Source organism: Stegostoma tigrinum, chromosome 2, assembly GCF_030684315.1.
Source record: "Stegostoma tigrinum isolate sSteTig4 chromosome 2, sSteTig4.hap1, whole genome shotgun sequence".
NCBI classification, from domain to species: Eukaryota; Metazoa; Chordata; class Chondrichthyes; order Orectolobiformes; family Stegostomatidae; genus Stegostoma; species Stegostoma tigrinum.
In genome coordinates, this window is record NC_081355.1 from 87,545,561 (window position 1) to 87,617,649 (window position 72,089).

The window sequence follows — 72,089 nt, forward strand, 5'->3', positions numbered from 1 at the left end:
ATGGTCATCTCACCCACAAACCAAATCTATAATTCCAATTATATTACAGCTGTTGTTACTAGGGAAACTTCAATATTATATCATTATTACATCCTATTTCATTACAAGTCGAGTATACTCTGTTTTTGGTTGGCTCCAAAAACATGCTGTTGTAAAAAAACTGTTTGATTTGATTTGACTTGATTTTATTACTGTTATATGTACTGCTTTGTAGTGAAAAGAATTGTATTGTCCCTGATCCAGGCAAATCATAGCATACATAAGTACATCAGAGTAATAGAACAGAATGTAGAATATAGAATTGCAGCCACAGAGAACATGCAGAGAAAGATTAATTTTAATATCTGAGAGGTCCATTGAAAAGTCTGACAACAGCAGGAAAGAAGCTCTTCTTGAATCTGTTGACACAGGTTTTCAAACTTTTGTATCTTCTGCATGTTGGAAGAGGGTGCAACAGAATATAACCCGAATCGGAGGGTCTTTGATTATGTTGGCTGTTTCCCAAGGCAGCAGGAAGTCGAGATGGAGTCAACAGATGGGAGGCTAGTTGTGTGATGGCCGTGTTCACAACCCTCTATAATTCCTTGCAGTCTCGGGCAAAACAGTTGCCATACCAAAATTTGAATAGAATGCTTTTTCTGGTGTACCTGTAAAAATTGGTAAGAGTCATTGTGGAAATGCTGAATTTCCTTTGCCACCCGAGGAAGTAGCTGTGTTGTTGCTTTCTTTACTGTAGCGTCGACTTGCATGGACCAGGACAGATTGTTGGTGATACTTACTCCTAGGAACTTGAAGCTCTCGACCACCTCCATTTCAGCCCCATTGATACAGACAAGAGCATGTCCTCCACCCTGCTTCCTGAAGTCAATGACCAGCTCTTTCATTTTGCTGACATTGAGGGAGAGAGTGTTTACACCAAAACCACTAAGCACTCTGTGTCTTTCTTGTGCTCTGTCTTGTTGTTTAAGATCCAACCAACAACACTAGTATCATCAGCAAACTTGTAAACTATCCTGAACCATTCTATAAACTCCAAAGCAAGGATACCTAAACTCACTTAACTTTTCCAGATAATGCATAGTGTAAAATCTTTTATGATTATTGCCATGCAGTTCTGACAAACTCTCATCATTTTTGTCCTTTTTACTGCATTGTACAGTGTGGTTACTGTTGAGGGGTGCATACCTCACTCTTGCAAGTGACTCATAGCCCTTATAATTTCTCATTTCTACCCACCTCCTTCCATATCCTGGTTTCTTGAACTTAAGTTATCCCACTCTACTGTGCTAACGCCATTGTTAACTAGCAGAGAGATCCCTCCACCTCTTCCTCCTACCCTGCCCTTCCTAACTATTCAATGTCTATAAAGATTCAGGTCCAAATGGATATCATCCCTCAGCCATGACTCCATAATTTTTACCAAATTGTATTGACATATTTTTATTAGTACTCCCTGTTCCTCTGTTTTTATTTCAGATGTTATCTGTTTTCATATACAAAACCTTTAGTTTTGTCCTTTTATTGTTTTGTAAATTCTAGTCTCATCTGTTAGCTTATTCTTAACATTGCACTCGCTAACCCTTCCTGTCATCGTCAATTATTATTTTCCATATTAGTACCTTTTGCTTTTCCCTAGATTCTAGTCTTTGATTTACTGCTTCTTCCAAAATTTTATCACTTGTGTCCACTATTTATTCGCCTGTACTAGTAATGTGGCTGGCAAGAACAGTGGCCCTAGCATAGTTCAGATTAAAACTAACCCTTTTCCACAGAGATAATAGGAACTGCAGATGCTGGAGAATCCAAGATAACAAAGTGTGAAGCTGAATGAACACAACAGGCCACCCAAGCAGCATCTCAGGAGCACAAAAGCTGATGTTTTGGGCCTAGACCCTTCATCAGAGAGGGGGATGGGGAGAGGGTTTTGAAATAAATAGGGAGACAGGGGGAGGCGGACTGAAGATGGATAGAGGAGAAGATAGGTGGAGAGGAGAGTATAGGTGGGGAGGTGATAGGTCAGTCCAGGGCGGACGGACAGACAGGTTGGTAGGTGGGAAATGGAGGTGCGGCTTGAGGTGGGAGGAGGTGATAGGTGAGAGGAAGAACAGGTTAGGGAGGCGGGGACAAGCTGGGCTGGTTCTGGGATGCAGTGTGGGGAGGGGACGAGCTGGGCTGGTTTTGGGATGCAGTGTGGAAAGGGGAGATTTTGAAGCTTGTGAAATCCACATTGATACCATTGGGCTGCAGGGTTCCCAAGCGGAATATGAGTTACTGTTCCTGCAACCTTCGGGTGGCATCACTGTGGCACTGCAGGAGGCCCATGATGGGCATGTTGTCTAAGGAATGGGAGGGGGAGTTAAAATTGTTCACGACTGGGAGGTGCAGCTGTTTATTGCGAACCGAGCGGAAGTGTTCTGCAAAGCGGTCCCCAAGCCTCTGCTTAGTTTCCCCAATGTAGAGGAAGCCACACAGCGTAAAGTGGATACAGTATACTACATTGGCAGGATATTGCCTGGTCTCCAGGCCATTGGCTATAAGGAAAGGTTAAAAAGATGAGGGTTGTTCTCACTGGAATGACACTGGCTGAGAGGAGACCTGATAGAGGTCTACAGAATTATGAGGCACAGATAGGGTGGATAGTGAGAGGCTTTTTCCCAGTGTTGAAGATTCAATTACAAGGGGCACAGGTTCAAGGTCAAAGTGGAAAAGTTAAAGCGAGATGTGCGAGGGAAGTTTTTCACACATAAAGTGTTAGGAGCCCAGAACACGCTGCCAGAGGTGGTGGTGGAAGCAGGCACATGGCGATATTTAAGAGGCATCTGGGTGATAACATGATACTTTCCCCAGTATTGATGCTAGTGGCCCACAATCCTGAGCCCAATTCTCCCACACCAGGCTCCGAGCCAAACATTCATCCTTCTAATCTGATTTGTCCAATGCTGATGTACACATTCGTACTTTAAAGGACGAAAATGTGTTGGTAGCAGCACAGAGGAGATTGTTAGTTTGAATCCTGAAATGATTTCTTTGTCTAAAATGAGAATAGTATGGACTTGTTTCCACTGGAGATTAGAACAATGACGGATAACTTAATCGAAGTGGTTATGATCTTCAATGATTATGACAAATTGCATGTGGACACCATATTTCTTCTTCTGGATAATAAGGAACACTGTTATAAAATTGCCTTTTTATAAAAGAGATGAGAATTGTTTCCTTCAAATAGTTGTGCACATTTGGAACTCTGCCTCAGAAGCAGCGTTATTAAATGTTTTTAAGGCAGCAAAAGATATTGGGAAGGTGTGTAAGGGAACCGAAGGTTATTGGAGGTAGATAAAAATGTGGAGTTTGAAACAAAGGTAGATCTGCCATGATTTTATTGAATGGCGGAAAAGTTTTGAAAGGCTATATGGCCCATGTCTGTGCCTATTTCATATTTCCTTATGTATGTCATCCTCTATGGTTGTTTGACTGGCGAAGTGAATTTTTCAGAATCTCATCTCTGTCACTGACAGATTGTTGCTCACTCAACACCATCTTTTTCATTGAGATTGACAAATCTGCTGTCTGAAGTGATGTGCCAAATTGTTATGTTATTTGAACAATATTGGTTAAAGATTTCTGAATGGGCTCACGTGGATTGTACACTTATTCTTCATTTCAGTGATGACTTGTCTGGAAAAATTTTTGGAGTTTGTCTTTTGTACAATCAAAAATCAAAACCAAAACTGTCTCCAGTGATGACAAAATCTTCAAATTTTGCATAGTTACAGATTTTCCAATGAATTACAAGATCATCAGCCTGTTTTATGATCTCTGATCACTAGACCACTGACTGAGCCCAGGCCATCCAGCTAACAATGGCTGCATGTTCCCAATATATTCTTGCCAATACATCCTCCTGAATGGAAGCTGAAATAATGACCTTTTGTCATCAATTTGTAAATTTATCAGGATTTCAAAATGCTGTTGGTGCTCAAAGTACCTGTTTTTGGCCACAAAGGTGGACCTTTGGACTGCCGTGTTTCACGACAAAACTGGTGAATTTTAGCATATGTTTTGACACATTTTTGGTCCTGTTGAATTTCATCGAGCCTCTCTTGCTTACTGATTATTGTTTCTTCTCAATAACATGAAACATTTCATTCATACCATCGTAGGCAATCTCAGCAGATTCTTTCTTCATTTTGGGCTCCATCATGAATGTAGGAGGACCAGTGAAATCTTTTACTGGCTATCCTTTGGCTGTTTGATTCCCTGTAGTTTGTTTCTGGATTTCACCAACTATTTGTTGTTGGACCAGCTAATCTCATTATGAGCTAACGGGACTCTTTCTGACTCCTTAAGGAAGTGGAGGCTCAAACATGCATATTAATTCAAAAGCGATGAGTGTTGATTGCGAACTATGTACCATTCGTACTCTTGTTACGTTGTGGTCTCATCTCTGTAGGCTGTACATCTGTGTCGACATCCATAGTAACTGGTCTGCTAAAATAACGTCCTCGACACTGTGTCAACCTTAAATTCAATAGTCTGTCTATTGATATCAGTAAGGTCTATGTATCCCAGATCACAGGGAATACCAATTTCCCTAGTAAATGCTCAGTTATCTTTTCTAAAGAAGATTGCTGCACCATATTAAGTTATTTGCATATGTGACCTCCTCCTTTTATGCAAGTATGTAATTGTGAGTCACGTCTGTACTTAATATTTGATTTTTAGGCAATGGTGCATGCAAAGAACTGTCACATTTATCAAGTCCTGTCTTGTGTTCTGAATGGTCCATCTCTGATCTTGAATCTGCTCAGAATTATAACAATTTTATCCATATTTTTCTCAATTAACTGATTAATCTTATTATTGCAAAGCAGTATTATAGTTTTGTCTATTTTTTTCTCAATGTGCTGATTAATTTTATTACTGTAAAGCAGTTTTAAAATGTGCCATTTCAATATCGCTTTAACTCTGTTGTTCTTTAAGCTTGTATGCTTGTATTCACCATTGTTTTTTCACATATAACAACTGTTGACCTTTCTAGATGCTGTGCAACAATCATGTTACATTGCTTCTTTCATGTGCCGGTCTTTTAATACTGTGTTTCAGTAACAGTCTATTGAATTGTGCAAATGGCTTCAGACTGTTTCACTGGCTGTTCTATAATAATAGGCAAAGTTGCTGCAGTCTTACCAGACCCACAGAGCTGATGTATAATCAGAGAGAAATGACTGGGGTGACTTAAACTGAGGCCCACCAAACCTCAGGAAAGAGGACAGGTTGAGAAAGAGGGCCCTGTACAGTAGCAATCAGCCAGTGCAGGAATTGAACCCATGCTGTTGGCACCACCCTCTATTAGAAACCAGCTATCCAACCAACTGAGCTATCCAACCCCTTTAAAGTAGCTAAGCATACTCAAAGTCTTGCTTAACCTTGACCCATTCAAGCTGTTTCGTGCTCAGCCTTAAAGTTTGCCAAGATCATCTGTGTGTCGAGGATCTCCATATTTTCTTCTGTTTACCTTTTGTTGAGAGAAGGCCTGAGTTCTTCCCTAAGTTTGGGATTTAGCTGGAGGCTGTTGTTGGCTTTCTTATGGTGTAGCCATGTTTGAAATGTGAACGTGGACATGATTTAACGTGAAATTAAACATATCCTTCACTCTTGGTAGTTCTTCCTGAACTTCTTCCCGTCGTTAAACCATTGCTTCACCTCATTCATTTTGTGTAGTAACTGCTGTCTCATGTGAATTCATCCGTCAGTTTTCTTGTTGGTAACAATCACTAAGTGATATGAATCAAAAGGAGGGTGTAGATGGTATCTCCTGACTGATGGCTGCTCCAAGTAAAATGTGCCTGATCTACCATGTAGAAATAACAAGGTGTAGAGCTGGATGAACACGGCAGGCCAAGCAACATCAGAGGAGCAGGAATGCTGAGATTTCGGGCCTAGACCCTTCTTCAGAAGAAGGGTCTAGGCCCGAAACGTCAGCCTTCCTGCTCCTCTGATGTTGCTTGGCCTGCTGTGTTCATTCAGCTCTGCACCTTGTTATCCCAGATTCCCCAGCAACTGCAATTCCTACTATCTCTGGTCTACCATGTAGTTTTGTTTTAAACTGAAATTGAAGTTGAAAGCTTTAATCACCTGCTATGTTTTGATTGACAAGCATGGTGTTGGCACTTAACAGCAATACATCAAACTGATTGTTGTCCGACACCGAGGCCTGAAGAAGCAATGTCACCAACAGTGAAGCCAATACGTGCCAATACTGATCCTTTCTGAGAACAGAAGTGACGCTCGACCCGAAACGTTAACTCTGATTTTTCTCCATGGGTGCCGTCAAACTTGCTGAACTTTTCCAGCAATTTATATTTTTGTTTCTGATTTACAGCATCCACAGTACTCTCAGATATTATCCAATACATACCATGGTTCAGGCCCTCCATATTTTTTATAGGTTCTGGTAAAGGCAAGAATTTTTTTACCTGCAGAATACTCACTGTGTGGACTATGGCGACAGAAATGCTTCCATTGTTTCTCATGCATTTTCCTCTTTTCTGCATGTTTGCCTCTTGCTGGTCCATAGCATATGGTTACTCAATGGTTTGGTTGTGTCTTGTCTACCACAATATTTGACTCACCGAAGTTGATTAAGTCTTTCGCTTCTTGTAAGTTGCTTCTTGGCGGATTCTCACAAGTGGGTTGTGTGTCATGCTTTTTCAGCTTCTGCTTGAGCTTTGTCTCTCTGTGGTTTGATGTGTGTAAAGACTTTGAAATTCATTGCCTGCTGGTAGCAGTGAGCTTCTCTTCGCATATTTCCTTCATTTCATAGTTTGGAACATTGGGCCAGCATGTGGTTTACCGTTGACATTGTACTGTTGCTGGTTTTCACTTTGGGCTGTTACATGTGCTGGCTTCCTCTGGGTTTGGTTACCACCTGATACCATGTAGAATATTTTAGCCTAAACTGGAGTGAGCTTTCTTAATGTAACTGTAAGGTGGTAAGAAAGGATAAGGTGTCACTGCCTTCTGAACACCCGCTCAAGTTCCACATAATTTGACTTTACAATGACATTGCTCCTTTTGGACAGGCTGAGTAGCTGATCTTGGAATAAATATATAGTTAACCCTTTACTCTACACCAACACTCTTCCTGTAGGTACTGCCTTCCGTTCTCCAGTTCTGAGTTTCCATTTCATCTGTTTGGAAGCTGCCACCTTCCTTACCCACACTTCAATAAGTCTGCCTTTATCTTCAGTAGAATTCCATCCTCAATAGTGAGTTATAGAACTGTATGTATTCTGTGTCCTACCGTTCTTCCCTTCTCCTCCCTCACAGAACACAGTACAGTTTCCCATTGTCCTCATCTTCCATCCCCCGTTCAATGGATAATCCCAGGACCATAAGTTGTCGGCTATTCAGTCCATCGGGTTTGCTCCACCATTCAGTGAGATCATGGCTAATCTCAGAATTCTCAATTCCACTTTCCTGCTTTATGTCCATAATCCTTGATTCCTTTACAGATTAAGGTCTGTCTACCTCAGACTTGAATGACCCAGCTTCAATAGTCTTCTGCGATAAAAAAATTCCATTGATTCAGTACAGTCTGACAGAAATTCCTTCTCATGCCAAATTCCACTATCCAAGGCTCTGAACACAGCCACCAGATGTTTAGCTCTAGTTTACTGTATTCATTGCTCATAATTATCATTAGTCATCGTTAGATCGGTGAGACGTTATGCAGCTGGATATTTCACAATATCTCCACTCCGTGTGCAAGAATGATTCTGAACTTGCAGTTGTGTACCATTTCAATAAACCATGTTACTGTCATGCTAATAGTTCTGTCCTAAGCCTGCTCCAGTAAAGCCCAAAGTAAGCTAGAGGAAAAACATCTCAGTTTCTGCTTGGGCACTTTACAACTTTCAGAACACAACCACCAGTGTATAAGCACAGATCTCCATTTGAAGACACTCCATCCTTCCCTCCCTCCCCTTCCCCAGGTCCTTTTTCCCTTTCATCAAGATTGATTTATTTTCTACTCCTTACACCTCTATTGTCATTAGCACACCTCTATTGTCATTAGCACACCTCTATTGTCTTTCGGTCTGGGTACCCTCACAATATGTTCCACTTGCTCCTCCTCCCCTTTCGTTAACAGAATAAAAATCATCATTTAGTTGCTCCCTTCAGTTCTAACAAAGAGTTCTACTGGACTTGAAATGTTAACTTTGCTTGTCGTTCCACAGGTGCTGCCAAAACTGTTAAGTTTCTGCAGCACTTTCACTTTGTTTTATTTCAGATCTTTTAGGATCTGCAGCACAGTGCTTCTATAACAGGATGTTCGATACTGACTTGGGCTGGAAGGGCAACAAGTGAATGCTCAAAGCACTTAGGGCGGTGTCACCACACTCAGGCCCATTTTCATCATGCTTCCTCTTAGGATCAGTGACATTTCATTGATATAACCCTGCTGGAGGGACCATTGGTGGATCAGTGCATTATTGCAAGGCTGCGGCAAAGTTATCAGTCATCAAGGAGTTCCGATATATTTGAATCCCAAATGAACAAGGCGATGGTGAAGTCTGGGCTCATTTTATCGCAGCATATAATATCTTATAAAACTGGCCACTCTATCTATAACATTCCAGAGCCATAACCATATGATAAATAAAGTTGGGAACAAAATATTTCAGTTGTTGATATTTTGAACGGAGAGGCAAAATGACAAAGGTATGTGGGGATGAAATAATTGACAATAAGACTATAAAGAAACAATGAAAAGTTATGGCGTAGAAAGTTGCCATTCAGACCATTATGTCTGCACTGGTCCAGGAACTATAAAAGCAACTACCCTCTGGCTTTGCAGGTTATAGTGCAAATCCAGGCGGAGTTCCAGGCAGATATCTAGGTGGAGACCCAGATCCCTTTTAAGTGAATTGAGGATTTCTGCCTCCATTAGCAATCCAGGCAGTGAGTTCCAAATACTACATATCCTCAAGTGAGGATTAGAAATTGATCATCAGAATATCCATTGTGTCTTCTCTGGCTTCATTTAGCAGTTTGGGATATAATCCATCTAACCCTGAGGATTCATTTGCCGTAAGGATATCAGTTCCTCCGGTACCCGCCTCTCCTTGTGTTTATTTTATCTAATATTTCACACTCTTCTTTTTAAACTAAAATATCTCTATCATTCCTTTTCTTTGTAAAGGCAGAGACATGAAGAACTCCTATCACACCTTCCCTATCCATGCATAAATTATTTTGTACAATTATAATGAGCTGTAGCCTTAAGCTACTGTCTTGTTTTTATTGTACTGCTAAAACATTTGGATTTTCCTTGATTGTATCATATTCTCTCTTTGCTTTCCTACTTACCCTTTATTTACTTCACCCCAGTGCTACCTATACATCTTTTGTTTTTCAACAGAATTATATCTTTTGTGAACATCATAGGCTTTCTTTTACTGCTTTCTTACCGAGGATGCTGCTGGATAATAAGGGGTTTGAGATTTGGCAGCACCAGGGCTTTTCTTGATCGGGTCACGTCTACATGATGCCTGTAAAATCTCGCTTTTGAATGTTTCCCATTAATATGGCCCTGATTTGTCTTCCAGTAGCTGAATCTGCTTCACCTTCAATGAATCACCTCTCAGCTTTGTAAAGTTTGTCTTCTTTAATTTAGAACTTTTGTCCCTTTTCTATCTTTATCCTTTCCATAATGATGCTTGTTCTAACTGTTATGGTCACTTTCTTCAAAATGGTCATGAACTGCTACTTCGTCCACTTGTGCATAATCATTTCCTAAGACAAAGTCTAGAATTGCACCTCTGGTCCTTGGACTTGTTATGTGCCACCTAAAAAGTTCTCTTGAATGCACTTCAAGAATTTTGTGACCTCCCTGCCTTTCACACTGTTCATATCCTAATTGACATTAGGATTGTTGAAGTTCCCAACTATTATTACCCTATTGCTTCTGCACTCAAAGCTTTGCCCACGCATTTGCTCTTCCTTCAACTATTTAGGGGTCTATGGTGCATTGCTAGCAGAGTAGCTGCCATTTTTTTAACTTGTGAATTCATCCCGTAAAGCCTCACTTGATAAATCATTTAGAATATCGTCCCTCACACAGCTGGAATTTCTTCCTTAACTAATGATGTTGCATCCTCTCTGTTTCTGTTTCCAGCTCAACATTCCTGGAAAAGAAGATAGAACTCCCCGCTCTATCTTGTTGTCCAGGGATGTTGAGCTGTTCTTTAAGTCAAGTTTCTACTACATCATGCTACTATCTGTCCATCTGTGCCCTCAGCTCATCAGGTATATTTGCTCTACTATTTGTTTATATTCACCTCTTTACAACACAACACTCCTGTTCCTTCCTTTTTCTGTCTATCAGAGTCATTTGCTAATTCTCTGTCTTGCTCTCCCTGGTCTGATTGTCTTGATCTTCCCTCAGATTCCCATCTTCCCATCAATCAAGTTTATCCCACCCTAACTTAAATCTCCCCATGAGGATATGCATTCCCCCAGTCATGTTCAAGCATAGACAGCTGAATTGAATTGAATTAAATTGAATCATTTATTTTCACATGTATTCAATGTAAAAGTACGGTGAAAAGTGTCTACCTTCACTGTACATACATGGTGCCATTCACATTAGCTTAGAATAAGATAAGAAAAAAAAATAACTTAAGAGTCTAACTTTCCGTTCTGCTGCCTCAGTCTCTCAGTGCTTTCCAGCCCTCACCATTCTGATGCTATTCTTTCTACTAGCTTTCGAGTCACACGTTCAATTGCTCAATGTTACCATTTCTTTGCTCACTAGCACATGGGACAGGGAATATTCCTAAGGTCATTGCTTTAGAAGTCTTGCTTTTTAATTTCCTTGCTAGCTCTCTAAAATTTGCTTTCAGAACTCTTCCTCTTTCTTACCCTAATTCATTGGTACAAATGTGGAACACAACCTCTGACTGTTCATCCTCCCCCAGAAGAATGTCCTTCAGTTCCTCCATGATATTGTTGTCCCCATCAGCAAAGGGCTACATACCAGCCTTGAGTTATGCCTATAACCACAGAAAGAACTGTCAGTTTCCCTAACTAATGACTCCTCTATCATTACTGTTCTCCCTTTCTTCTTCCTCCCCTCCTTTTCAGCAGAGCAATCCCTGGCTCAAACTGCACTCATTTTTTTCTCCTTTATTCATTCACGGGATGAGGGCATCACTGTCTAGGCAGCATTTATTGCCCATCCCTAATTGCCCAGACAGCTGTTAAGAGTCAACCACATTGTTGTGGGCCTGGAGTCACATGGAGGCCAGACTAGGTAAGGATGGTAATTTCCTTCCCTAAAGAACATTAGTAAACCAGATGGGTTTTTCCTGACAATGGTAATGGTTTCACAGTCATCATTAGATTATGAATTCCAGATATTTGATTAATCCAAATTCTACCTGCCATGGAAGGATTCGAACTTGGATCCCCAGAGCATTATCTGGGTCTACTGGATTATACAGCGTCCAATGATTATACCACGAGGCCATTGCCTCCCCTTTGAATTTGAGACAGACATTGAGAAACAAGTGCCTTACCAACATCTAAATCAGAAACCTCACTGATGAAAGGGACCTCTGCAGTCCTGGTTCTCTTGGACTGCCTGGTGGTTTCCCATTCTCTTTCTGCCTCCATGATCCTAAACTATGCCATAGCTGTTTCTCTGAGTGTGCTATCCACATAGCTCCCAGGCTCATGGATATGCCACAGTAACTGTAGCTGTCCCTGGAGCTCTGAAACCCAGAGCTCAAGTTTCTGCAGCTGGGACACATTCTATGCCTGTAGTCATCTAGGTTATTGCTAGTATCCATGACATTACTATATACTACAGGAGGTGCAACCCACATGATTGAATTGCCTTACTGTGCCTTAACATACATTATTTACATACTTTATAGCCCTTGTACTAAATTAAAGCTACTTTTAAAGAAAGATACATTTTTCTAATTCTCAGATACTCAGACACTCCCTCAACGTAGTTAAAAACTGGAAGAACTGTGGATGCTGTAAATCAGGAACAAAAACATAGTTGCTGGAAAAGCTCAGCAGGTCTGGCAGCATCTGTGGAGAAAAAAAATCAGAGTTCATGTTTTCGGTCTGGTGACCCTTACTGAGTTCTGACCTGAAATGTTATCTCTGATTCTTTTCTTCACAGATGCTGCACCAGACCTGCTGAGCTTTTGCAGCAGCTTCTGTTTTTATCCCTTAAAGTAGTTTCTCATCAACCAATCAGCTTACAGTTTTATTGTGATGTTAGTCTGAGTAGAATTGCCACTGGCTGGTCTGCTGTGTTTCCACTCCTTGAAGATGTTGTTGACCATCTGCTTCTTACCATAGAATCCCTACAGTGTGGAAACAGGCCCTTCATGCCAACAAGTCCACACCACCCCTCAGTGCATCCCACCCAGACCCATTCCCCTATAAAACCACCTAACCTACACACCCTCAAACACTACAGACAATTTAACATGGCCGACCCATCTAACCTGCATATCTTTGAAACTGGAGCACCTGGAGGAAACCCACGCAGACACGGGGAGAATGTGCAAACTCTGCATAGACAGTCACCCGAGGATGGAATTGAACCCAGGTCCCTGGTGCTGTGAGGCTGCAGTGCTAACCACTGAGCCACCGTGCCACCCCTTTCAACTTCTGCCTTGAGGTTTTTCCTCTTGTCCACTCCTTTATATGTTGCTGACTACCTGTCTTGTGGTCTTCCTCTCACCTGCTCCTCTACATGCTGCTGACTGCCTCTCCAGGGGTCCTCATCTTACCTGCTCCTCTAGGTGCTTTGGACTGACTGTCTTTAGGTCACCCTCTTGCCTAGTTTGTTAAGTGCTGTTCACTGCCAGTCTTGGGGTCTTCCTCTTGCTGGCTCATGTAAAAAGCAGTCAGGAAGAATCATTGCTTATGGGCAGTACTGAAAATTTGTGTTGCGATGTTATTTATTTCAAATCTATGTTGACGATATAGATAAAGAAACAGAGTGTATAATTTCAGCTTTGCTAATGATGCAAAGTGAGAAAGTAAATTGCAATGTGATCACTAGGAACCTGCAGAGTAATACAGATATGTTAAATTAAGGGCATGAGGGCTGCAGATGAAATAAAAGACCTGGAAATGTGAGTTAATTTACTACTGCCGGAAGTGTGGTTTAAATGATGACAAATTATTCAATGCTCGCGTTTAAGAGGTATTTGTGTGTCCTTGTAAATGAAACACAAGAAGCTAATATACCACTTTTCAGAAGGTAAATCTTACTTTAGTCTTACAATGTACGCTTTTGAACAGAGTTGTAGGAGTTGGGAGTACCAGGAATGATGGGAAATCTAATCTCTTTCTAAAAATCTAGCTTTTTCTGTATGTCACACTTAACTTTTAACTGACACTTGCTGTTTAAAATCCAGCGCAGCACTGTGGGCCTCTCTGTACCTCAAGGATCACTGCAATTCAAGGCTGCTCCTCACAAATCACCTCAATAAGGTACTAAGGATGGTCAATGCATGCCTAATCAATGATGCTTGTATCCCATAAAAAGAAAATTTAAAACATTATTTGAGGATTAAAGGGTTATTATAGACAAGTGGGAGAAATTGATAGGGATGGGATTTGGGAGATTAGTGAAATTTCTGACTGATAACAGAAGAGAATTTACCAATGACAAGTTGAAAGAAATATGTGAAGCTATGAACACACTGTCTTGAGGTGGAAGTCCTCTTATCAATGGACTTTATGAACAAAAGCATGCAGCAATTATTGAAATGTTGCAGAGAAGTTTTGCTGATTAACTACTTTTCAAATTAACAATAGCCCTGGCATGAATGGTTCTTGTAAAGAATTTACTCAGACCGTTCGAGGATATAAGTCCCTATCAATTAGCAACTAGGAGAATTCTCAAATTATATTCTGTGCTACGTAATAGACCTTCTCTTCTAAAAAAAATGAATTTCGTTTTTCAAAATTTAATACATGCGCGTGGACAGATTTTCACCACGGTCAACATCTCAGAGAAAATTCACAGACGACAGATGATTTGTATGAAACTATTAGATACAGAATTTCATTTAGAAGGTTTTGGTGTCTTATAAAAGAGATAGTTATCGGGAAAAGAAGGGCCTGATAAAGTAATAGGTCACAATGGCATACCAGTAGCTATCAAACTTCCCAATCAAACTGTTACATTTCATTCACAGAATTGCTTAGAATTAACACTGAAATCCTGATAGAAACAAGTTTTGAATGTCCCAAGGTCCAGAATGTGATAAGCCAAGCATTCAATGGTGGTAAAGTGAATGATCATGACAAGCATGACAGAACTAGCACAGCCAGTTGCCCAGTTTGGAGATAAAGTTTTGGGACCTGGGGTGGATTTGAAATTCCATCTGTGCAGAGGCCAGTTCAAGTTAGAGTATGGAGCGTGCCTGAGCCGCCTTGGCACCATGAGGGCAGCTGAGGTCAAATGTCACATTTGAAAGGTTCTGGATGCCTTTGGTCATGAACTGAGCATCTGCACACGTGCGGCAGGCAACTTCATTGGCACCATCCGGTATGGTTGTTCATACCAGCAGCCTGATCTCTCTCTCCCCTCCACCAGCCTCCTGAACCCATTTCGTAATTTCTCTTCATGCTCTTTAAGCAAATCAAACAAAATTAACTAAAGGGCAACCTTTTAAAAGGGTACTGCAAATAAAACAATAAAAAAAACTGCAAGCAAAATCTTCAATAGAAACTTAAATGATAGCATAATTCCCAGGGCTGAAAATGCTTTAGAGAAATGCCCCTGAAAACTATTGTCTGCGGTCATGCTGTCTTTATGACAATTAATCTACACTCCCATGAATCAGTGGCCAAAGCCGCTCAAAAAGATTTTCAAAATTACTTAACCAATTATAGGGCAGACTACTGTAACATTGGTATCAGCTGTCACTTTTCAAAACCCCTCACTTTGGCATTATGCGTCCCATCTACAGGAACATATCCAGTGTAAATCCACTTAAGTGACAAAGTTAGCCACCCCAGGCTGACAAGTGGCAAGTAACATTCGCACCATACAAATGGCTGCCCTCATGGTGCCAAGGCGGCTCAGGCACGCTCCATACTCTAACTTGAACTGGCCTCTGCACAGATGGAATTTCAAATCCACCCCAGGTCCCAAAACATTCCTTGGGAACCTCAAGTGCACAATTTGAGGCATCTTGAGGAAGTACTCTTTGTGCTTTTCTTGTGCATGAAGGTATTTTGTGCAAGGGCCACTGCTCACCCTCCTATTTTGTTGCCCATCAACGGTTTGCACACGCTATGGCATTCCTCCTGCCACCCAAATGTTGCAAGAGACACCCAATAGAAGGCCCTCTATTTGGGAGTTCTACCTGTACTCATCAGTGATTTGGCATGGCAGGTGTTGCAGGCTGCAGTCCCATGAAAGAAAGTGGTTACTTGGTTCAGGGACCCCTCGGTCACTAGCAGGGCCTGCAGCCTTGAGGAGTCCATTTTTCATGAGGGGATAGGTTGTGTGAGATTCCCGCCCTTGTTCCACTATTTGAGGGCGCTATTCCTCAAGTATTTTTGCGACTTCAGGCCCTTGCTCTTGATATTTGGGCACCCAATGCAGAGAAGGGTGGACAGATTGGAGGACCTTCTCATTAGCCTGCTCCTGGGCCTGACCACGGTAACCTGGATTCAGGCTGTGGGTAGAAGAGGGGGTCATTTGACCCAAATTCCCGCCTCACTTCCAGGGTTAGGTCAATGCTCATATAGCAGTGGAGAGGACGCTCACAGTAGCCACCAGCTTAAACCTTCCGCTATTAGTGTGCACCCAGGACTGGTGTGCATTATCAGTCCCTGGAAATCACATTTTAATCTAATTTGATAAGCTTTCTTTTTTTTAATTCTTTTTACAGTGCCCCTTTAAGGGCTGTCCATTAGTTAACTCAATTGATTTTAAATTTGCTCAGAAAGAGTATAAAGAGACACTAATAGAGCCACAAAACTGTATAGCAGGGAAACAAATCCTTCAGTCCAACTCGTCCATGCCAACCAGATACCTAAATTAATCAAGAGCCGCTTGCCAGCATTTGGCCTATATCCTTCTAAACCCTTCCTATTCATGTACCAATCCAGGTGCCTTAAATGTTGTAATTGTACCAGCCTCCACCACTTCCTCTGATGGCTCATTCCATACATGCTCTGCCATCTGCATGAAAATGTTGTCCCTTAAGTCCCTTTCAAATCTGTTCCTTCTCACCTTAAACCTATCCCTTCTAGTTCAGACTCCCCTATCCTGGGGAGGAGACCTTGTCCAATTACCCTGTCCATGCCCCTTATAAACCTTTATAAGGTCACCCCTCAGCCTCCGAGGCTCCAGGGAAAATAGCCCCAGCCTATTAAGCCTCTCCCTGTATCTGAAACCCTCCGTCCCTGGTAACAGCCTTCTACCTCTTTTCTGAGCCCTTTCAAGTTTTGTAATATCTTTCCTAAAGTAGGGAGAACAGTATTGAAATTTGGTAATGCATTAAAGAATTGGAAGATTTGCATCTGTAATGTCGGTGCACATGCAGTCTGTCATTCCTTGCACATGCAATAATCCCAAAGCTTAGTTATCTGGAACCCACTGGAAATGCACAATCACTCCAGTTCTTTTAAATTGGGTGTCCCTTGTTTCACTGATACAGGTAGCTGTTTGTGATGTCTCCTGTCTCGAGTAGATCCTTGGAAATATCTTAAGGTATACAAATTTAATGGTGTAATAATGTTTATTACCAGTGAAATCATGTGTCCACCCAACCGCCAACAGATGCAGGCCGTCTGGCAACATTGGTATACTCAGAGGAGAAAGTCTCCTCCAGCCCTGCCACTCAATCAAATTCTGTTCATTGTTTTAAATTCTGATTGATACTTCTTGTACCTTCTCTTACTTTGCCAGCAGTTTATAAAGATTGCAAATAGGTAATGACTGACTATTCAAATATATTGAATAATCTTGTTTGAAAAACTGTCAGCTTTTATCGATAGTGTAACAGACAATAGGAGAACCCCATTTGTCACACAATAAATTTGCTAAGTGTCACTAAATCCGAGGGGGTTGTTTCCATGTTATATGCCGCTATGATTCTCTGACTCTTTATCATAGAATATTGTCTTGACCACAGGTCAAACCCTGAAATTGCAGTGGAAAATTTTAATTTGCAATTCCAAATCGTGTTGTTTAATAGACGGCTGTTAGTGCTAACAATGGCTGCTGATGTAAATCAAGTTGCTGTCTGGAGACAGAGAGAGACAAAGACAGAGACTGTCAAAGCGAGAAGGACCTACAGAATGTCACACGTATGGATGTGAAGGAAATTTCAAAAAACAACTTTTCTAAGGGGCCAGTAGCAATTCAACACAGCCTGGACCATGATATTTTGTGACCTTGGAAGGTGTCAGTTTGCAGCACTCAGTTGACATCAACTCCTTGTTCCGAAAAAAAACACGATCTCAGCAGACCAAAAAGTGTCTTTCATCAAGTTGATGGTTGTCCAGGTGCAGTCGATGTTTGTCTTTGTATGCATCCCAGGGAACAGACCATAGAACGCATTGTTAATTCCTGAAAGCCAGGTAAAATTGGATCCTTTTAAAACAATATCAGAGATAATGGGAACTGCAGATGCTGGAGAATTCCAAGATAATAAAATGTGAGGCTGGATGAACGCAGCAGGCCAAGCAGCATCTCAGGAGCACAAAAGCTGACGTTTCGGGCCTGGACCCTTCATCAGAGAGGATGAAGGGTCTAGGCCCGAAACGTCAGCTTTTGTGCTCCTGAGATGCTGCTTGGCCTGCTGCGTTCATCCAGCCTCACATTTTATTATCCTTTTAAAACAAGTTCATTTGGGGCTGAGAGAAAGGAATTCTCAAGGGAAGGGATTCTTTTTAATTTAATGTTGCTACAACAAACTGAGGGTATGGGTGAATGAAGAACGGGAGACAAGGACACAACGGTTTGGGGTATCCTTTGCCCTTGAGCGATAATGAACTGGGAAGCCTTCCCTCATACTCTGGTTGTAACGATGTGGTAATCACAGATAAGTGTCTTTTCAACTGCCCTGGTTTGTTTCTGTCTGCTTCTTTACAGTTTAGTAATGTTACTGCCTTCCTGCTGCTCACATGATTCCTCCAGCAACTCTTGTCATCCTGACTTTGACGCTTGGCCTCTCTTGCAATTCAATGCTCTCCATCCCATCTCTGTTCTCATTCTTTGGGCTTCATTAACTTCTGTCCAATGCATTTTGTAAAGAAATAACACCAGAAAGGGTGGTCAGGTAAATATTAAAAATATTTTCCATTCCCAGAATTAAAATGAATCGGAGGGAATAAAAGCCCTTTTTTTTAATAATGTCTTCAGTCCGTACCCTTTCAAGCTAATCTCCAAAGGTGCACACAATACTGCATTGGTGGTTTCACCAACAATCTTGACTTGCAGGGTAAATTAAACCGCCTGCAATCCCAGTTCAATCCAATCCCTTGAAGGGAGTGCAGGTTGTGACACTGCAACATTAATTCCCTGGTTTGCTTTTGAACAACGTCTGCCTTTGGGGAATACAGGATTAATTAATTTACCCTATAATTAAAGACCTCAAAATGCATCCAGGATTTGATTACTAGCCTTCTTGTGTTCGGCAGAAACAGTCACCAAACAACATCATAAATAGAATGATTCCTCAAGTCCATCCTTCATATTGTACCTTCGTCCCCGCGCCCCCCCCCCCCCCACCCCATGTACTTATACTTGAGATACATGTGGTTGTGTTGGTTTAGTTTGTGAGCTGGTCCTTGAATGGGCATGTGTAATTTTGTGACAGTTCATGCTTACAAATTAGGATCCTTTTCATCATGTATGCCTTTCATATTTCCTGCATCAATGTTCATTGCTTTCATTCACCCAAATTAATATCCATCTGCTCCTCTTTCCCCATCTGCTTAATTTCGCCCGATCACTTTGAGCAGTATCAATTTTGCACCAGACATATGTTCATATCAGCATTAATTTTTCTATTATTAGACTTGCTTCCTTGGCATTGTTATGAATGGTACAAACAGCAAGGCACCCAGAAAAGGACCAGAGGGACTGTACCTGTCACTGCCTCTCAAACAGATCTCTTTCCATTAATCATCAGCTTCTCATTTATTGCCAGGCTAACTTGCAATCCAGCTAACCTAAAACCAATGAAGGACACAATTTTCTCCAAAAATAAAACATAATTACTCTATTTGAAGTGGTATTTGAAACACTAAACCAAGTGAAATCCACTAAATTGAGCTAATTCATTATATTTATTCTTCCCTTCTTTCCTGTACTGGGAGCACTGATCAATTTCTGGAGAGTAGTTCTGGAGGCGGTCCCTGGGAATTCAGCCGATCAGTCATGGGTAAACCTTGACAATGAATATTGCCGAACATGTATGAAATAACTCCGCAGAGGATGATATCCCGTCGTCAAGTCTCCCTTTATCTACATGTGGATAGTACATGACCCTGTCCCAGCTAACTCAGAGGTAGCTCCTACAGTGAGCAGAACATCTGATCCTCCTGTTTATGTCTGTCAACCAAGGCTCCCTGACTGGACCAGACAGAGAGCCCCAATCAGGGAACTCATTTCAATGAGTTTGACCTGGCTGACCTTGTTACAATCACTGCAATTTGACTGCAGTGATCATCATGCAGAGGTTGATTCATGCCGTCGGTGGAAGAACAGAGATTGATTGCACATTTGAAAACGCTGGATGATAGTGTAAGATTCTGAGGAGGGATTGATTACAGGAGTTGTTGGTTACCTAACTTCTCTTTTGTTTCCCAGTGGGATATAGCATTAATATAGTCGAATAGAAGGGGGTGGTTCTTGTTCACTGATTTCTACCAGATCATAAAATGACTAGATGAATATCCTCATCAGCTGCCAAGGAAGCTTGTGGTTCTTTCACATCATTTGTATTCAAATAAATTATAAGCACACAGACAGAAGGGATGGCACATTATTAAACATTGCCTCTGACTCTAAAACTAATGGCATCTGTGATAAGAACTGAAACAAAAATCAATCCTCAAGGCAAACATTTAAAAATAAAAAAAACTTTCCAGGAATATCAACCTATCATTAATACAGTGAACAACTGAGCAGCAGCTCAGGGAGTAGAACACCAGGCTTTAATAGAGGTAGCCTGCCCCTGATCAGCATTTGATACTATTACAGGAAATCTGTATGCCCAGCTAAGTGACATTTATTTACACTGCTTTGCTCTTTTCAAGTTCAGTCAGATGCAGCTACCAGTAAAACTATATGACATTCATACGCAGTGTGTTATAGTCAGCAAATTAGGGGAAGATGTTTGTGCCCATATTTCTTCGATGTGGCACTTACTTTCCAAGCTTATTTGGTCAGTAAGCATCCAGAAAGGAATATCAACCGTATTACCCCCAAAAACATACTGACTATTATTCTTTTGATGAATTTTAAAATCACTCTCCAAAAGTTTTTAAGAATTTTTCTATTATTACGATGAGAGTAACTGGTCCAATATTCCATAATTCCTGTCTCAATCCTCATATCGCGCAACATCAACTGTACTTCATTCCTCAAATAATGCTTCTAGTCCTGCTTTCTAAAGTATGAGCTTTGACTCTAGACTCCTTGAGTTTAGTAATATTGTGAACTGTGTTTTATGTACTCCATTGCCCACTACAATCAGCACCTTTTCCTTCATTAATCTTCTTAATTATAACCATCACTACTCAAGACTCCCCTGACAATATATCTCCATCCCTAGCCTCTCTAATTTGACCCGACTGCCTTCAGTCCAGAAGCGAGCTTCACTTCTTTGTGAGGACTGGTGTTACTCAGATAAAAGAGCTTCCAGCCAATTAGATAGGCTGTCAGTTCACGAGGATGGGATTTCCTTGTTAGTAGGAATAGAACATCCATGCTCAACTAATTAACACTATTCCCAGTGTGATATCACTGTGAGGTTGACAAGGAGCTGACCTTTTGGTCAGGAATGTGCATGGTCTGCCCGCTGTAGAACCTCCTCCATATGTACAAAATACCTTCAGATATTTAACACAACCACATCTAACTCCCCATTCATTTCTTCAGGGTTCTTCTCAGGTGGGAATTATATCTGGAGAAGTTTTTTTGACTTTCTTCACAACTGATGCTTTATTTGCATAATTAGCCTCAACTAATTTCATTCAGACTTGAATTTGTCTGGAGTCTTCCTTTGTAGAGATGTGAATTTATTAACATATAGTCAATTTTCAATCATATTTTGCTTCACCTTATCGTGCCACGGTAGCCTAGTGGTTAGCACTGTTGCCTCACAGCACCAGGGACCCAGGTTTGATTCTAGCCTCAGGTGACTGTGTGCAGTTCGCACATTCTCCCTGTATCTGCGTAGGTTTCCTCCGGGTGCTCCGGTTTCCTCCCACAGCCCAAAGGTGTGCAGGTTAGGTAGATTGGCCATGCTAAATTGCCTATGCCGCTCATAGATGTGAAGTCAAGGCGGATTAGCCATGTGGAATGCAGGGTTTCAGGCAGAGGATAGAAGGGTCACACTGGATGCAATGCTCTTTAGAAGATTGGTGTAGACTTGATGGGCTGAATGGTCTGCTTCCACAGTGTTGGGATTCTTTCATTGAACGTATTCATTGGAGGTTCTGTCCGGTCATTAAACTGGTGTCTTTACATTGTTTTTGCTGCTGTTCGGCCTAACTTCAAAGAGAATTGGTGCATTTAAGTTCTGTCTTACAGAATCAATTTGCTAGGAGGATAACAAAAAAAAGAAAAAAGATATATAAAAAGGACCCGTGGAACACCATAAATAAGCATTTGATTCTGTGTTCACATCTTGTGATAACTATTATTGTGTTAAATGAAAATTACTTACAAGTCTACTATTTGCTATTATTAATAATCTCATTGCTTTTGTCTGTCTTATGTTCTGTGCAAATCTGGGGAAAGCTGTCAGTAAGTGCAAAAATAGCTACTTGCTCTCAACATTTTACATGACTTGGCTGGCAACATTACCTGCTTATGTGCATTATATATGCCTCACATGCCAAACCAAAACAGCATTGCAAAATAGCTATAATTGTAATTTGTTGAAATTTGCTTTGTAATGTCTCCATCCATTTATGTAACATATTATCATCCTCTTTTGAATAATAAAAAGATATATACCACATACAAATCGACATTTCCCTGTCTGTCATCCTGATTACCATTTTCTGATCTGCAGCATATTCATTATTGTCAGGTGACAACGATAAAAGAACAGCATAAACACAAGAGGTTTCATGTAATATTTTAATCTTTGCCAGACCTTGAAATAACTGCCCATCCTAATGGTCATTTTGCTGTCTGAACTAAAAGGTGATCATAGGTTTCTGCAAGGAGCTTTGAGTTATCAATATTTGTAACAGAGCCAGCAGGAGTACTTCAGAATACAGAACTGAAGAATAATTTGTAACCATCTGCTTACACAACTCTGAATAATACGTTATGTGTCAGAAGATACCACAGTTTCTGACATTGCCTGGGATCATCTGTTGTTCTTCAGTTGTTTAGGGATTACCAGGCTGCATTGATTATTTTTTGACCTGCAGTTTTTCTTTTCTCCTGTGATTCATTTGTCAATATATTTGTCACTACTTTTTCTAACACTGTTGCAAGCAGTGTGGGAGGCCAGGGTGTGGAGATGGGAGAGGAAAACACAATGCTACAGTTGCAAAAAAAAGGCAAAGAAACATTTCTGCGAATTATAGACATTGGCACATTCTGAGAGATGTAGATTTCAATTTACTGCTTTTCTCTTACTGAACTTAAACAATAGGAAGATGTAGAACTGAGTTCCTGCAAAATGAGCCTGTAGTCAGCAAAATAAAATGCAGCAATGGCCAGGAAATTAAATATCTAAGAGGAGAAGGTGTAGATCAGAAGAGTTCAGAATGCAAAATAAAAATAGAAGGTGCTGTAGAAACTCAGCAGATCCAACTGACAGAGAAACAGAGTTTTTGTTCGAATGCCAATCCAGCACTTTCTGTTGTTATTTCAGATCTTCAGCATCCTTTGTATTTTGCTTTTCTTTGAAGATTTCAGATTCCTGAGTTACTGGGACTTGATGTGGTGCAGATTTGTCCTGGTCTATATATATGACCTACACCTGCACAAGGCAGTCTGACTGAGATGTGTTGAGTGTTGTTGGAGGGTTTAAATAGATATAGTAGGAGGGACATGAACAAAAAATCAAGAGAAACAAGAGGAAAAGACAGACTAGAGAGAGATAATGGGAACTGCAGATGCTGGAGAATCCAAGGTAACAGTGTGTAGCTGGATGAACACAGCAGGCCAAGCAGCATCTTTGGAGCGCAAAAGCTAGCATTTCAGGCTTAGACCCTTCATCAGAAAAGTGGAATGGGGAGAGGATTCTGAAATAAATAGATGGGGAGGTGGACCAAAGATGGATAGAGGAGAAGGTAGGTGGAGAGGAGAGTATGGGTGGGGAGGTGGGGAGGGGATAGGTCAGTCCAGGGAGGATGGACATATCAAGGGGTTGGGATGAGGTTAGTAGGCAGGAAATGGAGGTGCGGCTTGAGGTGGGAGGAGGGGATAGGTGAGAGGAAGAGCAGGTTAGGCAGGTGGGGACGAGCTGGGCTGGTTTTGAGATGTAGCAGGGTGAGGGGAGATTTTGAAGCTGACGAAATCCACATTGATGCCAATGGGCTGCAGGGTTCCCAAGCGGAATATGAGTTGCTGTTCCTGCAACCTACGGGTGGCATCATTATGGCACTGCAGGAGGCCCAGGATGGGCATATCGAAGGAATGGGAAGGGGAGTTGAAATGGTTCAGGACTGGGAGGTACAGTTGTTTAGTGCGAATCGAGAGTAGGTGTTCTGCAAAGTGGTCCCCAAGCCTCTGCTTGGTTTCCCCAATGTAGAGGAAGCCACACCGGGTACAGTGGATGCAATATACCACATTGGCGGATGTGCAGGTGAACATCTGCTTGACGTGGAAAATCACCTTGGGGCCTGGGATGGGGGTGAGGGAGGAGGTGTGGGGGCAAGTGTAGCACTTCCTGCGGGTTGCAGGGGAAGGTGCCGGGTGTGGTGGGGTTGGAGGGCAGTGTGGAGCGAACAAGGGAGTCACGGAGAGAGTGGTCTCTCCGGAGGGCAAACAGGGGTGGGGCTGGGAAAAGGACCACAACTTCCCTCCCAAAGTGGTCAAGAACGGCCATGACCACGTCTCCCGCATTTCCCGCACCTCATCCCTCAAACCCCGCCCCGCAATAGCCACCCTGAGAGAATCCCCCTCGTCCTCACATACCACCCCACCAACCTCCGGATACGACGCATCATCCTCCGACACTTCCACCATCTAAAATCCAGCCCCATCACTAAAGACATTTGTCCAACCTCAACCCTGTCTGCCTTCCGGACAGACCACTCTCTCTGCGGCTCCCTTGTCCGCTCCACACTCCCCTCCAACCCCACCACACCCAGCACTTTCCCTGCAACTGCAGGAAGTGCTAGACTGGCCCCCACACCTCCTCCCTCACCCCCATCCCAGGCCCCAAGATGACTTTCCACATTAAGCAGATGTTCACCTGCACATCTGCCAATGTAGTATACTGTATCCACTGTACCCGTTGTGTCTCCCTCTACATTGGGGAAACCAAGCTAAGGCTTGGGGACCGCTTTGCAGAACACCTATGTTCGGTTCGCAATAAACAACTGCAGCTCCCAGTCACAAACCATTTCAACTCCTCCTCCCATTCCTCAGACGACATGTCCATCATGGGCCTCCTGCAGTGCCATAATGATGCCACACGTAGGTTGCAGGAACAGCAACTCATATTCCGCTTGAGAACCCTGCAGCCCAATGACATCAATGTGGATTTTGCCAGCTTCAAAATCTATGCTCCCTCCACTGCATCACAAAACCAGCTCAGCTCGTCCCCACCTGCCTAACCTGTTCTTCCTCTCACCTATCCCCTCTTCCCATCTCAAGCCGCACCTCCATTTCCTACCTACTAACCTCATCCCACCTCCTTGACCTGCCTGTCCTCCCTGGACTGACCTATCCCCTCCCCACCTCCCCACCCATACTCTCCTCTCAACCTATCTTCTCCTCTATCCATCTTCGATCCTCCGCCCTCTCTCCCTATTTATTTCAGAACCCTCTCCCCATCCCCCTTTTCTGATGAAGGGTGTAGGCCCAAAACGTCAGCTTTTGTGCTCCTGCGATGCTGCTTGGCCTGCTGTGTTCATCCAGCTCCACACTTTGTTATCCTGGAGTACTCTGGAGTCTGGGAACATTCAGGACTGGATCAGAAGGGAAAGCCAACCTTTTAGCAAATATGGAAGCAAAGGAATGGAGGCCTTCCTGGAGTATACAGAGTGCAGGGGGAAACGTCTGAAAAGAATCAGGAGAGCAAAGAGGTGGTATGAAAAAGCACTCTCAGATAAGATAAGGAAGAATCCTAAAATATTCCATAAGTATATTATGGGAAAGAGGATAACCAGGGAAGGAGTAGGCCATTAACAGGAAGTCTGTGTGTGGAACTGGAGTACATTGAAAGGGTGTTAAATAAATACTTCACGTTTTGTTTTCACTCAGGTGATGAAAGATGCAGGTAAAGAGTTCAGGAAGAGGGACTGTAAGGTTCTTGAGCAGATTGATATCAGGAGTGAGGAGGTATTGGAAGTTTTGGCAGGCTTAAAAGTGGATTTATCCCTGGGTTTGGGTGAGTGGTATCCCAGGTTGCTGTGGGAGGCATGGGGGAAATTACAGAGGCTCGAAACCAAATTTTAAACTCCTTGCTGGCAACATGGGGTGTATCAGAGGGCTGGAAGACAGCTAATATGGTTCCATTGTGCAGGAAAGGTGGTAGAGATAAACCAGAGAATTATAAATAAGTGAGTCTTAGATCAGTAGTAAGAAAACTGTTGGAAAGAGTCCGCGGGAGAGAATTAATTTCCACTTGGTGAGGCAATATTTGATCAGGAATAGTCAGCAAGGCTTTGTCAGAAGCAGGGCATGCCTAACAAAGTATTTCAGCAAGGTCCTGCATGGGAGACAGATAAAGAAGGTAAAAGCGCATGGTGTCCTGGGCAACTTGGCATATTGAATCCAAAATAGAGAACAAAGTGTGGAGCTGGAGGAATACAGCAGGCCAGACAGCATCAGAGGAGCAGGAAAGCTGACGATTCAAGTTTCAGAAGAAGCATCCTGATTCGAAACGTCAGCTTTCCTCTTCCCCTATTGCTGCCTTGCCTGCTGTGTTCCTCCAGCTCCACATTTTGTTATCTCTGGTTCCAGCATCTGCAGTTCTTGCTTTCTCATATTGAATCCAAAACTGGTTTAATGGGAGGAGATAGAGAGTGGTGGTAGAATTCTATTTGTGTGACCAGTGTCCAGTGTCCAGTGGCATACCACAGCGATCAGTGCTAGGTCCCTTATTATGTGTGATACATATAAATGGTAAAAACAAGAATGTAGGGGATAATTTAGGGCGGCACGTTGGCTCAGTGGTTAGCACTGCAGCCTCACAGTGCCAGGGACCTGGGTTTGATTCCAGCCTCGGGTGGCTGTGCGGAGTTTGCACATTCTCCCAGTTTCTTTGTGGGTTTCCTCCCACAGTCTAAAGATGCGTAGGCTAGGTGGATTGGCCATGCTAAATTGCCCGTAGTGTTCAGGGGTGTGTGGGTTATAAGGGGATGGGTCTGGGTAGGATGTTTCAAGGGGCAGTGTGGACTTGTTGGGCCGAAGGTCCTGTTTCCACACTCTAGGGAATCTAATCTAATAATAAGAAAGTTTGTAATGGGATGAAGATTACCTGGGTGGTTAATAGTGAGGAAGAAAGTCTCAGGTTAAGGGTAGACATATGCACATTGCTCAGTGGCAGGTGGAATTTAACCCTAAAGGGTGAGAGGTGATGCACTTGGGAGGAAGTAACAAGACAAGGGAGTGCTCAATGAATAGCAGGAAACTAGGAAACTTGTAAGAACAGAGGGATCTTAGAATGCTGGTCAAAAATCCCTAAAGGTGACAGGGTTAATAGAGTGGCTAAGAAGGCATGGGGACGTTTACTTTTATTAGTCATGTTATGGATCGCAGGAGCAGGCACATCATGTTGGAGCTGTTTAAAATTTTAGTTAGGCCTCAGTTGGAGTACTCTGTGCAGTCCTGTTCACCACAACTATTGGAAGGAAGCCAATCCATTTTCACCTATTTATGGCTGCTATTATCAGCTTTTCTTCTCCCAAGCATGCTATCATCTATCTCTTTATCTCCTTAATCCTATCTCCACTTAGCCACTCACTTCTTTCCTTCCCACCAGCTTCCTTTAGCATAAATACCACCTTTTTGTCGCTACTATCAGTTCTGAAGAAGGGTCACTGGGCTTGAAATGTTAACTCTGCTTTCTCTCCACTGATGCTACCAGACCTGCTGTTTTTTCTCCAACGATCCCAGATTGTGTTTCAGATTTCCAGCATTCGCAGTTCTTTTCTCTATTTTATTGTAGGAAGAATGCGATTGCACGAGAATGGGTGCAGAGGTAATTCGCCAGGATGTTACCTAGGATGAGGCATTTTAGCAGTGAAGAGAAGCTAGATGAATTCAAATTGTTTTCTTTAGATCAGAAGAGGCTGAGGAGATAACAAAGTGTGGGGCTGGATGAACACAGCAGGCCAAGCAACATCTTAGGAGCACAAGAGCTGACTTTCCAGGCCTAGACCCTTTTGTTGGAGGTGTATACGATTATGAGGAGCATGGACAGGGTGGATTGTGACAGCTGTTCTCTTTTGTTGAGGAGTCAATAATGAAAGGAATAACTTTAAGATGAAGAGCAGGAGGCTTAGAAAGGATTAGAGGAAAATATTTTTCACTCAGAGGGAGGTAGGAATCTGGAATGTCTGGGAGGGTAATTGACATGGGAAGCCTCACAGCCTTTAAAAAGCACAGGGATGAGCGCTTGAAGTGGCATAAAATTCCAGCCTTTGGGCCACATGCTGGAAAGTGAGACTGGTGTAGATTGGTCAGCACAATCTCGATGGGCTAAAAGGCCTCTTCTGTACTGTATCACTCTATGACAAAGTTCAACTGAGTCACACTGCCCAACATGCTTATGCAGATTTATGCAAAGTATTGTAAAGGCATTTGGGAAGTGAAACATACAAGTTGTTATGGGAAGGCGCGATCCAAGAGCACTAACAGACTTAGGTTAGAACAGGTTTGGGAGTTGGACATCTCAGTTCACAAAATATTCAGGGTGGGTGATTATAATTAGTTTGGCATTTCAGTGTAATGTTTCAGGATTTGTCACAACATTTCCATCCATAAGAAATGCCAGTTTTGCAGTTTCAGTGGGGAAATGTAGCGAAGGGTTCATGTAGCTTCAGGGAATGAATGAATCCTCCTTCCTTCCATAGCCTTTCAACCTGACTTGACCGTCAAATCCATCAACAAGGCTAATTCAGAATGTAAAATGATTGTTAAAAGAAATGCAGCGATTCTGAAGGCAATGTTTAGATGTCTTCATCGATCAACAGAGAAACTGCAGGGTGCTTCACATGCCTCTCACATCATCATTTCTTATTGTGCCCTTCCTTAAAAAAAACCTTAAAACTTCAAAGTACTGAAAATGAAAAGACAAAATAAACATACAGTTGAATGGTCTCAAATAATATTTTTAAACATTATTCTAAACATTGAGGGCTGAATGCTGTCAGTTGGTGGGCAAACTGTTAAACTTTTTGTACAAATTTAACACTGTTTATAAATTGTAATTAATATTTAATTGAAATCTACAAGTCATTTTCTGTTGTTCCCAACCTTACACAGGTCATCATCATTGAGCCTGTGTTGGTGCCCCACCCTGCGTAAGATATCTTTCAGCCCAATATGCCAGCACAGGACAGGGCCTGTGGCTTGCGCATTGGAAACTAGAACCAGTTCAGGAAGAGGACAAATGATCTCTTGCACAGCATCAGGGGAACTGACACCCTCCACTCATTGAAAACTGACACTTGTTGAGTTATCACTTAACCCAAGGGATATCACACTGTACCAAGTGGGATAGCACATAAGATGATTGCCTGCAGCGCTCAACACCACATAAGTAGTGTGCTGTGAATGTTTGATGGCCACTCCCTGCCAGCAATGTTCTGGTAGCTCCCCAGGCAGTGTGCTTCCCACTCGCTTACTGGGAAAGGCATAGGGTGTAGCCTGAGTATGCTCATCAAGTGCACATGCACCCAATGTGATGATATTCAGTCCTTCTCTTTGTCTTGTTTGTGAGGCAAGATCACACACAACAGGAGGAAGCATGCCTAGATTGCTGGAGGGTTGAGCTAGAATCATGCCCTCCCCTGTTTTGTGAAGAAGGGGCTGGCAGGGGAACACTGTGGCTACTCCTACATTGATAGAGAGACCAAACTGTGACAGGATGCTAGTAAAGAAGCTTGCTGTCTGCCATACTCAGATATGCAGATCATAGACTCCCCACAGTGTGGAAACAGGCCCTTTGGCCCAATAAGTCCATACCGACACTCAGACCATCCCACCCAGACCTATTCCACTATTATCCACCAAACGTACACATCCCTGAACACTATGGACAATTTAGTTTGGCCAATCCACCTAGCCTGCACATCTTTGGACTATGAGAGGAGCACCCGGAGGAAAATCACACCGACACCGGAAGAATGTGCAAACTCCACACAGACAGTCACCTGAGGGTAGACTCAAACCTAGGTCCCTGGTGCTGTGAAGCAGCAGTGCTAACCACTGAGCCACCATGCTGCCCAGATGGTGCCAGATGTTGTTTATATAAAGGACGGTGCATCTTCATCTCCTACTTCTTTCTTTTCTCCAGCACAGGTATTGGCTGCCAGCAGAAGAAGATGAAACGGCAAGATGGCATAATCTTCGCTCAGTCTGATGGCACCATTCCTGAAGATGACATCTGTAACCTTAGAGAATACGTATTTGCCTACACCTTTCAATAAACGCAGAGACATCCAATCCAGCGAGCCCACTGTGTAATTATGCAGGTGGGATCACAATCTGATAAGCTCCTCACTGACACCATTCCATAGCCAGGGTAGGAAGCATTGCCTGAGGTATCTGATATTTGTAAGACTGCTGGAAACCAGGCATCTGCTGAGCCCCATGTGGATGATGTGGACCCAAGTGACAAGCTGAGTATGCGGAGACTGGAAGTGGAACATCAGGCAATGATGCGAGAGCTTAGAATGAGAGATGGAGGTAGCTCTCTGCGTTCTGCCTGCTATTGTAGCTCTGACATGCGAGTGTTTGAATGTCTCCATGGAATATATAGCAGCTGCAGGAGAGACCACAGTTTAGCAGAACACTCAGTGATTGCATATATGGGTGTGAACCTGCAATCCCTTGATATGAACAAAGCTTCCCAGCATGACTGACAAGGCAATAGGAGGAGGAGAAATCTCAACCTCGCTCAAGCATCATTTTCATCTCAAAGGGATAGGAGGAGCTAGAAGGAAGCTGTAAGGAGGAGATACGCCAGCTTGGATTCTGGGAGCTTTATCAGATGCACCCTGGAGGCCTGCTTTTTCACCTCCCCTCTGCCCATGATCCCATTACTTCCAGCAGGTTAGGTGTCTAGGTTACTTGCCCATAATTCCATTACTTCCAGCAGGTTAGGTGCCTAGGTTACTTGCCCATAATCCCATTACTTCCAGCAGGTTAGGTGCCTAGGTCACTTGCCCATAATCCCATTACTTCCAGCAGGTTAGGTGCCTAGGTTACTTGCCCATAACCCCATTACTTCTAGCAGGTTAACCTGCCTAGGTTGCTTGCAGCAGCTCAGCCTCCTCTGAACCCCACGACCCCAAAGTCATAACTATGCAGGTTCCCTCCACCCTAGCTGCAGGTGTTACGTCTCCTACCTCCCACATCCTGCTCCTCTTGCAGGATGTGGGAGGTAAGGGTCACTGCTGGTGTCCCTTCTGACTTCACCTGCGAGAAGTGTATCCAACTCCAGCTCCTCACAAACCGCATTGAGGAACTGGAGCTGGAGCTGGATGAACTGCGGATCATCCGGGAGGCTGAGAGGGTAATAGAGAGGAGTTATAAGGAGGTGTTCACACCCAAAGCACAGAAAAAGCTGGGTGACTATCAGGAAGGGGAAAGGGAATAAGCAGATGGTACAGGGATCTCCTGTGGCTGTTCCCCTCAATAATAAGTATACCATCTTGGATACTGCTTGGGTGGTGGGGGGGTGGTGGTGACATACCAGGGGACGGCCATAGCAGACAGGTCTCTGGCACTGAGCCTGGCCCTGTGGCACAGAAGAGAGGGGGGAAGAAAGTGTGAGCAATTGTAGTGGGGGATTCAATAGTAAGAGGCACAGACAGGCGGTTCTGGGGACGCGAATGAGATGAACGGATGGCATGATGCCTTCCGGGTGCCAGGGTCAGTGATGTCTTGGATCGTGTCTTCAGGATCATTAAGGGGGAGGGTGAGTAACCAGCAGTCATAGTACACATCAGTACCAATGACATGGGTAGAAAAAGGACTGAGAATGTGAAAAACGAGTCCAGGGAGTTGGGCTGGAAGCTGAAGTATGGGACAATTAGAATAGTTATCTCTGGATTACAACCAGTGCCACGTGATAAAGAGGTGAGAAATAAGGAGAGAGTGCAGCTAAACACATGGCTGCAGGGCTGGTGTAGGAGGGAGGGATCCCAGAGTGTGGATAAGTGGAGCACATTCTGGGGAAGGTGGGACCGGTACAGGAACGACAGGTTGCACCTGAACTAGAAAGGCACAAATATCCCGGGAGGGAAGCTTGCTTGAGCTAAATGGGATAGTTTAAACTAGATTGGCAGGGTGTGGGGAACCAGATTTATAATTCAGAGGATGAGGTATTCAGCCTTCCAACGGACACAACAGGCAGTGAGGTTGTTTAGAAAGAAATGCGGTTGATGGATCATAATTGTGGGCACAGAGATAGTTTGAGGTGTGTATATTTCAATGCTAGAAGTATCAGGCGTAAGGTGGATGAACTTAATGCATGGGTCAGTACATGGAACTACGATGTTGTGGCCATTGCAGAAACTTGGGTAACTCAGGGACAGGAATGATTGTTGGAAGTTGCAGGATTTAGACTCTTTAAAATAAATAGGGAGAGAGGAAAAAGAACCGGGGGAGTGGCATTGCTAGTTAGGGTTAGTATAGCAGCTACTGAAAGGCAGTTTGAGAATGGTATGTCTACAGAGTCAGTTTGGGTTGAGGTTAGGAACAAGAAAGGAGCAGTCACTTTGTTGGGTTTTTTTTACAGACCCCCTAATGGTTGCAGAGAAATGGAGGAGTAGATTGGGAGGTAGATACTGGAAGGGTGCAGAAATCACAGCGTTGTAGTCATGGGTGGCTTCAACTTTCAAAATATTATTGGAAACATTTTAGTTGTACTAATTTAGATGGAGCGGATTTTGTTCAGTGCATTCAGGAAGGATTTCTGACACAGAATGTAGATAGACCAACACGAGGAGAGGCTACTTTGGATTTGATGCTTGGCAATGAACCGGGCCAAGTGTTAGACCTGTTGGTAGGAGAGCATTTTGGCAGTAGCGATCATAACTCTTACTTTTACAATAATCATGGAAAAGGATAAGAACATACAGCAGTGTAAGGTTTATAACTGGGGGAAGGGTAATTACAATTCTGTTAGGCAAGAACCGGGCAACATAAAATGGGAACAGATGCTGTCAGGGAAGAGCACTATTGAAATGTGGAGATTGTTTAAGGAATGCATACTGCGTGTGCTCAATACGTTTATCCCTCGCAGGCAGAGAAGATACAGCCGAGTGAGGGAGCCTTGATTTTCAAGAGTGGTCAAAAAACTGGTTAAGAGGAAGAAGGATGCTTGTATAAGGTTTAGGAAACAAGGAACGGATAAAGCTCTAGAGGGATACAAGTTATCCAGGAAGAAGCTGAAGAAAGAGCTTAGGAGATCTATAAGGGGGCATGAGAAAACCTTGGCAGATAGGATCAAGGAAACCTCCAAGGCTTTTTACACATACGTGAGGACTAAGAGAATGACCAGAGAAAGGGTAGGGCCGGTCAAGGATTATAAAGGCAATTTGTGCTCAGAGCCTAAAGAGATAGGAGAGCTCCTTACTGAATACTTTTCTTTGGTATTCACAACTGAGAGGGACCTAGTTGTAGAGGAGGGCAGTGTGAAACAGGCTGGTAGGCTAGAGGAAGAAGATGTGTGAGGAATTTTGTGGAAGTTGAAGATAGATAAGTCCCCTGGGCCTGATGGGATTTATCCTAGGCTTCTATGGGAAGGGAGGGAAGAGACAGCAGGGACTTTGGCGATGATCTTTTCACCCCCACTTCCACTGGTATAGTTCTGGAAGATTGGAGAGAGGCAAACATCATTCCCTTGTTCAAAAAAGGGAATAGGGATAACCTTGTAAATTACAGGCCAGTTCGTCGTATGTCAGTTCATCAGAGAGGGGGATGGGGAGAGGGAACTGGAATAAATAGGGAGAGAGGGGGAGGCGGACCGAAGATGGAGAGAAAAGAAGATAGGTGGAGAGAGTATAGGTGGGGAGATAGGGAGGGGATAGGTCAGTCCAGGGAAGACGGACAGGTCAAGGAGGTGGCATGAGGTTAGTAGGTAGATGGGGTTGCGGCTTGGGGTGGGAGGAAGGGATGGGTGAGAGGAAGAACCGGTTAGGGAGGCAGAGATAGGGTGGACTGGTTTTGGGATGTAGTGGGTGGGGGAGAAGAGCTGGGCTGGTTGTGTGGCAGTGCAGGAGGCCCATGATGGACATGTCATCTTCCCCTGCAACCGCAGGAAATGCTACACTTGCCCCCACACCTCCTCCCTCACCCCTATCCCAGGCCCCAAGACGACATTCCACATTAAGCAGAGGTTCACCTACACATCTGCCAATGTGGTATACTGCATCCATTGTACCCGGTGCGGATTCCTCTACATTGGGGAAACCAAGCGGAGGCTTGGAGACCGCTTTGCAGAACACCTCCGCTCAGTTCGCAACAAACAACTGCACCTCCCAGTCGCAAACCATTTCCACTCCCCCTCCCATTCTTTAGATGACATGTCCATCATGGGCCTCCTGCACTGCCACAATGATGCCACCCGAAGGTTGCAGGAACAGCAACTCATATTCCGCCTGGGAACCCTGCAGCCTAATGGTATCAATGTGGACTTCACCAGTTTCAAAATCTCCCCTTCCCCTACTACATCCCTAAACCAGCCCAGTTCGTCCCCTCCCCCCACTGCACCACACAACCAGCCCAGCTCTTCCCCCCCACCCACTGCATCTCAAAACCAGTCCAACCTGTCTCTGCCTCCCTAACCGGTTCTTCCTCTCACCCATCCCTTCCTCCCACCCCAAGCCGCACCCCCATCTACCTACTAACCTCATCCCACCTCCTTGACCTGTCCGTCTTCCCTGGACTGACCTATCCCCTCCCTATCTCCCCACCTATACTCTCTCCACCTATCTTCTTTACTCTCCATCTTCAGTCCGCCTCCCCCTCTCTCCCTATTTATTCCAGTTCCCTCTCCCCATCCCCCTCTCTGATGAAGGGTCTAGGCCCGAAACGTCAGCTTTTGTGCTCCTGAGATACTGCTTGGCCTGCTGTGTTCATCCAGCCTCACATGTTATTATCTTGGAATTCTCCAGCATCTGCAGTTCCCATTATCCCCGTCTTATGTCAGTGGTGGGCAAATTATTGGAAAGGGCTCTGAGAGATAGATTTATGATCACTTGTATAGGCACAGTTTGATTTGTGACAGTCAGCATGGATTTATGAGGGGTAGATCATGCTTCACAAGCCTTATTGAAATCTTTGAAGAGGTGATCAAACACGTGGATGAAGGTAGAGCAGTGGATGTGGAATACATGGATTTAAATAAGGCTCCCCATGGTAGGCTCACACAGAAAGTAACGAGGCATGGGATAGGGGGAAATGTGGCAGATTGGATTCAGAATTGGCTGACCCTTAGAAAACAAAGGGTGGTAGTGGATGGAAAATATTCAACATGGTGCTCAGTTACTAGTGGTGTACCACAAGGATCTGTTCTGGGTCCTCTTTTATTTGTAATTTTTGAAAATGATTTGGATATAGGAGTGGAAGAGTGGATTAGCAAGTTCGCGGACGATACGAAGGTGGTTTGCGTTGTGGACAGTGTGGAGGGCTGTTCAGGTTACAAAGGGACATTGATAGGATGCAGAGCTGGGCTGAGAAGTGGCAGATGGAGTTTAACCCTGAAAAGTGTGAGGTGATTCATTTTGGAAGGACAAACTTGAAAGCAGAATATAGGGTTAACAGAAAGATTCTTGGCAATGTGGAGGAGCCGAGGGATCTTGGCGTTCATGTTCACAGTTCCCTGAAAGCTGCCACCCAGGTGGATAGAGATAGTAGGAACTGCAGATGTTGGAGAATCTGAGATAGCAAAGTGTAGAGCTGGATGAACACAGCAGGCCAAGCAGCGTCAGAGGAACAGGAAAGCTGATGTTTCAGGCCCAGACCCTTCCTCAGAAATGGGGGAGGGGGAGAAGATTCCTAGGGGGAGGCAGATAGAAGATGGATAGAGGAGAAGATAGGTGGAGAGGAGATGGACTAGTCAAAGACACGGGGATGGAGCCAGTAAAGGTGAGTGTAGGTGGGGAGGTAGGGAGGAGATAGGTCAGTCCAGGGAGGACGGACAGGTCAAGGGGGGCGGGATGAAGTTAGTAGGTAGGAGATGGGGGTGGGGTTTGAGGTGGGTAGAGGGGGTAGGTTGGAGGAAGGACATGTTAGGGAGGCGGGGACAAGCTAGGCTGGTTTTGGGATATGATAGGGGGAGGGAAGATTTTGAGGCTTGTGAAGTTCACATTGATACCATTGAGCTGCAGGGTTCCCAAGTGGAATATGAATTGCTGTTCCTGCAACCTACAGGTAGCATCATTGTGGCACTGCAGGAGGCCCAGGATGGACGTGTCGTCTGCGGAATACGAGGGGGAGTTGAAATGGTTCACGACTGGGAGGTGTGGTTGTTTATTGTGAACCGAGCATAGGTGTTCTTTAAAGTGGTCCCCAAGCGTCAGTTTGGTTTCCCCAACATAGAGGAAGCCACACCGGGTACAGCGGATGCAGTATACCACATTGGCGGATGTGCAGGTGAACATCTGCTTGATGTTGAAAGTCTTCTTGGGGCCTGGGATGGGGGTGAGGGGGGAGGTGTAGGGGCAGGTGTAGCAACTCTTGCGGCTGCAGGGAAAAGTGCTGGGTGTGGTGGGGCTGGAGGGGAGTGTGGAGCGGACAAGGGAGTCACGGAGAGAGTGGTCCCTCCGCAAAGCAGATAAGGGTGGGGAGGGAAAATGTCTTTGGTGGTGGGGTAGGATTGCAGATGATGGAAGTGTCGGAGGATGATATGTTGGATCCGAAGGTTGGTGGAGTGATATGTGAGGATGAGGGGGGATTCTGTTTTGGTATTTTTTATTATTGCAGGGAGGTAGGGTGAGGGATGAGTTCCAGGAAATGTAGGAGACATGGTCCAGGACATTCTCAACTACTGAGGGCGGGACGTACCACCCCGCCAACCTCCGGATCCAACGCATTATCCTCCAACACTTCCGCTACCTGCAATCTGACCTCACCACCAAAGACATTTTTCCCTCCCCACCCTTGTCTGCTTTAAGGAGGGACCACTCTCTCCGTGACTTGCTTGTCTGCTAAAAAATTCAATGACATTAATCAAGTAGGAACAACAAACCCATACTGATTGTTACTAATTGTCCCACAATTTTCAAATTTACTTTGTCATTGATCATTGTCACAAAAGTTCCTCAATCACTCACGTCAAGTTTACTGGTGTGTAATTGTCAGATCTATCCTTTCAGATTTTAAACAGGAATGTAATCATTAAAATCCTCTCATTCTCTGATATCACCTATAAGAGCGGTTGAAAGATTGTAACCAGATCTTTGACCTTTTCCACCCTTCTTTAGCTCAATATCCTCGGATGAATCTGATTTACAACAGATGTTCTTTTTACATGAGCACCCTCAATCTTTTAAACATGTCCCCTTTATCAAGATTTATCCCATTGAATATCACCACTAACATTTTTTACTGTTACATTGACATCTTCTTCTCTAATGGAGACACACATGAAGTATGATTTCGCCTTTGCCTCCACATGCAGATCTTGTTGTTAATTTCTAATCGGCTCCATCTTTGACATTTTAAAATGCTGTGTATGTATATCGAATTCTTCTCTGTTCCCTTATCTTTCAGATGTTAGATTATTCTCACAGCACTATTGAGAGAGACAAAGGTGCCAGGGGACTGCTAACATTGCTCCATTATTAAAAAAGGGAGGAAGGGATAGACTGGAAAATTATAGGCCAGTCAGTATAAACTCAGTAATGGGGAAGTTATTAGAAATAACACTGAGGGGCAGAATATATCTGTATTTGGAGTGACATGGATTAATCAGGGATAGTCCACATGGATCAGTTAGGGAAAGGACATGTTTGACAAACTTTATTAAACTATCTAAGGCGTTAACCAGGAGTGTCAATGAGAGTAATGCATTTAATATGGTCTGCATGAACTTTAGCAAGGCTTTTGATCGTGTCCCCATGGTAAAGAAATTAAGAGCTCACTGCATTCAAGGTAAATTGAAATTTTAGATCCTTAACTGACTGAGAAGCAGGAAGCAGAGGGTAATTATAGAGGGCTGTTTCTGTGACAGGAAATCTGTTTCCATGGGGTTCTGCCAGGCTTGGTGCTGGAATTCTTACTTTTAGTGGTGTACGTTAACGGTTTTGATTTAAATTTAGGAATTTGATCAAGAAGTTCATGGAAATCACAAAAAATTGGTCAGATGGTAAACAGTGAGAAGGAAAGCTGTAAACTTGGAAAAGTATATCAATGGATTGGTCAAATGCACAGACCAATGCCGAATGGAATTCAACTTGGCAAAGAATGAGGTGATGAACTTGGAGTAGTCTAACAAGGCAAGGCATTGCTGTACGAACTTTAGGACCCTGAAAAGTACTGAAGATGAGGGAGGCCTTGTTAAACATATCCACAGATCCCTGTAAGTAGCAGGCAAGGTAGACAGGGTAGTTATAGGATATGCTGGAACTGTATGAAACACTGAGTGGACCACAACTAGAATAATGCATGAATTCTGGTCACCATTTTACATGAAGGATGTGACTGCATGAGAGAGAGGTTGCAAAAGGGATTTACCAGAAAGCTACAAAAACAGAAGTTGCTGGAAACTGTTCTGAGTTCTGAGGAAAGGTCACTGGACCTGAAACATTAACTCTGTTTTTTCCTTCACAGATGCTGTTAGACCTGTTGAGCTTTTCCAGCAACTTCTGTTTTTGCCCCTAATTTACAGCACCTGCAGTTCTTTTCCTTTTTACCTGAAAGCTGCCTGGGCTGCAGAGTCTGAGTGATGAGGCAAGATAGGCTGGGATTTCTTTCCTTAGGTTAGCAAAAGTTGGGAGGGGACTTGATAGAACTTTATAAGGTTACGAGAAGCATAAATAGGGTGAATAGTGAGGCACTTTTACTCATTAGTAAACAAGTCAATAATCACGGGAAATTGATTTAAGGTAAGCAGTAGAAGGCAAAGTGGAGAATTGAGGAGAAGTATTTTCAGCCAGAGAATGGTGCAAGTCTGGTACTCATTGCCTGAAAGGATGATTGAGTCAGAAACTCTTGTAACCTTTAAGCAATGCGTAGATATCCACTTGCCAAAGCCTTAAGGAATATGGCCAAGAAATAGAAATTTAGATTAATGATTTCAGATCTTTGTTGACTGGCACAGACATGACAGGCCAAATGGCATCATTCTGTGCTGGAGGTGTCTATGAGGTGTCTGAACTTCTGAGTTTTCTACAACATTATGAACCTTATATTTGTTTGTATCCCTTTTGTTCTATTTGTTAGACTTCTGTGTAGTTAATCATCTGAGAAGCTCCACTTATTGGAGCGCTGGCCCTCCCTATGCTGCTTGGGAAATACTTTTATTTAGTATCCAACTTTCTTTTCAAGACCTCTCATTGTGCAATTATGGCTTTGCCAGTTTTTGGTTATAATCTACAATTCTCTTTTAAACTCATTGAACTGATTCTCTTCTTCAGTTTTTTTAATGCACAATTGTTCCTTGCCTTTTTTCATATTCCAAACTATTAGGAACCTAACTAAGCAGAGTGAGCAAATAAGGAATACAAAAAAATGTAACATCAAAATAGTGAGCGAAAGGAAGAACAGAGGCTAGCCAGGTGAAGGTTGATACTATGACATACTGGATTAGTCTTACAATCATGTAGGAAATATGAGGATTTGTCACTTTGACTAGCTGACTCGCTGTATCAGTTACTGATTAAACCCAGAAGGGGGAGCCCAATCAAGTAGTATGCTCATTCACGACACAATATTTTCAACAGGCTCAAAAATGCCCATAGAACCTTTGTATTGATCACCTTGGGCTCTCATGGCCTGTATCAATACATCAGGCACCAACATTCAAAATGTATTGAACCAAGTAACTGACTTGGGTACAGCATCTGAAGTCACTAGCTATTGCCATAAGAGATGAAAGCAAAATCACCAGGCGTATTGGTACAGTTGTGATACTGAATAACCAACCCAGAAATCCTGAGTTCAAAACCCGTCTGACAAATGATTTACCCAAATCAAAAACTTGTGGGCTAGCATTAGGAAAAATATCCATGATAGAAAGCCCGTCATATTTATATATAATTTTTCCCATTGCTGAAAAGAGAGACACCCTGTTGAAATTTTTGTCTTTTACTTATCAGGACAGAACTGCAAGAACACTAAATTTCAACTGGAGCACTAATTTATACTGCATGAGAAGAGGATAATGATTGATTGGCAACCTGACTCCGCCTGGTTGAGGCACTGTGCAAGAATGTCCCAGGAACCAGTTATTCCCTGGGCTTTTGTTTAAATTCAAAACAGGCAAGCCAATCTGATTGGTTGAGGCATCGTTGTGCGTTATATCTATCAAGAATATACCAACTATCTCGCAAGCTTTTGTTCAACTGAAAAAAATGCACTATCTTTCATAACTTCAAACATCCCAAAGCACTTCAGAGTCAAGATATAACTTTTCATAATAATCAACAAAGGATATTGCTGGAGAAACTCAACAGATCTGGCAGCATTTGTAGAGAAGAAACAGAGTTAATGTTTCCAGCCCAGTAACTCTTAGTCAGAGGACGTTGTGCTGGATTCAAAACACTCATTCAGCTTTCTCTCCACAGATGCTGCCAAACCTACAGTTTCAGATCTGCAGTTTTCATTAGAGAGAAGAAGGTTGAGGGGTGACTTAATTGAAACATATAAAATAATTAGAGGGTTAGATAGGGTGAGCCTTTTTCCTAGGATGGTGACGGCGACCACGAGGGGGCATAGCTTTAAATTAAGGGGTGAGAGATATAGGACAGATGTCAGAGGTAGTTTCTTTACTCAGGGAGTAGTAAGGGAATGGAACGCTTTGCCTGCAACGGTAGTAGATTCGCCAACTTTAGGTACATTTAAGTCATCATTGGATAAGTATATGGACATACATGGAATAGTGTAGGTTAGATGGGCTTGAGATCGGTATGACAGGTTGGCACAACATCGAGGGCCGAAGGGCCTGTACTGTGCTGTAATGTTCTATGTTCTATGTTCTATGCAATTCTTTGTTATATGCTATATAACTTTTTAATGTTGTGATGTTAGCGATTCCACGTTACCTGAATCTTACACATGCTCAATTAGTACACAGATGTTCTCCAGCAAAAAGTATTTGCCTCTTACCTCGTCCCACCCGCATGTAAATCTTCCCCCTAATATATAGTTCAGGTCAATGCTGCCTGAATTAATTGTTAAGTTACTTCAGAGAGTATTCAAGTGAAACAACAGCAAGGTAAAATATCAGATGAACCTGCTAACACTGGACGACAATTTCAGCACCATCTATTGTATGGGAATACCAGCTCATTGTGCTATATGAGCTGCTGCTCATAATGAAGATTGCTGCTACCACTCGCTTTAAGTGTTGGAAACTATAGGGCCCACAAGTTCTAATGCGGTTGAGGAAATTAATTCCTGGCCTAACTAAAACAGTCTCTTGTAGTTGCCAAGATATAGTTTATTTGATGTTAGTAATTGATTAGATTACGCTGATATGATAGACATTATTAGCAGTGGCAGGTCTCAGTCTTAGCAAATCGTAAGCTGTTCTGTCCACAGGACCATATGACACAGATTCAATGGAGAGTGCAGGAGGGAATGCCAGGAGCTGCAGTGGGCATACTTGAAGACTAGGTGTCATCCTGGTAAAGTCCCCAAACAGGACTACTTTCCCACTAAACAGCAAGTAATAGACAGAGCTAAGCCATCCCACAACCAACGGATCAGATCTAAGCTCTGCAGTCCTGCCACATCCAGTCATGAATGGTGGTGGGCAATTAAACAACTCACTGGAGGAGCAGGCTCCACAAATATCCCCATCATCGATGATGGAAGAGCCCAGCACATCAGTGCAAAAGATAAGGCTGAAGCATTCACAGAATCGTCAGCCAGAAGTGCCGAGTGGACGATCCAGCTTGGCGTCTTCCAGTGGTCCCCAGCATCACAGACACCAGTGTTCAGCCAATTCGATTTACTCCATGTGATATCAAGAAACAGTTGGAAACACTGGATACTGCAAAGGGTACAGGCCCTGGCAACCTTCTGGCAATAGTACTGAAGATTTATGCTCCAGAACTTGCCACTCCCCTAGCCAAACTGTTCCAATACAGTTACAACACTGGTATCTACCCAACAATGTGGAAAATTGCCCAAGTATATCTTGTACGTAAAATGCAGAACAAATCCAACCCGGCCAGTTACCGCCCCAATAGTCTCCTCTTGGTCATCTGTAAAGTGATGGAAGGTGTCCTCACCGCTGCTCCTGCTCAGTGATGCCCAGTTTGGACTCCCCTGGGGCCACTCAGCTCCTGACCTCATTACAGCCTTGGCTCAAACATGGACAAAAGAGCCGAATTCCAGAGGCGAGGTGAGAGTCACAGCCTGTGACATCAAGGCTGCATTGGACTGATTGCGTCACCAAGGAGCCCCAGCAAAACTGGAATCAATGGGATTCTGGGGGCAAACTCTCCGGTGGTTGGAGTCACAACTAGCACATAGGAAGGTGGTCTTGGTTGTTAGATGTCAGCCCCCTCAGCTCCAAGACATCTCTGCAGGAGTTCCTCAGGGTAGTGTCCTAGGCCCAACCATCTTTAGCTGCTTCATCAATGACCTTCCTTCCTTCCGTCATAAGGTCAGAAGTGGGGATGTTCGTCAGTGATTGCACAATGTTCAGCACCTTTTGCGATTCCTCAATTGCAATAAAATGTTCAATTGCAATAAAATCTGGACAATATCCAAGCTTGGGCTGAGAAAGGGCAAGTTATATTTGCACCACACAAATGCCAGACTATGATCAATAAGAGACAATATCACCAATAGGAGACAATCTAACTACTACCCCTTGGCATTCAACAGTAGTACCATCACTGAATCCCCTACTATCAACATCCTTGGGGCTATCATTGACCGGAAGCTCAACTAGACTCACCACATTCATACAGTGGCTATAAGACAAGACCAGAAGCTGGGAATACTGTGGCAAGTAACTCACCTCCTGTCTCCTCAAAGCCTGTCTGCCATACACAAGGCACAAATTAGGAATGTGATGGAATAGTCCCCACTTGCCTGGATGAGTGCAGCCCCAACAACACTCAAGAAGCTTGACACCATCCAGGACAAAGCAGCCCGCTTGAATGGCATTACATCCTCTCCGTCCAACACCGACGCTCAGTAACAACAGTGTGTACTGTCTACAAGATGCACTGCAGAAATTCACCAAACATCCTCAGACAGCACCTTCTAATCCTACAACTTCCAACTAGAAGGACAAAAGCAGCAAATATATGGGAACACCAACATCCTTAACTTTCCCTCCAAGTGACTCACTACCCTGACATGGATATAAGTCATTGTTCCTTCATTGTTAGTGGGTCAAAATCCTGGAATTCCCTCCCTAATAGCATTGTAGGTCAACCCACAGCAGGAGGACTGCAGTGGTTCAAGAAGGCAAGTCACCACCCGCTTCTCAAGGGCAACTGGCAAAGACCAATAAATGCTGATCAGCCAGCAACACCCATAACCCACAAATTAATGTGAAAAAAACCATCATAGTGGGTGGTGTCTGTGGTACATCCCAGCAGTAACGCTGCTAGACCCATACGCAACATCCCCTTCAGCATCTTTTTTCCCTCCTTTTAATGTTATACATTTGTATATATGCTTACATTTGTCAATACATCGTCTCGCTCCCCAACTCTGACTTCAGAAATTCATGTGATTCTGAATTTACTATTTTCATAAAACACATTCTCTTTACACTCAGAAGACTGGTAGCTTTCTGGATGACTACTGTCTTTGATTTTCTTCCTGACACACTGAGTCTGTAGGTGCCTATAAACTGGAGGACATTTAATCTTTTGGACATCCTTCATGTAGGATGTCTTCCCTGCTGAAAAAGCCAATTACTTCATTGCAGTCTCTTGAATCATTGGACATTGGTCACTTCATCTCAGTGGTGGCTTCCTTGGAGTTGTATAAACCACATCTTCCATCTGTGTCCTCAGATTTGTATCTCAAACCATCTCAATGAGCTTCAATAATAGCATTATTGATGAAACCAACATGTTCTCTTCCTCAGTTCTACTATTTGATGATTTTTTTACAACAGACTTGAATCTGTTGTCACTATTTGTTCCACCAGCTGCATTACACTTCAAGACACGTCATTTTCAGATTTATCAATTGGCTCAATTGGAACACTTTGTTCTTTGGCTATCTCATTGCTTCTTTCTCCCCTCAAACTGCTGGCTGCTGCAATCAGAATTCTCTTTAGCATTATTAACATTTTTGTCAGGCTGCTGACATTGCTGCCCAATGCCCTGAGGTGACATTAGCACTCGCCCTTTGTCTGCCTGGGATAGACCCACCTTGGACATTGTGACATCTGGAAGTGAGGTCACCAGCAGAGGCATTGAGAAACTATGTGTGACACCACATCAAGGGCTGCAGGGCTGACTCTGACAGCTGATCACCTCTGTAAATTCTGCCTACATTTATTTCTACTACATCTCTCCCAGTTGTCTGATTTTGCAAACGTAATTGTTCTGAAGGTTTCAGTATTCTCTGTATGGTCAGTTGTGTTGGTCTCCTCTTGTGCGGTTTGAGCAGAGAAGTTCCCTTGGCTTTTTAGCTGGTGCAGAGTCTGCAGGGAGTCCCCGTTCACCTGGTCATCTGCCCTCTACCACAGTTGTAACATGCCACTGGGTCAATCTCTTACAACTTCTGTTCTCCTGGAGAGGTTGTCTGCCAAACTGGTCATGTAGACAATTCAAATAAAGCAGCACTACATGATTACATGGAAGGCTTTAAATATGGCACTTGCACCTTCCTTTGAATTCATTGGATCTATCAAAGTCTAAGAAAGAGGCTATTCGTACTTTGATACCTCCTCTGTTGTAATTTCAGATTCATCAACGTTAACCAGGATGAGGTCTCCATATTTAGCAGCTCACCCATTGCACTAGTTATAAACCTGCATTCTGCTTAAAAGGACACCTTTCTGCTTTCATTCTTTTTTAAAGAGAAAATTGTGGTCTTTCACAATGTTCAACAGCGGAAAATATCTAAATCAAAACTTAGCATTTTTTGTATAAAAAAAGAAGTCAGATGTGTTTAAACAAACTAAATATTTGCCTTCTTCTTTAGTTCTTACCCTATGCCTAGTGGCCTATGGAGCAGACAAACATTCACTTATATCTGTCCCCGTAGCTAGGTTAGCCCTGCAACCAGTCACTAGCCTATCATGGGAGGCTAGACCTTGATGGTTTGCCAGTTCCACTCTTACAACCTGCCCTTGTCTAATTGGAAGGATTTGCAGGTTAACAATCAAGACTTATACAGTGTAAATTGTTACTCAATGTGAAAAAATATAAATTGCTGGTGAGATAACGGAACAAACTATAGCACAATAAAACTAAGTTGACTGCAAATAATGTGTAAACTAAAGGCCAGTACAAAAGATCACACAAAGCCTTTCACTACTCAACCACAAACTCCCTGTCACAGGGTTATGTCTTGATTTCTTTCTGGATGTTGGTCAGAATATAAAATGAACAGAAAGTACTGTTACAAATACAAAAGTCAATATGCATGAAAGAAAAAGTGTGCTAGCCTTTTAGAAAAGACTATTCTTCAGAACAAATGTGATTAAAATAGCTGCTCATTGGACTCAACAAAACAAAGAGAGCAGAACAAGAGCTAGCTGCATAGGTAATGTAAGTCCATATAAAGGTAATGAGTGGCAACAGAAATTCATGTAACTATAGACAGATGTTAAGTTCATCTGCGTGAACACATTCAATGCTTCAGAAAATAGAATAAATAGAGCACATCATGTCTCTGCATTTCAATATTCTAGCTGGGTAACACTCAGTGCATGACTTATGTTTCTCCCAGAATCTTTCAAAGCCAGCTGTTATAATAAAATCTCTTTATTGGACAGGATAGAAAACAGATAATTATTTCTGCTGTGTTGTTGTAATACATTCCATAACTTCCCAGGATTGAGAACCAATTGTAGACTTGTATCTCTGCTCAGTAAAGCTTGCATACAATATAAGATGTAATAATGTTTCATAGGAGTCATGTTTGGTACTTAGGTACAAAATGAAACTCTTCTAATAAGAAGTCCCAATGAAATGTGTTACAAATATGTGCTATTACAAATAGTATTTTGTTTCTAACATGAAGACAGTATATTAGACTGTTAAAAGAATGTCTGTTTCCCTGTAAGTTCAACTATTCACAAGAATTCTGTTGTTTGTGCATCTTCCAGATGGAAGTAATAATGGTACAGAATGAAACCTTATCCACAATTTTAAGGAAGGTTCACCAGGCCCAAAATGTTAACTCTGATTTTTTTACCTCTCAGATGCTGCCAGACCGGCTGAGCTTTTCCAGCAACTTCTGTTTTTGTTCCTGATTTACAGCATCCGCAGTTCTTTTAGTTTTTATGAAACGTTACCCTCCCCGGACAGAATATCATGTTGGCATCTTTTTGATTTTTGCATTTGGGGGGTGGAATTTGGTTGCCACAGAGGAATTTATCAGGCTTGTCTTCAGCAGTTTTGCATCTATAATTCAGCACATAGAATGTAAACATGTAAAGGACAAAGAGACTTCCTCAATCCCAAACGTTGAACTAATTCAAACATGAAAGGAGAGGCTTTCTGTTACATCACTTTGGTCTGTCCTCTTTATTTCTGGGAACTAGAGGATGACCTTCATCAATACAAAAGGAGGCAGGTGCTTCTGTAACAGAGAAAAGTTCAGCAGATCTGATAAAATCCAACGAGACTGTGTGAAAAGAATGATGGTTACATGCACAAGCCTCAGGAGCTCTTCACTATGTCAACTTAACCAGGAAGGCAGCCTTGGAATTACATCATTTCCAGCTGGTAAACATTTAATTCTGATCAATGGATAGCTCCAAACTGCTTATGAAGGTTAATGTCTTGAATTTCTACAGAAATTGACTCTTTACAAGCTGCCTTCTATGGCATTTATCAAAATGCCTTATCTGCAGTGGAACTGTGTCCTGGTTAGATGGATCCTGGGATAACCAGAAAAATTGCTTGAGCTCTGAGTGCTGATACCACTGCAGTGGTGAGGAACAGCAGCAATAAAAATATATGATGAGGCACATGCATCCACAAGGATATAAACAGAGCATAGTCTAGGCTGATGGAAAGAAAAGTCCTCGATTGTACCGCCATGAACAAAATGCCCATAATTATGGCTTCTGTTGTGCTTAATTTATCACAAACTGAGCGACCGTACAGCAGGTGCAAAATTTGATGGGAAAGATCCAAAAGCAAACCAGATTACGTGGGCTCGATGTGTCAATTTTGCATTGAGGTCCCCAGTTATCCAGTGAGTGGTTTCAGCTCTGCCTAGCTGCTAACTTCTTTCCTCAGAAACACTGGTAGAGATGCTGCAATTCAAAATAGAGGTTGTCAAACCTCTGATCTATATGTCCTACACTCAGTCTGATATGCTTCCAAGGTGGCATGGAAGATTGCTATTCTAGTGGTCTTTTTTTCTGTGACAAGCGCCATCTTTGAGGAAAATCTTTTGTAGTTGCCTTTGGACCGAAGATACAGCCAAGAGGAAAGAAAGATGCATTCGCTAAATCTTGTCTTCCCCATCAAAGAAGCCCACTTCCAGGAAGCAGGTTTCTCAAAATGTCATACCATTTGTGCTGTGGTGTAACATCAGATAGAGGCATGCAGGTTCCTTGAGGATCCAGTTTGTTGAATGTAAATGTTTTATTAAGATTAAACATGGCAGTAGCACAGACTCATTATTTAATGTCAAAATAGCCCCTGGAAAATCCAATGCAAACATGACATATTTTCCTTAGCTGTCTTGAAGAATTGTTCTAATACTGATATTTATTCAAGGCAGCAATTGTTCTCCTTCTGTTAGGTAATGACTCTATAACCTTTGCTCATGGTACCATGGTAAGTGGCAAGTGATGCTGGCCGACATACATACAGCTCTCATTTTCTTGTTTTCTTCTGGCAATCCATTTCCTTCTTACAGACAACTCCAAAAATTTACAGAACTAAATTGTGGAATTTATCATGAACACAACAAATTCTGCATGTGCCAGAAAAGACCACTGATTATGTTGTACATCCAGTGCACAGAGAAAATCTCTCATTGCATGACATTGTCTCTGAACATTCTGTAACGCAATGTATTGGAACATTAGCAGCATCTACAAAACCTTACATTGCAGTAGAAATTTAATATTTAACATAATTCTTATAATTTCTTGGCAAACTTATAACAGATTCACAGCTGTGTGTTCAGTGAGCAGCAACACCAAATGTAACTGTCCATAAGCACCTTTGAACATAACTGTCAACCAGATGGAAAGCTTCTAGCAGTGGTGTGGACTGACTTTAAGCTCTGATGTCGATGGATGAGCACTGGAACTCAAGGAAAATGCCAAACTATGTTGGGTATTGTGGTAGCTGTTATTGGCTGTGCTGTCCCATTGGATCTGAATTTTTTCAAGGTCACTTTCACAAGAGGTTTAAGAATAACATTGAAAATTTAATTTCTCTTTCAAGTGAACTTCCAAAATAATGATCTCAAAAGTTCATTGGGATTGGTTTTAAGCATGGGTTTGTGATTTGTGCCTGCACCAATTCCTACTGAGGCAGATTTGTAGACAACATTATGCTGCCATGATCCTTTTCCTGATTGTGGTCTGCCACCCGATGGGGCCCATGCTGCTGTTTGGTTGAATGCCAAACGGTAGACTCAATGATAGGGGAGGCTAGTTTGTCACCATCAAGAGGATGGTGGACCCTACCTATCAGAGTGTATCATACAGAGGTTGGACTCTAATCTTTCTTGCGAGGAGGTGGTGGCCAACCCCATGGCAACACCTGGGTACCTAGCCATTATACAGCATGTGATAGTATTTGTCACCATATCCATTGCAGCATCTGACATCTCAGTGTCCACACAGATGGAGATGATGAGTTTGATTCTTGCAATCACACAGGCATGGACTGCTGCTATCGTGGCTGTGAATTACAGGTTCAAAGAGGCTTGCAGACTCTCACTGCAGTGCAATTATTGGCCTTCCAATGGACTGCGCAGGTGCTGCCCTGTGGGAGTGGCAGTGGCCACAACAAGCACGTATCTGCTATCCTGTTTCAGGATGACAGAATGACTGTGTCATGCTCCCATTGCTATATCATTCCAACAGTGCTTTCACTGTTACCTCTTGGTTAACCAGCCCATGCTAAAGTAAATTTGCCCAAAACAAAACTCTCAAACTCCAGAGGTGCCTGACAGTAACTTGCAAAGCCATCTCCAGCAGCCAACCTGCAACCACTAAGCTAGAACCTTATCACAGCCCTAGATAAGGTAAAGACAGGCACTAAGGAAATACATAAAAATGAATACTCAGTTTTTTTTCTAAAAGTGGACAAGTTCTAAACATACTTCGGCTGATAGAAAGTACTTTGCTTTTGTTGTAAGCTGGTGAATAAGGGAATTCTGAATGGAAATTCTCTGTTAGAGATTGTTGGAACTGTGGTGGCAAAGTGATCTTTTAGAAACTGAAAAAGAGTGTGGGAAAGGCCAATTGAACAGAATTTTAGAAATCTAAAGAGAAAAGTGAAGGCATTAGAACAGAATAACAATTTGGGCTGAGACAAGAAAAGTATAACAGGAAAGTAAGGCAGTAACCTGGAGACAATAGTAATGGTTAAAAAAATGCTCTTTATCTGAGTACACAAGGCATTTAGAATAAGAGATACAAATTGATGGCACAAATTAAATTAAATGCATTGGGTCTAATCACCTTTACAGAGACATGGGGTGAATTCTTACTGATTTTCTGACTTTGGATTAAGTGATTAAACCAGAGGTCTACCTGATTGTCTGATTAAGAAGATGGGTGGGCGCTTGAGTATGCCAATAAGAGCCAAGAAGTGACCCACCGCAATCACTAAAGTTGCAGCAGCCAGAATTTCATGAAAGAGAAAGAGGAAATTTCTGATTTGGCACTTTATAAACTTTAAAACTTTCATGTTTAAAAATGACTTCAGCAGCTGTGACCCAGGCAGGTGGTGAGGGTCTCAAAGTCTACCTGGAGTGCTAAGCCTTCTCTCTGCCAGTGTGAGCCCATTTCTAGGCAACCGGCCTACATCTCTGCTATCTCAGGGGCTGAACAAGGACTGGAAAATGGCGTTGAGGTGAAATTGAGTATGCAAAAGGCAATCTGTCAGACATTGTGAATCTATGTGCCCACCCACCTCTGCCCTCACCTCCATCTGATAAATCTTTCCCATGCACAGCAAATAAAGTGGGTCATATTCCATGGCACTTAATTTTTTTAAAAAACAGTGGATAGGAAAGGAGGAGGAGTGGCTTTGATAGTAAAGGATAACATAAAGCCACTAGTAAGAAAAGATTCAGGCAGTGAAGGTTAGAATATAGAATCAGTATTGGTGGAGATTAATAACAATAGGTGTTAGAAAATGCTGGTGGGAATATTTTATAGACTCCAGACTGTAATTTTAGCTGTTGACCTGAATAAAACACAAGAAATAATTGGAAATTGTAATAAAGGCAATGCAATAATTTTGGGGACATTAATCTTTATATAGGCTGGGTACATCCATTTTTTTTAATGTGCTGCTAGTTTGTGGGCATCGCTGACTGGGCCAACATTTTTCCCCTTTGCTAGTTGCAGTCGAGGTGATGGTGGTGAGCTCACAATTGGCAAATTAACTCGGAAATAAATACATATATAACGCTTACATGACAGTTTCCAAAAAAGTACGATCAGCTAGAGATAACGTTACTTTGGATGTGGCAGGTTAATTTATAATCACTGAGTAAAAGATCCTCTGAGTAAAAGATTCTTCATTAAGTTTGAGAAAGACTTATTAAATCTAAACAAGAATCTTAAACTTAAATGAAGTCAATTTCATAAGTGTAGAGGAAGAACTGGTTTTGGTTGAGTGAGTAAGTAGACTGGTGGCAAATAAATTGAGCAGATCATTTGGAAAAGGATTCAAAATAGTCAACAAATATGCATTTCATGTTAAAAAAGAAATTTATCCATCCTTCGATTACTAGGGAAGTAATGGATAGTTTTAGTTTAAACAAAACTGTTTATGTTATTGTAAAAAATAGCTGCAAATTTGAAAGTTTTTGAAACAGCAAGCTTTAAGAATCAGTGCTGGGTCTCGGCTATTAACATTCTACATTAATTACTCAAACACCTAGAATAATAAATCCAAGTCAGCCGATGATACAAAGACAGGTAGGAATGTGAGCTGTGAGAACACAGAGAGATGTGAGTAGGTTAACTGAGTGGGCAAAATGTCGCTGACGGAATGTAATGTTGAAAGAGTGAAGTAATTCACTTTGACAGTAAGAAGAGTAGAGTATTTTAAAAGGCATGAAACTTTTAAATGTTGGTGTTTGGAGACTCGGTTGCGCTTGTACGAGAAATGCAAAAGGTTAGCATGCATGTCCAGCAAGCAACTGTGAAAACAAATAAAATTTAAGTTTTTATTGCAAAAGTGATTCGAGTACAGGGTAGAGAATTATTGGTGCAAATGCATAAGTCTTTGGTAAGACCATGCCTGAAATTGTGTGCAAATGTTTGTCTCCATATTTAAGGATACACTTAACTTGGGGTAGATATAGCAAGGATTCACTAAATTGATCAACAGGTTAGGAGGGGTTTTTATGATGAAAGGTCAAGTAAGTTTGGTCAATATTTTCCATGGTTAGCAGAATCAGAGAGAAAATAATTGAAATGTAAAATGTTCTGAACGGTCTCCATAGCATAAACACTGAGACATATCTTCCTCTAATTTGTAAATCTACAACATGGGTCCACAGCCTCAGCATTATCTGCTAATTATTAAGGCTAAGATCATAGGATCCCTACAGTACAGAGGAGGCCATTCAGCCTATTAAGATGGCATCAACCATCTGAAGAGGTCAAAAACACCCTCCGAAGATCATCCCACCCTATCCCCCTAAACCCATATTTACCATAGTTAACCCACTTAGTCTGCACATCCCTGGACACCATGGGACAATTTAGCATGGCCAATCTACCTAGCCTGTTCGTCTTTGGACCTTGGGAGAAAATCATAGCACCTGGAGGAAACCCAAGCCGACATGGGGAAAATGTGCAAACTCCAAACAGGCACCTGAGGGCAGAATCGAACCCAGGCACTGTGAGGCAGCAGAATTACCATGCTGCCCCAAATGAGGAGAAATTTCTTCACTGACATGACTGTGAATGTCTGAATTTCTCAACTCCAGTAAGTTCTAATTCTGCAACATGGAGTATACTGAAGGCTGAGAATGGCAGATTTCTGATCTCGTCAGAATCAAAGAACATTAGAGCAAGCAGGAGTGCTGTTGAGGGGAAGGATCAGCCTGGATCATAGCAAATAGGGAAGCAGGCTCAAGGGGCTGTAAGATCTGCTTTTGCTGCTATTTCTAATGTTCTTATGATGCATTAGGGTTACCCCTGTCTCCTCATCCTCTTCCCTTTTCTTCCTGAGGAAGCCTCTGGATTATTGCTCGTAATGGCTGCAATCCACACTTAGTGCAACCGTTCAAGAAGACACTCCATTATCACTTTCTCAGAGCCGCACAGCACAGGACGTTTACATCAGTCTTCCCAGCTTTACCCATACCCTGAGAAAAAAAATCAAACGAGGATTAAATATTAATAGTTGAAGTTACATGAAAAAGGGCATAAAGCCAGGCACATCCCCCATGAATTAAATACTCACCCTCAAAGTCTGGCAATGCCTGCCTTAAAGCTGATTCCCTTGCCTGAATAGTTAGCTTGGAAAGGTAATATGTTATAACTCCTGGATAGCTAAATGTCCGTCCTCTACCTCCAATCATTCACACTCCATGAACTCTCAACCCCACATCACGATAAATGTATTCAATACTTGATTCTCCAAACACCCAACATGACCAGTGCCCCCAACAAAGACCAAATAACCCTTACACCCTCTGGCACTCAGTCTGAACAATCTCCACTCCCTCCCCCGTCAATATCCAGGCCAACATCCAATCCAATCTCCCCAATACCCAAACTTGCCTGACAGCTGATGCTCCCAAAACTCAAGCTAACCCTCCCAATGCCTGACTCCTGATACCCAGCCTTCACCCAACACCCCCAAATACACAACACCTCCTATAAGCTGAGCTTATCTCCCTCAACACACCTAAAATCAGACCTCACAGATACCCAGTCCTCCCCCAACACACAAATGTCTACAAAAGCCAACGCCACTGGTCACCTGACTGACCCCCCGACCTCCCCTCACATCACTCCACCAAGATCTGACTCATCAAACCCTCTCATCAACTTCTCAGCCATATATTCCCTTGCCTCTCTGCTACTGTACTTCCTCACTAAACTGGCACCTTGCCCATCTACCTAAATGCCACTTTCCCCATCAGCTACTCACCTGCTACTCTAACCCTTTATGAAGCCTCCTCTTATCCTAACACTTTATTCTCTTATATTTTGCAATTATCTTCTCTCATTAGTTGCCAAAGAGGCTTTAGGTTACTAAAAATGTGTTACTATTTAAAATACTGCAGCCACAATCATAAGAAAATATGTGATCTTTGTTGCATTTACTGGGATGACGCTTGTGTGGTTGACTAGACTGTGTCTACTGGGATGGATCCTGCATTGGAAATTGGGACCAAAAACTCACAGGAAGGGAAGAATGTATTTTGTGTTGGAGCTGGTTCTCAAGTAGAGATTGAACAATTTGGGCCTTAACCTTAGGCTAGTGGAGGCACCATGGAATCTCTCCATCAACTCTTCCAGTCAGCCTGCATTAGTCTCTTCTGAGATTTTTTGATCCTGTTGCTCTGCATTCTTGCTCTTCTAGACCTGAGGTCTGACAGAAAGATCATCAGGGATGCATTCACTTGTGTGGCATACTCCCTAATGATGCTGCTGCTGGTGTTTTCACAGCATTGCAGAAAACAATGTTTCCCTTAACTTTTTGGAACCTGAACTGGAGCTGTGTCATCCTCTCTCTCAATGACAGTGAGTAATTCTAACAGGAGTAAAAATACTGTACCAAACCAATCCTGTAAGAAAAACAGAAGGATTGGGAGAAGTTTGAGGTGTTTTAGAGAAAGCTGCATGCTGACCAGTAAACCTAAGATGCTGCATGGCCTGCTGTATTCATGCAGCTCCACATTTTGTTGTCTCGGATTCTCCAGCATCTGCAGTTCCCATTATCTCTGCTGACCAGTAATATTCTTCTTCCACCACTAATAGGTAGGAATTAAGTTAAAAAAGGCGTAAATTGCAGGAAACAAACATCACATTAATATTTTAATCCCTTTTTTTCAAAATACATTTTGGTGGACCTGCAATGGTGTCATCGTAATAGACTGTGTAGGACGTACACAATTAACCTTGGGACAAATTTTCTTTTCTATCTAAATATGTTTCCCTACCATCCATTGAACTAATAGCTACAGCAAGACAAGATTACTATGAGACACATCTATTGATTGAATTCATTCCCAGCAAAATTACGGTTACATAAATAATTTACAGCCTAATGCCCTTTCCATCTTCACAAAAAGAAGAATTATGATATTTTCAAAGAAAATCAGTCACAATACCAGATACAGAAGCTTAAAACTATTTACTATGTACATCAATAATATGATTTTTTCTGTTAGAGATAGCAACTTCAATATAATGCCTGTGGTAATTATTTAGGACTAAACTTGCAATGCCTGCATCATTAAGCTTCAAAATTAGGTTCAGGAGCAGTGGGTAGCTTCTGTTTATGTGTTTCTGACAAGATTAGGTTTTTCTTTGACCTCGAGAATTCTACGCTTTTATTTTTTGGTAGAATATATGTGAAAGGATTAGGCAGCTATGAGTCCTCTGAGTTGTGGTGATCAGTTGTACACGAGCCTTTTATTAGGTTTTAGATGGTCTTTAATTCCACTGAGATGCTCCGATGGAGAAAACAGGTATTATAATTATCCTTGAGATAAAAAGAATAACCACAGATGCAGGAAATGTCTAGTAAACATTGAAGTGTGTACTCACTGACTTCAGGAGGACAAAGTTAGACTGGTGAAATGGGCAACTGCATTCCAGATTAATTTAAAATTCAGAGACATATGAAGTGATACATCTTTGAGGGAAAAATAAGGAGAAGCCATGCACATAGAAATTAAATAAGAATTTTAAAGGGTGTACTGAAATAGAGAGAGCTGGGTGTTTACATTCATGAATCATGATGATGGCAGGGCTAGTCAATGAGGCTAGTCAATGAGGCAGTTCAAAAAGCAGATCACAGAGGTATTGTAGTGCATAAGGGTGCAGCTTGGTTCATTGTATCTGCTGTAACTCTCTAAATAAACCTCATGAATTAGTGCCATTCCCCTGCCTTTTCCCAATAACTTGCACATAATTTAAATAGAAACAATTACCTCTTGTCTTCTTAAATGCCTCATATGTAGGGTTCCACCATATTTCCAAGCACCACGTGATGATCACTGGACATGGGTGATTCCCCCCCCGCCCCCCCCACCCAGTGGAGGAGCACTTCAAGGGCCAAGGACATTCAGCCTCCAATCTTCAGGTAAGCATCCTTCAGAGTGGACTTTGAGATAAACAACATTGCAAAATCAATGAGCAGAGGCTGAAAGCCAAGTTCCATACCTATGATGGACTCAATAGTGATTTTGGATTCATGTTGAACTACAGGTGACTCCACCACTCTATATACTCCCACATGTACATGCACATACATTCTCTCTCACACACATATGCACACACACATACACTCTCTCTTTTTCTCTCTCTCACTCTCTCTCTCACACACACACACACACACACAAATTATTTCATCAAAATATTTGTACAGTTGCAGATACATTCTGTTTTGCTCATAAAAATAAAACCTGACCCCAGTTTAAAACATGGACAAATTCTAAGCAAGACTTCACACCTAAAATGCATTGTCCAACATGAGATGTCATCTCTTCTATACATTGATAAAGCCTTTAAGTATCTCAGGACAATGACTTAAAAGGATCTGGATTTTGCATTTCAATCAATAGTTTCCTTCCTAACTGATTAAAGATTCAACAAGACGTGGCCCGCTTTAGTGTTGTTACCTTTCTGCTTTTAAGCTCTCCGTTTTATACCCTCTCTCTCTCTCACTACACCTGAGGAAGGAGCTGAACTCCAAAAGCTTGTGTTTTCAAATAAACCTGTTTGCCCATGACCTGGTGTCGTGTGATTTTTGACCTTGTCCACCACAGTCCAACACCGGTATATCCACATCATTTCTAAGCATTGCATTCAAAACTCAAACTACTCATTATGTGAAAAATACATTTGATCCCTTTTTAAAACACTTTGAATCTGTGCCCTCTTGTTGAGATTTTGTAACTGGGAACACTTTCTCCCTCTCTACCCTATCCAGTTCCTTATTATTTTGAAAACTTCTATCAGGTCTCATCTGAGCCTTCTTCTCGACAAGCTTAAATGTCCCAATCTCTCCATCTTACCCTCAAAACTGAAGTCTCTTATTCCTGAAACCAACTTGTAAATTCCTTCAAGATTCTCTGCAATATGTTCACATCCTTCTGAGAGTGTGCTGCCAAGAATGTGCAGAATACTCCAGCTGAGGTCTAACAAGTGTCTTATACAAGTTCAGAATATTGTATGCTTTGTTGACTGCTCCCTTTACCTGTCCTTCCACCTTCAATGATCAGTCTAAATACACAGCAATGTCCCTCTGTCCCTACACTCCATTTAGAATTTTACCCCTTATATTTTATTCCCTGTCCATGTTCTTCCTACTAAATTGCAACACCTTACACTTCCCTGCATTGAATTTCATATGCCACCTAGCTACCTACTCTACGATTGCCCACCTCCTTTTGATGTTCTACACTGTCCTCCTTTCAGTTCACAATGCTGCCAAGTTTCATCTTACACACAAACTCTGAATTTGTACCCTGCACATCCAGATCATTACTATATTTCAGAAAATTCAAGGGATTTCAATATCTGTGTAACTCCACTCCAAACCTGCCTTTGGCCCAAAAACCATACATTGTTAAGTTAACTCTGTTTCCTGTCACTCAGCCAATTTTGTATCCATGTTGCTACTGTCCCTTTTATGCTGAGAGCTTTACATTTTCTCACAAGTCTGTCATGTGGAATTGTAGTGAACACCTTTTCGAAGTCAATGTTCAGCATATCAATGATATTATCTTTATTGACCCTTTCTGGTGCATCTTCAAAATCATCCAGTAGTTAAACACAATTTTCCCTATAAAAATCTACAACAGCTCATCTTTTTCCATGTGTCTAAAAATCAATCCCAAATAATTGTTTCCACAATGTCCCCTGCCACTGAAGTTAAATTGACTGGCCTGCAATTGCCTGGCTTGCGCTGACAAACTTTTTTGTGAACAAGGACATGATGTCCCTGATTTTCCGGCACCTTCCCTGAGTATCAAGAAGACTGAAGGATTACGGCCAACATCCAAGCAATTTCCACCCTCACTTCCTTCATTGTCCTTGTTTTGCATCTCATTTGGTCCTGGTGGCTTGTCAACAGTCCATCTAAGTCATCTTTTTTATCAATTTTTAAACCCTGCTACTGGCAGCACTTACTCCTCTGTCACTGTGATTTGTGTAATAATTACTCTTGTGTGAAAAATATTCATTTAAAATGTCAACCAATGCCTCTACCTCCCCTTTGTAGTCTCTGGTTGTCGTTACTCATCCTTTAACCATTTATATACCTATATAGAGGATTCTGGGAATCCTATTTTTATTGAATGCCAGTCTTTTTCTTATGACTTCTCTTGATTTTAACATCGATATTTCATTCTGTTCTATTTTGCCCATCTCCATTCTTGCTCCGTTGAAATTGCATCTCCACCAATTTGTTTTTCTCAATCAGGATTGCACATTGTCATTCTTCAAACTCAACCTTACCACATGATAACCACTGTCTCCTAAATGTTCCTGCACTGACACTTGGTGTACTTGTCTCACCTTATTTCTAAGGAGCAGGCACAAAAGTGCATCCTCTCTTACTGGACTGGACACAGCCCAAAGTTCTCCAATAGTCCCTAGCATCAGAGATGCAAGTTTTCAGCCAATTCAGTTAACTCCAACAGACATTTGGAGGCACAGGATACCGCAAAGGGAAGGGCCCCGACAAGTTTGTGGGAATAGTACGGAGGACTTAAGCTCCAGAACTTGCCACTCCCCTAGCAAGCTCTTACAGTACAGTTACAAAACTGGCATTTATCCGACAATGTGGAAAAATGTCCAGGTATGTCCTGTACACAAACAGCAGGACAAATCGGATCCAGCCAATTACTACTTCATAGTCTACTCTTGGTCATTAGTAAAATGATAGAAAGTGTTATCAACACTGCTATCAAACAGCACTCACTCAGCAGTAACCTGCTCAGAGACAGACATTCAGTGTGGTTTTCACCAGGCTCGCTCAGCTCTGACCTCATTACTGCCTTGGTTCAGACATAGACGAAAGAGCTGAACTCTAAATGTGGGATGACAGTGACAGCTCTTGACTCATGCCATGTTTGGCTGATTGTGGCATAAAGGAGCCCTAGAAAAGCTGAAGTCAATGTGAATCAGTGAGAAAACTCTCCCCTGGTTTGCGTCATGCCTGGCACAAATGAAAATGGTCGTATCTGTTGGAGGGCAGTCACCTCAGCTCCAGGATATTTCTGCAGGAGTTCCTCAAGGTAGTGTCCTCAGCACAAACATATGTAGCTCCTTCATAAATGACCTTCTTTCCATCATAAAGTTAGATGTAGGGATGTTCACCAATGATTGCACAAATGCAGCAAGATTTGGACAATATCCAGGCTTGGGCTAAAACGTGGCAAATAACATTCAAGTCATACAAATGCCAGGCAATGACCATCTTTAATAAGAGACAATCTAACCACTGCTGTTTGATATTAAATGGTGTCACCATTACTGCATGCCCCACTATCAATATGAGAGTTATCATTGTTCGTAACTTTACTCACCATATTAAAACTTTGGCTTCAAATACAGGTCAGAGGCTAGGAATATTGCAGCATGTAATTCACCTTCTGACTCCCCAAAGCCTGTCCATAATCTACAAGGCACAGGTGAGGATTCTGGTAGAATACTCCCCACTTGCCTGGATGAGTGCAGCTCCAACAACACTCAAGAAAGTTGACACTGTCCAGGACAAATCAGCCCATTTACTAACATTACAACCATAAACATTCACTCCCTCCAACACCAATGCTCAGTGCATACTATCTACAAGATGCACTTCAGAAATTTGCTAATGATCTTTACACAGCACCGTCCAAACCCACAACCACTTCCATCTTGAAGGGCTAAGGGTAGCAGATACAAGGGGAAAACCACCACTTGGAATTTCCCCCCCAAGCCACTCACCATCCTGACTTTGAAATATATTGTCGTTCCTTCACTATCACCAGGTCAAAATCAGCACATGGACTGCAGCAGTTCAGGAAGGCAGCTCACCACTAGCTTCTAAAGAGCAGTTAGGGATGGGCAGTAAATACTGGTCGAGCTAGCAACACCCATGTCCCACAAGTTAATTAAAGAAAAATATAAAATAGATGGAAATTTTCCTGAACATAATCTAGTGTTATGGATCAGACCAAAACCCCTCAGAATATATTCAAAAGAGCCTAGACTCTAACTTTTCTCTTATTTTAAATGTAAGTGTAGGGTGTTGTGTTCCAGATGCAATGCGACTGATCAAACTACAAGTTTTGAGGCAAAATACACTTTATTCATACACTATAGTTAAAATACAATAAAAGAAACAAGAAATTGAGATAATCTAGCTCTATTGGAAGACTTAACAGAATTATAGATTCAGAATGTAACAGAATGTTAGCGAGTTTTGAGAAGATAACAGTAAGATAAGAGTAACAGAATGTGACTGCTACTAATTAATTGTTCCAATATAGCATCCCATAAATGCACACTTGGCAAATGGAAAATTCAGAAACTCACATTGTGTCACAGATAATTGTCCAGTCCAGGAGGCAAAACATCAAGAAAAAAACTCTGAGAGACAGCATAGAGGGGAGTGATGCATAGCAGTTTCCAAATCCAGCTTCAAGATCCACCGATTGCTACTGAAAAACTAAAAAAAGTAAGAACTCTGGTTCTGTGGGAGCTTGTCCCACCCATTCAGGCTGTTCCTATTGTTCATACTTAAAAAAAACCCAAGGCCTCACTAACTGTTTAGTCTAATGGCTCCAAGAATAATGCTCATTGCTTCTGCCTTAAAACCTCTCTTTAAAAAACAACCAGGACAAAATACACCTCTTAAAGCAAGAGTATTATCACACTAGGAAGACTTGTCCCTCGCTGTCCCTTATACTAACTCTGTCCCAATCGAGATTCAGTAATTAATGTCCCCTACTATACCTACTCTAAAAATTGGCACCTCTCATTAAGTTCCCTGCAGATTTGTTCCTCCACTTCCTTCCCATTAGCCTGTGGTCTATAGACTACACTGAGCAAAGTAATACCACCCTTTTTGTTCCATCAGTATAGCCAGGTTGATTGAGCTTGTTGTGATATTTTCTTTCTGCAACACTGCGATAAGCTCTTCAACTAATATGGCCACCTGTCCTCATTTCCTTCCCTTTTTTTAACCTTCCTGAACATTTTTCATCCAGGAATATTTAACACCCAGTCTCATGTATTATTTGGTTTCTGAAATATCATAAATAATAGCATGAAATTGAAAAGTAAAGAATTTGTGCACATCCTTTATGAGTTTGTGATTAGACTATGCTATCCAATTCCAGGTACCAAACCTTAGGAAAGATTTTTCAAAACCTTGGACCGACTATGTAAGAGATTTACTTGAATGAAACTTAGAAACAATTAAATTGATATTGCATTTTTCTTAACCAACATTTATCTTAAAGAAATTTACGGCCAATGAAGAACTTTTTTAAAACAACATTATTCGTGTTGTAGTTTACAAAACACAGAGATAATTTGAGGAAACTCCCACAAACAACAATTTACAAAAACCCAGACAATTTTGCTTTGTTGTGTGATATTAGTTGAAGAATACGTATTTGCTAGCACACCAAGTTTAACTCCTATGTTTTTCATCACAATAGTGCAACGGGATCTTGAATATCCATGAGGTATGAAGATTAAGCCTCTGTTTAGCATCTAAAAGACAACACTCCCCATAGTGCAAAGCTACCAAAGCACAACAAAGTAGTGTCAGTCTTAATTTTTGGGGTCAGGTCCTAATCTGGTGTTTCTGAGGCAAGTGCACTACCAAATGAGCTGCATCAATAATTTTACAGGTAAGTAACTTAGTTATATGAAGTGTTTTTGGAATTCATTTTTTAATTAATTCACAGGATATAGGAATTTCTAGCTAGGCCAACATTGATTGCCAATCCCTAATTGACTTTGAAAGTTTGGTAGTGAGTTGAAGTTCTTGAACTGCAATCTTTGTTGTGTAAGTACACTAACTGTGATGTTATGGAGAAACTCCAAGCTTTTGACCCAGTGACTGTGAAAGTAATGAGTTCCAGGCAGGAATGTATAAGGATTGGAGTGGAACATGCAAATACTGGTATTCCCACAGATCTGTTGGTGTTGTCCTTCCAGGTGGTGGAGAGCAACTTTGGAAGGTACTGTCAAAGATGTGTTGGTGAGTTGTTACAGTGCATCTTGTAGATGGGTATACACTGCTGCCATTGTGTGTTGATGGTGGAGGAATAAATGTTGAATGTACTAGAAGAAGTGTTAATAAAACACATTGCTTTTCCTAGGATGGTGTTGAGCTTCGAGTATTGTTGGAGCTGCACTTATCCAGGAAGGCGGAGAGTAGTCTATCACAATCCTGACTTCTGTCTTGTTGGCGTCAGGAGGTGTTTTTCCACTGCAAAATTCCCAGTCTCTGACCCACCCTTGTAGTCACAGTATTTACATGGCTCCAGTATGTTAATATATATATTCCACAATATCATTGAATTTTACATCCAAATCAAGGCAAAAGCTCAGGTCTAAGACTAGCATGTTACTCATTAATAAGGAGAAACATGTGGTCATGAAAACTGAGCTAATTGCAGTGAATTGAATATAACGCTGTAGAATAGATAGATAGAAATGCAATGGCAGACATTTAAGCGGATATTTCAAAATATTAGAATAAATATTTTCTGATTATAAGGATAAATTCTATAAGGAGTACTCACTATCTATTTGTTGCTATCCACAGAAGTTTGGAAAAGTTTCAATGTTATGGAAAAAGCCTATATCTGTGCAAAAAAGATCAAATGATTGTTAAGAAAATAAAGAAGAGCAGACAATGACTAAAAATTCATCAGGAGAAGAAATGAAAGTATTAGAGGAAACCAGCTAGAAATGTAAAAAATAAATATAGCAAGAGTTTCTACAGGTATGTTAAAATGAAAAGAGTCAAAAAAAGTGAATCAGTCCTCCAGAGAATGAGAATGGGAAGTTAATAATAGATAATAAGGAAAGGGCAGATAAGTGGCAGGTAACATTTGTGGCACACAAATGCCAGGAATGACCATCTTAAGCAAGAGAGAATCTAATCATCTTACATTGACGTTCAATGATATTACATTGCTGAATTCTCCAACATCGGCATCCTGGATGTTACCAGTGATGAGAAACCAGAGCAGCCAAATAAATGCTGTAGCCATCATTCAGGACAAAGCTGCTAACTTTATATGTATCCATCCACCACACTCAACATTGACTTCGTCCACTACTAATGCAGCGAGTCAAAAGTGTGTACTATCTAAACGTGCAATACAGCAACTCACCATAGCTCATTAGACAGTACCTTCAACCTTTGTTACCTAGAAAAATAGCAAATGACTAGGGGCACCCCCTTCAATTTCCCATTTAAGCTAAAACCCTAGAGATATATTCCTAATAGCTGTCCAGATGGACTGCAGTAGTTCAAAAAGACAGCTCACCACCATTTTCCCAAAGACAATTCGGGCAGACCATAGATGCTGACCTAGCCAGGAAAGCCCGCATCCTAACAACAAATATATTACAAATTCTCATAAGAAACTATATACACCATCATTACAGGAAGCAACTCAATTTCACACAATCTTGCAGTCTCTGCCAGCCTTGTGAAAGGATGAAATCACAGTACGATGTTTCTTAAATCACATTTTTGTTACCTCAGGAGAATCTGTAAATCTTCTTTCATTGAACAGTGAGACCAAGAATGATATAGCTTTCTTCCGAAGGAGTCATCACATACACAATGAGCTGAATGAACTGAATCTATGCTGCCTGATTTCACGGGTTCTATTTTTACCAGGCAGAATATGGCCTAGAAATGGGCAGTGAGTCTCACCATGTTGAGGATATGGAGACGCTACTATTTTTAACTAGGCTTCACTTGAATAAATATTTGTAAAAGTACCACCTTGCATTCAGCTATAATGACAACATGCCAATAGGTGATGGTGGGCACTTGGTAACAGGAGGTGTCAGTAGGAATCTGGGGTAATGGGTGCAGGGTGAGTTATTTCTTGATTCTCTCACTTCTCTGGTTTTGTGTATTGGTCCTCCAGAGAATGAGAATGGGGAGTTAATTATTGATAAGAAGGAAATGGCAGATAAGTTGCAAATAACATTTGTGCAACACAAATGCCAGGCATTTAACACCTCAAACAAGACAGAATCTGACCTTCATACCTTGGCATTCAATGACATTACCATTGCTGAATTCTCCATCAAGAGCATCCTGATAGCCATTGACCAGAAACTAAACTGGACACAAATCTTATGCCTGCTTTCAGCAGAAGCATTTTCCAGGGATTGAATTAGCATTCTAAGTATTATTGCATTCAGAAGCATGGCAGTTCAGTGATGAGAGTTTAATTTTTAAGATTGTTACCCTCTTACCCCACAAGGGTGAAGATGGTACAGCTTAAAAATAAAAAACAATGATTATGTATTCTGTTCAAAAAAATCATTTTCAGGATTCTCATGAGTATCACAATTTATTTCAGATACAGACAAAACCAACATGCTAGAGCAGGTTTCCTGTTTTTACTTATTATTTTAATCATTCTAGTGCCTTGTCCAGTGTCCAAAATGACAAACTCTGTTAGAATTTGCTCCGATGATTGAGAAATTCAAGTTTATAGCCTTGAGGAGTTGGATCAATGTGTTACACAATATGCTAGAGAAACTGAAAGGCTGCTGAATAGTGGGTAAATGAACATAAAGGATGTGTAATGCACTTTAAAAAGCAACCACACTCCAGTTTGAATCAGTGCCAAATTAATCCCTACAGTAAAGCTTTCTAAAGAACAGCAAGAATCCATTGAAACAGACCTACAAGGAACAAGCTCTTATTTGTACTTGCCACTACCTCAATGAATTTCACATTTTCCTTTGAATTCCAGGTACAAAATAAAAGATTTGCACTGCCTGTGGGAACCTCACAAATAGTTGGCAAGATTATCCAACCTTTTCAGAAAATGTGAAGTGTTGTTTATTACTTACAAAATCTGGGTGGTCGTTTAGAATTTTGTATGCGTACCACAGTTCTTGTGGTTTAGTTGTCAAGAATTTGGAATGATTTAGAAGACAAAGAGGAGTAAAGAACATCAGGAGTTGGGGCATCAGAGAATGAACCAACAAAAAGAGTAGGGGGAAAAGATGCCAAAACAACAGGAGTAAAATAAACAGAAACAAAATATAGAAGCCACTGGAACAGAAAAGATACAGCAGGAAGTACAGAGATGGAACTCAATAGAAGGAGCAATGTGCTGTGTTCCAATAAATTAGGTGCATATATACATTAAAATGTAATTTTAAATACAAAAAGAATAACTATGTTTAGGAAGATGAAATATGATTGCGAGAAATAGAGCATTTCAAAAAATAGTATAAAATGTTTAAACTAGTCTCTGTGACCAGGGGAACAAAATGGTACTTCCCACAAAACAAACTTAAGATTTATCTAATACTTTGATGTGTCCTCATGATGTCCCAAAACATTTCATGTACAAAGATAGCAACAACAATAGTATTTAAATCAAATCTTTTGTGTAGTAAAATGCACCAAGGTGCTTCACAGGAGAATTAACAAACAAAATATAACACCAAGTCATACAAGGAGATTTTACTCTACAGCATTGCTGAAGCAAGAGCTGCACATTCAGTGCATCATGCCTCCCCCAGTGCAGCCTTCACATGTCCCAAGCTGGGAAATGCATCAGTGTGGGCAAGCTACCACATGTAGGCTGACTGTGTTCCTGCTGAGATTTTGCATACTTCTGACACTTGAATTGCACAAGCCCACTGAAAAGCCTGCAATATTGTTTCATAGTTGAACATGCCTTTAATGCAAGACGGATCTCCAACTCCACCCACTATCATTATTTAAAGCATCAATTGTTTTACTAGTTGATAAGCTGAATGATTTTAACTAATGTTTGTCCTTACAAAGCTTGTAGAATTATTTTGAAGTGCTTTTAGAAGCATTGTAGTGATGGCAGCAGGCTGAAGAGTAGGATCGTCAGGCCTGGTCTACCATACTATAGGATCAGGTCCTAACTCACTACTTCCTCTTCAGATATTTTCAGTGATCCAGCACATACAATTTTTTGACATTCAGCACCTTCTGAGAAATGAAATTCCTTTGTATCTCAGTTTTAAATCAATGCCCGTTATTCTGTAATTATGATCCCTAATTAGAGATTTCCCCAAGAGTAGAAACATCTTTTCAACATATACCATGTCAGCCCTCTCAGAACCTTATTGGAGAAACTCAGCAGATCTGGCAACATCCGCAGAGAGAAACCTGAGTTAATGTTTTGAGTCCAGCGACCCTTCGTCAGAGCTCAGGACAACTTTGAAAGGGTCACTGGAACTGAAGCGTTAACTCTGCTTCCTCTCCACAGTTGTTGCAAGACCTGCTGAACTTCTCCAGCAATTTCTGCTTTCATTTCAGATTTCCAGCATCCACAGCTCTTTGTCCTTTCTTTGGTGTCGCGGCACTCGGTATGTTTCAAAAAGAGCACTCCTCATGATTCCAAACTAAAATGAATAAAGCTCGTCCTTGATAAGTCAACCTCTTCATCCATGAATGAGCCTAATGACTCTCTTTTCAACTATCACGCCAGTTTATTATTTCTTAAATATGGGGACCAAAACTATACACAGCACACCTGATGCAGCCTCACCAACACTGTACAGCTGTAAAAAGACTTCCCTGCTTTTGAAACTTGAATCGCTGTGCAATAAAGGCCACAATTCCATTTGCCTTATCATTTACTTGCTGTGTCTATGGGCTAACTTCTTAAGTTTCATGGACAGGAATACCCAGATCTCTCTGTGTAGCACATTTTTGTGTCTCTCATTTAAATAATAGTCTGCTATTGATTCTTCCAAAAGTGCCTGAAAATCCATTTTATAATATGCTAACCAGGCCTGGACACAATTCTTTCAGTGTTCTATCCACAATTTGATATTAGTTTGGCATGACTTTCCTACTTCTCTTTTCTATCCCTGTAAAGTAGAAAAAAAAGCTTGGTAAAAGGACTAATTTCCATCCCTAAAGTACATTGCAACAATCAATGATAGCTTCATAGCCACCACTTCCAAGACTAGCTTTAGTTTCCAGGTTTATTAGCCAAATACAATTAGCTGGGTTTGAAGCTGCATTCCCAGAATATTGGACTAGGAGTTTGGCTTATTAACCAGTGGAATAGCCACTGCACCCATCATTTTTCCCAAAGTAAAAGATGATCTCACTATCTTCCTAACAAAATGTATAAGGTCACACATATCTGTGTTGATAACAGACCTGAAAAATCTGGTAGTTATGGTCATAGATCAGTTGATTATTCAAGGAGCAGAATGAACATTGCTGGTTGGTGGTAGGGTGCTCTCAAAGTGGAATGGATACAATCTGCAATAGCCTGTGCCTGTGGGAAGTCACTGCTGGCTGGGAATCCTGACATATTGCTGCTGGCGTACTGGCCCCTGGGGAAATGAGATGAATGTTTGTGGTCTGGTAAACATAACATGAGTGAAATCCTGGCTGTTCTTATTAGTAAAGGACTGCGAACTTCCCACAGAACTTCCGGTTGTTCACTGAAATAGTCTGCTGGTGAAAACATTCAGTGCAGCTGTTACCCATGGAGTACCATTTTAGGATTGCCACCAGGTGTTGTGAGGTCAAGACCTCACCCAGAAGCTGGTAAAGATGGGCCATGGTGTCTTGGGACACTGTTATTTTTCTTCAGTCCAGGCTCCCACTTGTTTCTGATTGCTTCACTGTGGAAGTTTGTACATCCAGTTCTGTAACAAAACTCTCCTCCTGCTGCTGCTTGTCCCTCGAGAGGCCGTGCTGCAGTTGGTGATGACTGTCACTTTTGTTGTATCTGCAAAAGCTGCTCCTACACTGAGAACTTATAGTGCAGTTGATTTTCAAATCAGTAGAATGAGGTTCCAGTTTGTGTTTGAGAGTGTGAGATTTTCATGGCTTGACCTCTGCTCCTTGAATTATCCCTTCCATTCTTCATGTTCCCTGCTTTGTCACCATCCCTGTGCTCCCACTGACTCTTCATCCTTTCTCAATTTTGGTTGAACCCATTTAGGTCACCTGCTTCAGATTAAGTACTTGCCTTACCCTTTACCTGCTGGAACCCATGCTGCTTGAGATTCAGATATCCTTGCTGGCCCCAAGACCACACAGTGCTCTCTGATAAATTCCCAGTCCCCTCCTTCTCTCCTCAGTTGTTCCCTAACACTGTGACCCTTCCTTAAGTGACACTACACAATAAGGCCGATCTCAAGCTGGGAACTGCACTCGGTTCCAATGACACCATGGACAGACCTTTTGAACAGCACCTGGAATATGTTCACTCTAATCTCCAAATGACCATAGTCTGTCTGTTGGATTGATAATGCAACAGGATCTGCTCTGACCAAACATCAGGGCCTGGACTGATCTTAATTGATGACCTGGACTGACTCTGGCCTGTTCACAGACTGCAACGGTACAAACTCCTGAACTGGTTTTCAACCAACTTCGTGACTGACTGGGCTAACTCTCTGTCTATAAATGCCAAGCCCCTGTACTGAATATGGCCACCCCTACTGACTGACTGGAGTCTGCCTTTACCTCACTAAGCACTCCTCCCTTTGACTTTCACACATTTTCATCAAGCACATGGGCTGCGTTTGCAGTGAAAGGTTCTGACTCATGTAGCATCGGCACAACACCTTACCAGACAGTGAATACCTTTCTCTCTCTCTCTCTCTCTCTTTCACGCACACACACACACTCATGCACACACAGACATACACACATGTGCACTTGATCTTAGAGTCTTACTTTTTCCCACCGCCTTGAACTACCTGCCTTTCCCTCTGTGTTAAATTTTGACTCTGAACCAGAAGCTGTCTGCCCTTCCTTCTAAGCTAAAGTTCTATCTTGTGGCCAGAGACTGTTCCTTGAATCTGACCCTTGAGTCTCTGCATGAGAACAAGTGCTATCTAAGCCTCCTGATAACAAACAAGCCAACATTTCCAGGCTACTGAATTGTCGTTGCCCAATTTTGTGTGTAGAGATCCAGAGTGACATTGGCTTTATCCACAGTGGAATGAAGGAAGATAACTCACCTGGATCTGAAGTAGTTGACCTAATCCAGCAGGTACCTTCATCAGAGAGGGTCTAGGCCCAAAACATCAGCTTTTGTGCTCCTGAGATGCTACTTGGCCTGCTGTGTTCATCCAGCTCCACACTTGGTTATCTTGGATTCTCCAGCATCTGCAGTTCCCATTATCACCAGCAGGTACCTGCTTGGTTTTCACACATAAGTTTATCTTCACAGTCTCATTCTTAGTCGTGGCATAATATGAATCTCAGAATCACAATAGAGTAGTTCTTAGTACTAGGATCTCACAGGCTTTTTTTTAGTCATCATGTCAAAAGCATCACATTTCACGATTAAGAAGAACAAATTTACTTCATCCACACAGCTAAACGTGTTACAAAAACAGAAATTGCTAGAAAGCTCAGCAGGTCTGGCACCTTCTGTGGAGATAAATGAGAGTTAACTTTTCAAGTCCAGCGACCCTTCTTCAGAACCAATGATCACTGGATTTGAAATGCTAACTCTGATTTCTACAGAGCTGCTGCAGAGCTCTTCCAATAATTTCTGTTGTTATTTCTGGTTTCCAGCATCCACAGTTCTTTCAGTTTTTATTGAGCTAAGTGTGTAATCTTTCTTTGTAATCATATCTGACTACTTTGTTAGGGTTGAATACCCCCTTTTTCACCAAGGTTGCCTTCAATGGCATTTTTTAATTAGTTACCTAGCTGGCTCACTGTGATGAGATAACATCCCGCTGACATTACACCATGGACAGGCACATCTTGACACTCATGCAGGGATGGTGCCCCTTGAAATTTAGAGGCAACAGCATGCAAGGAAATGTTACATTCATTAATATAAATGTATATAGTTGTACAAAGATTGATAAAGTAATAATGTGGGTTCATTAATTGAAAATAATGCTTACTTAGAGCTAAAAATAGCCTGACTTGTACTACTGATTAGATCACAACATTCTCCTTTTTCTAAATAAGGATTTACCCCCAAGAATCAAACCAATTATTGAAAATAAACCAAAAAAGCAATGGATGAATCTAATTTAATACAATGGAATAAATGTACAAACCTTGGAAAAACATTGCTGGTTTTCTTATCCAGATTTATTTACGGTGATCTTTTCTGGTAGTTGCTGTATATTTTCAGAATGTAGTTAATGTTGCTTTGTTTGTGTTGCAGCTTGAATCATGTTCCATGCACAATAGGACTATTCAGTGTTTCTAATTATGGTATTGTTCTGACTTGACATCCATTTTGTTGCACTGTCATGCCATTTGATGTTTGTGTTTAGTGTGACCTCGGTTCATACATCGATGAGTTCGGCTAAATTGCAGGAGCCAGCAATTGAATGTTGCATTCAAACTTTCTCTCCAATGTTCAAGTTGGGAAATTCTCTATTGGTTCACTAGCTGTGAGTATCTATAAGCTGCCCTTTATTTGAGTAACACATCCCATAGTCCTATGGTATTGTCAAATCATGATCAGGGAGGTAAGTCTGCACTTGTCTGCTGAACAGTAATTCTGCACTGGTTTCACAGTACGAAGAATTGCAGGTTCGAAGTGGGTAGATGTTCTTGGTTCATATAGTTAGCCTTTTGGCTAATGAGCTGCATTGCAGAGTTAGGTGACTTTCTCCCATATGAGCACTGGATTTCCAATTGTGCGCACCGTATTCTTATGATACGGGAGATCCTTACACTTTGGTGATCCACTGATCATGCAATGTTCATAATGTTAATCGGGAGGAACACAGTCAATGTTGTTTATGTAAGTTCATTTATATTGACCTTTGCTTTTGGCCATGGCGTTTCCAAAGTCCTTCGGTGGGACATGTCAACGGTAGACAAATTTCACTTATCTGAAGTAGGGTCTTGGCCTGAAACATCAGCTTTCCTGCTCCTCTGATGCTGCTCGGCCTGCTGTGTTCATCCAGCTCTACACCTTGTTATCTCACCACTTGGCTTGTTTGATTTGATTTATTATTTTCACAAGTACCTAAGTGCAGTGAGAAGTTTTAGTACAAGCTGGTCATAACATACAAAGTACATTCGGTTAAAAGAACAGAGCAAACTGTACAATGTTACGGCTGCAGAGAAAGTGCACAGAGAGCATGATCAGCACTAAATTCACAATTTGAGAGGGTCATTCAGACGCCTGATCCAGTGGGGAAGAAGTTTTTCTTTAATGAAAAAGGAAGAACCTATTTCTATGGGATGGAAGAGAGTCTTTGATTCTGTTGGTTGCTTTCCCGAGGCAATGGGTAAAATGGATGGAAGCATTGAATGGAAGGCTGGTTTGTGTGATGGACTGGGCTGTGTTCACAACTCTCTATAGTTTCTTGTGGTCTTGGAAGGGCAGTTATCAAACCATGTTGTGATGCAGCCAGATAGGATGCTTTTTATGGAGCATCAATAAAAATTGGGTGGAGTTTTTGTGGACATGGCAAATTTTCATAGGTCCTGAGGAAATAGAGATGTTTTTGTGCTTTCTTCACTGTAGCGTCGACATGGGCAGATCAGGATAGATTGTTAGTGATCATCATTCCTAGGAACTTGGCATTCTCGACTATCTCCACCTCAGCATCATTGATACAGGCAGGGGATTGGCCTGTACTCCACTTGCTGAAGTCAATGGCCAGCTCCTTTGTTCTGCTGGTGTTGATGAAGAGATTGTTGTCTTTCTGCCATGCCGCTGAGCACTCGATATCTTTCCTGTATTCTAACTCGTTGTTGCTTGTGATCCGCCCTACAACAGTGGTGTTGTCAGCAAATTTGTAAATATATTTGGGGCGGAATTTGGCCACATAGTTACGAGTGTATAAGGAGTATACTAGGGGGCAGAGTATCAGCGTTGAGGATTATGATGGATGGGATGTTGTTGCCTATCCTTACAGGTTGCAGTTTATGGGTGAGGAAGTTGAGGATCCAGTTTACAGAAGTAGGAGCCAAGACCGAGATATCAGAGTTTAGAGGTGAGTTTGGAATTATGTTGTTGAAGGCTGAGTCAAACGCAATAAGTTGGAGCCTGTCATAAGTATCTGTATTACTCAGGTATTCAAAGGATGCAAGTAGGGCCAGGGAGATGGGCCTGTTGCAACAGTAGGCGAATTGCAAAGGCTCAAGGCAATTCAGTAAGCTGGAGTTGGTGTGAGCCATGACTAACCTCTTGAAACACTTCATATTTATTGAGGTCAGAGCCACAAGGTGGTAGTCATTGAGGCACACTGCATGATTTTGCTTTGGCAGTGGGTTGACGGTGGTCTTCTTGAAACAAGTGGGGACTCCAGATTGTGGTAAGGAAAGGTTAAAATGGCGGTTGCGACTCGCGCCAGCTGGTCTGCTCAGGATCTGAACTCTATACCTTGTTATCTCAGATTCTCCAGCATCCGCAGTTCCTACTATTCCTGTATTTTTTTAATATAGCTTAGTACTTGTGTCCACTTGCAGCGATGTTTCCATGGTATAACTTTTGGGTGAGTCAATGATATTACATTGGGGTATTTGCATTCTCAAGTTCAGTTATTATGTTGGCT